We start from the raw sequence: 63,971 nt of genomic DNA, 5'->3' as shown, positions 1-63,971 counted from the left end.
TAGATGGCCGGTCGCAAGAGTGCATCGGCAACCACATTGTCCTTCCCTGCCTTGTGCCGATTGTCAATGGTAAATTCCGACACAAAGAAGAGGTGACGCTGCTGGTGGGCCGTAACCAGGGATCCTTTGCCATCACGAGCGCCTGGGTGAGGGGTTTGTGGTCGGTGAAGATGGTAAAAGTCCTCCCCTCCAAAAAATAGTGGAAATGCCACAATGCCAGGTACATGCCCAGTAACTCGCGGTCGAAGGCACTATACTTGCGTTCCGGTGGGCGGAGCAGGCAGCTGAAGAATGCCAGCGGCTTCCAATGCCCATTCACCTGCTGCTCCAGGACGGCACCAATGGCTGTGGTAGAGGCATCGATAGAGAGTGCCATATGCAGGTCGGTGTGCGGGTGGGCGAGCATGGTGGCCTTCGCCAGGGTGTCCTTGGTGGCCTCGAATGTGGTGCAGGCTTCTTGGGTTCCAAGTGAGCGTCTTGTGCTTGGGTGCGATGAGGGTGAATAGCGGCTGCATGATGCGCGCAGCTCCTGGGATGAAGCAGTTGAAAAAGTTGACCACACCCACGAACTCCTGCAGCCCCTTGAGGCTGTTCGGGCATGGGAACTCCCTTATAGCAACAACCTTTACAGCGGCGGGCGTGGCTCCTTCGGCCATGATGTTATGACCCAGAAACTGCATGGATTCTTGGCCGAACTAGCACTTGGCCGGGTTGATGGTAAGGCCAAAGTCGGCCAGCCAGGAGAAAAGGGCACATAAGTGGGCCTTGTGTTGCGCCCGGTCCTTGCTGGCGACAAGGATGTCATCCAAATAAATAAAAACTAAATCCAAGTTCCTGCCCACCAAGTCCATGAGGCGCTGGAAGGTCTGAGCAACGTTTTTGAACCCGAAAGGCATGCGCAGGAATTCGAACAGGCCAAAGGGGGTGATGATGGCCGTCTTGGGTTTGTCCTCAGTGTGCACTGGGATCTAGTGATATCCGCGCACCAGGTCAACCTTGGAGAAGACTCTTGCGCTGTGCAGGTTGGCCGTAAAGTCCTGGATGTGAGGATGGGGTAACGGTCAGGAATGGTTGCCTCGTTGAACTGTTGATAGTCTCCGCAGGGACGCCAGCCGCCAGAGGCTTTCGGGACCAGGTGGAGTGGTGAGGCCCATGGGCTGTCGGACCGCCGAATGATCCCCAGCTCCAACAGGTGCGAAAATTCTTCCTTCGCTACCTGGAGCTTGTCAGGTGGGAGCCGGTGTGCCTTGGCGTGAACCGGTGGGTCCTGGGTGGGGATGTGATGGAACACCCCGTGGCGCGACGAGGCAGAGGAGAACTGTGGCCTGAGGAGTGTCGGGAACTCATCCAGGATCTGCTGGAACTCGACTCTGGGCGTGCTGATCATGGCCATCTGTGGTTGCTCCGAGCGGGAGGCATCGAGGCGAACGGCCTGGAAGGTACGGGCGTCCACCAGGAGCCTACCTCAAATGTCCACCAGAAGCCGTGTGCAAGGAGGAAGTCCGCACCCAGGATGGCAGTCGGGAGGGATAAGACGGTGAACCTCCACGCAAAATTCCATTGGCCGATTTGGAAATGGACTGACTTGTCTCCATACGTCTGGATTGCTGTTGCGTTGGCCGCACGGAGGGGAGGTCCACGAGGTCTGTTCCTGGATTTGATGGCCGTGGCTGGAATGACGCTGATCTGGGCTCCAGTGTAAATGAGAAACCGCCAGCTGCTGACTGAGTCTCACAGGTAGAGAAGGCTGTGTCCTTGGCCAGCTGCCGCAGCCATTAACAACGGCCAGCCTGGTCGTTTCCTGGAATGAGCAGGGCTGACGACACTTCTGAGCCTTGGCTCCCCAGCGCTGGTTGTAGAAGCAGAGGCCTGAAGCAGATGCTATGGCCTTGGTTATGCTCTTGGGGGCCCCTGAAGGGGCTGGGTGCTATACTGCAGTGCTAGGGGCAGGCTTGGTGTGGTCATGCCCGCGCCCATTCCTCGTGACCTGCTGGACCACTGAACCTTCCGAGAATCGTGCGAGCGTAGCTGTTGGGCCTTCTGGGCGACCTTCCTCAGGTCAGTGAAGCTCTCCTGAACCAGCAGCAGGTGGATGTCCCTGGGCATATGTTCGAAGAAGATGCGCTCGAAGAGTGGGCAGTTGGTGAGCTCACTCAGGAGTGCGAGCATCTCTTCCATCAGTTCCATCGGGGACCTGTCCCCCAGGGCGTCAAGGTGCAGCACCTGAGCGGCACGCTGGTGTCTGGATAGTCCGAGGGACCCAGTAAGCACTCGCTTGATGGTCTCATACTTGTCCTCGGCGAGTGGGTGCTGAACAAGGTGCAGCACACGCCTGGTGGTGGCCTGGTCCAGGGCAGCGACCACATGGTAGAATTTGGTCGTGTCGGACGAAATCTGGTGGAGGTGAAACTGGGCCTCCGTGTGGATGAACCAGGTCTCCGGCTCCTGAACCCAGAATTCAGGCAGTTTCATGACTATAGCGCTGATCCCAGGCTCGCTCATGATGGGTTGAAAGACGTTTGAACCAGTCGGGGTCACCAATTGTAGCAGCGGCTACCCTGCTCCTGCAATAACACACACAACCAGACGGGTTGAGCTCAGTGAGCAGACTAGTTTATTGCAGGCTGTTGAGCTGCACTTGTACTCCCACCCGGACCTGGCTGAGAACTGCACTGGAAGGAAGGGACACCCCCAACGGCGCCATTTTGGCCGGCTGCCCTGACGCGTGGCTTACAAGCGGGGCCAGTTCGCCTGCCTTGTGGTGAGCCGCCACAGTACCTCAGTTGTGGAAATCCTAGAACAACAAATCTCTCTCTGCAAACCCTACAAGAACCTTCCTGAGTGGTAAACATTTACCTTTCGAGCACCAAAGCCTTTATACATGTTATAACATCTGTGCACAGTATAAGAATTGCCTGCATCAGAGAACTTGGAAGAAGGAGAAGTGGATTGAACTGTGAACCAAAGAACTTTTCTTAAATTTACACACTCATTATATACACGTGCACTTAGAATTAGAAGGGGGTTAATTTGGGTTAGTTAAGTATAGAGATAAGTTAAAGTTTGATTCTGTTTTCATGTTTAAAGTTGATTAAAAATAATTTTTGTTTTAAAAAACCACTTGTCTTGGGTGAATGTCTATTGCTGCTGGGTTTTGGGGTCCTTTGGGCTCATAACAGAGGTTAATGTTCGTGAAGCATACGCTACTGGGTGCTCACCTTTTTCTGTGATTTGAGATAGTACCGCTCCTAGTCCCACTGGTGAAGCATCCACAGCTAGAGTAACATCTTTACTAGGGTCGTAGTGGATCACCACCTTATTTGTTGACATTAGTATTTCCCTTTAGTTGATCGACTGTATTTTTAGTTTCTGTGTTCCAATACCATGTTTGATCTTTCTTGAGTAATTGGTTCAGCGGGCTGCATAGGGTATACATATTAGGGATTGTAGAGCGCGTCGAAAAGAACCAAAGGCTTGTTGATCCAAACCAAGGCTTTTATTAACTAAAAGACTGGAACATATCACAGATCCGGACATATGGAGACAAGACCATCCACCTCCAGATCGGCCAGCGGAAGTTCTCGTGGAAGTTCACCATTTCGTCCCTTCCGACCGCCATCCTGGATGTCGACTTCCTCCTCGCCCACAGACTCCTGGTCGACATTAGAGGGAGGTGACTGGTAGATGCCCATACCTTCCAATCCATTCGCCTCAAAGCCTCCCGCACGGAGCAATCCTTTAAGACCTGCCAGTAGGTAGTGCTACACTCTCAGCCAATCACAGTCATCCTACATGACCATCTGTGCAGATACACATTGGTGATAGAATCTGTACTATTACAGGGATATGTTTTGTTAGTGATGAACAAGTCCGAGGAAGGACTTGGGTCTGGGGCCTTGTGAACGGCTTCTGTTCCTGCTGGATTCATTCGCACCCCCTTGTTGTCGATTGTAAGCCCAAGGTGTGTTACTGAGGGGTGCATGAAGACACATTTGTCTTTTTGTAATCATACATTAGCCTATTGTAGTCTGGTTAAGACCTTTTCAAAGTTTTGTAAGTGTTCACTGTCGTTTCGGCCCGTGAAGTTGATATTATCTAGGTAACACCCAACTGAGAGTCCACGTAGTAATTTGTCCAGTGTTGCTTGAAAAATCGCAGGTGCTGCGTAAGGCACGTGTGTGCGTGTGTAGGTGAATAGTCCCAGATGGGGATGGTTGTCTCATATTCCCTTGATTTTTTTGTCCAATTCTATCTGTTCATATGCTTGTGACAAATCTAGTTTTGTGATTTTTTTTTTGCCCTCCGTTTAGTGCTTGGAATAATTCTTCTACCTTGGGCATTTTGAGTGATGGATGATGGTGATTTTATAATCACTAAATGTGAATCTCACATTTGCATTTTGTACGGGTACGATGGGTGTTGGCCAATTGCTGTATTGTATTGGTTCTAATATGCCTTCATGTTTTAGTCTGTTTTATTCGTCCTCAATTTTTCCTTTCATAGCAAATGGGGCTGTTCTGGATTTGAAGAAGTGTGGTTCTGCCTTATCTTTTAATTGCAGTCTGGCTTGAACTCCTTTGATTTTCCCCAATTCTTGTTGGAAAACCACTGCATGCTTGTTAAGGATTTGGTCGAGTTCTGGCTGGGAGGTTGCCATGTGGTTTACATTTAGTATTGAAGAGATTTCCAGCCAGTCTCGGGGAATGTGTTGTTGCCAGTTTCTTCCGAAGAGTGCTGGTCCCTGGGTAGAGAGAATATTTTTGGTTGCTGTTTGTATCGTACTTGGACCGTACTTTTTCCAAACACTTTGATTCTGTCTCCTGTAACAGATCTTAAGAGTTATTTCAGTTGTTTTTACCAGGAGGCTGGTAGCAAGCGTTCCTTTACATGTAACGGCATTAGGGACACCTTTGCCCCTGTGTCTAACTCCATCTTCAGGGGGTGTCCGTTTATTTTTGCTGTGTTTCCTCCGTTTATTCCTCGGATGTGTAATATCTCAGGAGCTGACATTTCAAGAGCTTGAAGGTCAGCCGTTGGGCTGTTATCGTCACCGTTGCCTGGTTGCCTCTCTTTCTCAGCAATTGTTTTGACTTTAGCTGCCTGTTTATTTGCAGGCCACCTGCACCTCAGAAGCAGACATTTAGCTTTGCATTTAGAATTAAAAAAAAACAGTTTTCTGGTCAGTGGTTGTATTTCCCACGACGGAAGCATTGTTGGTGGGAAGACCTCCCGACCAGTAGGTCTGGTTGACCCACATCCAAGTTTTTAATCTGCCATTTCAGAGTTGCAGGCAGTTCTGTGTGCAATTTGTAGTGTAACGTCTTCATCCATTGCTCATAATTTGTGCCTTGCTTGGTGATTTGTCAGCCCCATCACTAATCTGTCTCTCAGTGCCTGATTAGAAGCTGCTTGAAATGACAGGGCTCCACCAGTTTGCGCAACGATGCCAGGTATTTACTTACTGTTTCTACTGGTCCTTGTCTCCTTTCAAAGAATTGTTGCCTTTCTGCCATATCTGGTGGTTTGGTTTCTTAGAGCTGTGCATAATTCATGAAATGTCTTCGTCCTCCGGGGCCAGCAAGGTCTTAAGGAGGTCGAATGTTTTGCTGCCCATTTATATTGAGGAAGAGGGAACATTTGCAGTTTACTGGACCTTCCACAATATTGTGGGCTACCCAGTAGTGGTTAAACTGTTCTACGCAGTTATCCAACTTTCTTCTACTTCGTTGAATTCCCTGAACTTTCTCTCCGCCATCTTGGCGTACTCTCACCTTGATCTTTTGGCGGAAATTTGTTGGGGTTGTTAGGTAGTTGTTTTCTACCTTCTGTTGTTTTTTTTCTCACGGTTGGTGCAGGGCGTAAATGATCGGTTTGATCCCATCCTCGTCGCCACTGTTGTGTAGGCACTCACACAATTAAGACTTGGAGACGTGATGCTTTCTCATCCTTTACTTCTATTAGATTAACATGGCTCCTGACACACCGGGTTAATATCTATGGAAGGGTGACATCATGATGTAGGCGTCATGATGTCCAGCAGAGGGCGGGCTTATACCCAACAAGCACAATGCCCTCATACCTCAAGTTCAAGTTCAGATTTAGTGTCAGACCGCAAGCGTGGGCCACATACAACCCTAAGGTTCCTTCTTCCTGCAGGCCAGGCAGTAGGTCCCCTTATCAGAAACTGTAAACTGTACTTAAGAACCTTACAAAAGAGAGAAGTGTAAAATACAAACAGGAAAATGTAGAAAAAAAATTAGTAATAAATAATGTTCAAGATAAGTCTTTAAATGAGTCTGTTGTTGAACAGTTCATTAGGGTTAGAATTAGGTTAGGGATATTAGTTTATTTCTTTTAGAATTTAGACCTACAGCACGGTAACAGGCCCTTCGGCTCATGAGCCCGTGGCGCCCAATTTACACCTAATTAACCTACAACCCCCGGGTACATTTTGAACGATGGGAGGAAACTGGAGCCCCAGGAGGAAACCCACGCAGACACAGGGAGAACGTACCAACTCCTTACGGACAGCGCGGGATTCGAACCCAAGTCCGGTCCTGAATGCTGGCACCATAGCAGTGCTGCGCTAACCGCTACACCGACCCTGCCTCCCATTGTCAAGTACAATGTATAGATGTGCAACAATTTGTACTTGATTCAGCCACAGGTGTGTAAGATATAGCAACATCAGCATAAGATGGAAAGACAGAAAAGAATAAATTTTAAATGATCGATGAATATTACATACTTACAGTTTCATTTAGGGCCAAAAAGGGATGTTTCAATAGACCATGCAGATCCTCTTGTTCTGCAAGAGTTATGGTTAGGGTTGGGCTAGCCAGAGAAGGATTCAGGATATCTGTTGGATAGAAACTGTTCTTGAACCTAAAGGGACTGGTCTTCAGGCTTCTGTACCTTTGTCCTGAAGGGGGCAGTGAGAAGAGGAACAGGGCTTCTTTATGACGTTGGCTGCCTTCTTGAAGCAGTGCCTCGCATAGATATCTGTCACAGCCGGGAAGTGGGTGCCCGTGATGGTCTTGGCTCGGTTTGCCACTTCCCCGCGACCTTCTATGCTGCTGGGCTCTCCAGTGTCCAAACGGGCCGTGATGCAACCAGTCAGTATCTTTTCCTCGGTGCACCAGAGAGATTCAGAAGCAAGCCGAATCTCCCCAGGTTTCTTAGGAAGTACTCCAATTGGTTTTGTCCTTAAAGTAAAAGAAAAATACTTACTGTTTCTACTGGTCCTTGTCTCCTTTCAAAGAATTGTTGCCTTTCTGCCATATCTGGTGGTTTGGTTTCTTAGAATTTCTTAGAAATTCTTAGAATTTCTTGCATAATTCATGAAATGTCTTCGTCCCTGGATCCTCCGGGGCCAGCAAGGTCTTAAGGAGGTCGAATGTTTTGCTGCCCATTTATATTGAGGAAGAGGGAACATTTGCAGTTTACTGGACCTTCCACAATATTGTGGCTACCCAGTAGTGGTTAAACTGTTCTACGCAGTTATCCCAACTTTCTTCTACTTCGTTGAATTCCCTGAACTTTCTCTCCGCCATCTTGGCGTACTCTCACCTTGATCTTTTGGCGGAAATTTGTTGGGGTTGTTAGGTAGTTGTTTTCTACCTTCTGTTGTTTTTTTTCTCACGGTTGGTGCAGGGCGTAAATGAACGGTTTGATCCCATCCTCGTCGCCACTGTTGTGTAGGCACTCACACAATTAAGACTTGGAGACGTGATGCTTTCTCATCCTTTAAATTTTAAATCTAGGTCCAGCAGCTTCAAAAATTACAATACTCTGCATTTAAAAGTCTGAAAATGAAACGGAAAATGCCATCAGTAACTGAGCAGGCAGTGAAATAGAACACAGGTAACAAAGGGCCTCTCTCTTTTTAGAAGAGCTGTTTCACCCCCAGAACTATCCAGCCTTTTCAGTTTCTTTCTTGGTCACATTAATACTGCTCGTTAACTGGTCCAGTAACTTGATCGCTAGCCTGTTATACCACTGTGGAGTGCACATATCACATTCTCAGCGCTGGTTACAACCTCTTCTCACTGCTACCTGAAGCCTGAAGATCAATCCTTCAAATGCCAAAGGTTCCTTTTATTGTCATGTAATAACATATAAAATGTAATATACATGACATTTGAGACATTCATATTCATGAAACAATATTTATTTGTATAGATGAAATACTTGTCCTGCAAATGTATTGTTTGTCTGTATGTGAGTTATGTCTGGCTGTGTGTCTGTGAGTTTTGCACCGAGCACCGGATGTTTCGGGATGTACTTGTACAATCATGATAATAAACGTGACTGTGTCCATGGATTCACCTCCTGTAGCCTCTGCAGCCGCAGAGGCTCCTGTTGGATCCATCAGCGCCCGAGTTCCAGATTCAAACCTCCGACACGATCATGAAGCCTTCAGCGCCCAAGGCCCCTTCTTGCCCTCCACACCCTCTCGAATCCCAGATCAGCGACCTGGTTCCCATGAATGATTCTCTAGCAGCTCGTGTATGTGGGGTCTGTCAGCACCTCTGGGTTCAAGAATAGTTTGTTTCCACAGCTATCAGACACATGAACGTCCCTTGTTCCACTGATCATGGATTGCTCCGACACCAAAAAAGGTCCGTGTACACTCTACTACAGTCCCTTTTATTCGTGAATGAGGATAACTGTGAATATTTATTGTCTCTTTTTAATTCAACTCAAGGATACTTTAGTGGTTTTTTAACAAATTGTTTTTTCAGCTGCAGCAAGAAGAATGTTGGCGCATTTGGACGGAAAACTACGTATATAACAATCAACGTTACCGTTACTTACAACCTACAGTTTAAATCTTTTGCAGCTCATCATAATGGGTACAACGGCAGATCTGCAGAATGTTTAAAAACCCACCAAAATACTGGAGGAACTCAGCCGGTCTCTCACTGTCCATAGTAGACCGAGATATATCACCGATGTTTCGGGCCGGAGTCCTTCTTCAATGAATGAGCCAGAAGCGGGAAGTCTCAGACGGTGCTGGCTGGGGGAAGGAATCCAGACCCACAGAAGGTGCTAATTGGGTAGAATCAGGGACGAGGTGAGAATTGATCATGTCTGGGGGAAGGCGACAGTGGAAGAAGTGGGGGGGTTGGGCAGGGGGGTTTAATGAAAGCCGGGGAAGTTGATGTTAATGCCATCCAGTTGGAGGGGGCCCAGTCGGAAGTTATTGTTCCTCCACTTTGCAGGTGGTCTCAGCCTGGCAGAGCATGAGATCACAGACGGACGTGTCGGCAAGGGAATGGGATGGGGAATTGAAACAGGTGGCCACTGGGAGATCCACATTAGGAGGCGAGGTAAGAAGGCAGACTGTTAATCCAGGAATTCGAATCACAGCTGGGAATTTACATTCGTTCATTAAAGTTGTCTATTCTCAGTGACAATGGACATGAAAGGCAGACACCCTCCAACAAGAAGGCACTAACATCGACTTCTCCGGTTTCTGTTATCCCCCATCCCATCCTTTCCTTCAGGCCCTTTGATAGAGAAAAAAAGGCGAGTGTGAAGACAGTTTCTCCGCCTTTCCATCACTGCACTTCCCTCCATAAAAGGTCCGATGGACTGCTGGAATACGCTCAAGCCCCTGGGGGGCTGCCTACACTTAGAGGTGGAGTGAAGTCGCTCCACCTTTTCCGTAAAATGAATGCCACTGAAAGCCGCTCCAGTGGAGGGGGGGGGCTCCTCAACAACAAACTCAATCAGGGATGCACTTTATTGATTTTTATTTCCTCTGTATTGTCCTGTTAGTTTGTTTACATTTCTTTATTTGTTTGGTGGAGCTCCTGCCTAAAGCTTCAGTGATCCATGATCAATCCTGACCTCCGTCACTATCTGTGTAGAGTTTGCACGTTCTCCCTGTGACCACATGAATTTCTCTCAGGGGCTCCGGTTTCCTCCCATTACCAAAGATGTTCAGGATGGTGGTCATTGCCCCCAGAATGTGAATGGGCAGTGGAATTGTGGGGGGTGGGGGGGAGGGAAAGAGGGGTGGTTGGAGAATGAATCAATGGGAATGTGGGGGAATTAAAATGGAATTCACATCAATGGGTTCCTGATGTCGATGGTGGAGGGTGGTTTGAAGGTCCTGTTTCCATGCTGAATGACCAATCTCAGCCTTGAAGACGTCCTCAACCAAGAATCTGTAGGCTTCTAGGGCAGAGAGTTCTCAAAGACTGACAGAATCAGAATTTAATGTCATGAACACGTGCCATGCAATTCATTGTTTTGTGGCAGCCTAACTAATTTTAATTTAAAAAGAAAATTCACACATACGACACGGTACACACCATTTCAGCTGATGAGTTTGTGCTGTCCAATTTACACCCAATGAACCTCCAGCTTTTCAAATGGTGGGAGGAAACTGAAGCCCCCAGGGAAAACCCACACAGACACAGAGAGAACGTACAAACTCCTTACAGACAGCGTCGGATTTGAACCTTGTTCCAATCGCTGGTGCTGTAAAGAAAGAAGAATTATTATAATAGATATAACTTTTAATTTACAACCTTTTTATAATAATCTAACATTTATGGCATGTTGTTGGGAATAAGAGAGACTCCCTCAGATAAAATTAAAAAAGGCTGGGAAAAGGACCTACAGCTTTTAATCTCTGAAGAAACTTGGGAATCTAATTTTCAAATTGGTTAATACCTCATCTTTATGTGCCCGCCACTCCCTCCTACAATTTAAAGTAGAGCATAGGGCTCACATGTCCAAAGTCAAACTATCTCGTTTTTACGCGGATGTATCTCCTTGTTGTGAGAGATGCAACAATGGAGATGTAGTGTCCACACTACACAAAGTGTGGAGTAAGAATAACGCACACACAGTCGAGTCAAGGTCGAAGACTGATTTATTGCACTGCCAGCTCTGTTTATATTCACTCCCTGCTTCTGACGACAGGAGTGATATCATCACACCGCTGGCCTCCGACCGGCTGGCGTTCCCACTGTTGCCTGCTGTTTCCCGCTGTGCAGGAGGACACACTGGGCGACGCCCATTGGTCCCTGCGGAGGCCTCACGATCGCCCCATTCGCTGGTCATTTTGTGAGTCAGATTGTGACTCGGTTTGTGAGCTTCTACAATGCTTCATTAATTCATATGTTTTGGACATGAGAAATAATGGAATGAAGTATTTCAAACTTTTTCTGTACTTTTTAAAGTTAATTTTAAGCCAAATTCTTTAACTCCTTGCTTGGTATTGTTGGAGAGAGCGGCATAACTTGAACAGCATCTGATTTGCATGTATTAGCTTTTCCTTTTTTAATGGCCAGGCAGGTGGTGTAGCTCAGACAGAGAGACGTTACCCCACCCACTCATACTCAGAGGCTACAAAATGTCATGTCATGTTTAAATTTAGAGATTAGGTGCTCAATTCCACTTTGAATTTAAATTTTCAAACAATGTGGGGACGCTTTATGAATTATTTTCAGAATATCTGATTTGATATGAATGCAGAAGTGTTGACTAATAAGGTCATTTATCATTTTGATAAGGAATTTTTTTCTTCCTCTCCTTGTCAAAAAGCTTTTTTTTGGGAGTGAGTTTAGATTTTCTTTTTATAATAAAATATTACTGTAATATAATTTGTTTGATTGAGGATGTGGGGTACTGTGGATGAACTGGTTGATCTAAGTGTAATGTGTTTTTTTTTCACTTTTAATGCGTATTCTTATGTGCTCTGGATTTTTCGATGTGAAACTTCCATTTCAATTTCAATTAAAATATTGAAAAAGAAAGAATATTGTCTTCAGTTCTGGTCACCTCATTACAGGAAGCCATGGAGAGGCTGCCGAGGAGATTTACCTCTGGATTGGGGAACACATCTTGTGAAGCAAAGCTGACAGAACTATAACCATTTACGAAGCGGAACCAGGCCCTGTCGGCCTTTCGAGTCCGCACCGGTTCACTAGACAACTCGACTAGCTCATGCCTCCCGCTCTCCGCCAATAACCCTCCAACCCCCTCATCTCTATGTACACATCCAATCTTCTCTTAAATGACAGAAGGGACCCTGCCGCAACTATCTCATTTGGAAGATCCTTCCATTCGGCCACCACTCGCTAAGTGAAAAAGCCACCTCTAATATTTTTCCTAAAGTGTTGCCCCCTTACCCTTAACTCATGGCCTCTTGTTCCAACCTCCCCTGCCCCCAGGAAAAGAGTCTGTTTATGTTTAGTCTATATATTCCTTTCATAATTTTAAATACCTCTATCAAGTCCCCTCTCAGTCGTCTACATTCCAATGAATAAAGTCCCAGTCTCCTTAATCTCTCCCTGTAATCCAGATGCTGTAAGCCAGGCAACATCCTTGTAAACCCTTCTCTGCACCCTCTCCACCTTATCTATATCCTTTCTATAATTTGGAGCACCAGAACTGAACACAATACTTCAAACCTGGCCCTCACCAATGCCTTAAACAGCTGCACCATCACCTCCCAGCTCTATACTATACACTACGATTTATGAAGGCCAGCATGCCATATGCCTTCTTAACCACCCTGTCTACATGGAATCCACTTCAATGAACTCTGTACCGTAACCCCCAGGTCCCTGCGTGCATCAATGCCAAGAGCTTTTCTCTTTGGAATTACAGAGGATGAGAGGTGATGTGATGGAGGTATATAAGATTTGAGGGACTTGGATAAATTTAAATTTTTAAATGTAGACGTACAGCATGGTAACAGGCCTTTTTGGCCCATGAGCTCGTGCCCCCAATTACACCCAATTAGCTTAAATCCCCAGTATGTTTTTGAACGGTGGTAGGAAACTGGACCCCCCCCCCACAGGGAAAAACCACGCAGACATGGGAAGAACATACAAACATACAGACAGTGCAGGATTCAAACCCTGGCCCCAATCGCTGGTGGTGTAAAGGCGTTGTGCTAACCACGATGCCCACCGTGCCACCTAGACAGCATGGGGATTCAAACCCTTATCCCGATCACTGGCGCTGTAACAGCATTGGGCTACACTAACCATGCGTCCCACACAGTACAGGATTCGATAGGGTGGGACAACTAGCACTTTTTTTTTCCTGGGGCAACAATAGGAAATACTAGAGAGTATCTGTTTCAGGCACTTGGAGGAAAGTTCAGGGAAAATATCAGATTTTTGAAAAGTTTGTTTTAAATGCAGAGATTGGTGGGGTGCCTGGAATGCATTAGCAGGGTGGTGTTGGTGGCTGGAACACAGGGACTTGAGACAGACACGTGATTTCAACAAAAATGGAGGGTTGTGGGTTGTGAGGGAGGAAAAAGGAGTAGGTTCACATTGGTCAGAACATCTTTGTGGGCCAAAGGGCCTGTACTGTGCTGTAATGTTCTGTGTTAGCTCTGTGCCCAAAGAAGCAGTAAAGATGCAAGGATTTTTGAAATTAGTGGAATCTGAGGGTTTGGGAAAGTGGGAAGGTAAATGGAGCTGAATCCAACCATGGGCAGTGAGAATGGAGAATGTCAAGTGTGCATTTCTGGTCTCCAGATATCAGTAAGGTTGAGAGGGTGCAAAGGTTTACGAAATGTTACCTGGGTTTGCAGCATCTTGAATATGGAGAAAGATTGAGTTGACTGGGACTTTATTCACTGGAGTGTAGAAGGTTGAGAGGGGATTTGATGGAGGTATTTAAAATTATGAAGGGGATAGAGTAGATGTGAATAGGCTCTTTCCCCTGAGGGTAGGGGAGATTGGAACAAGGGGTCATAAGTTAAGGGTTAGGGGGCAAAACTTTAGGAGTAATATGAGAGGAAGCTTCTTCACTCAGAGAGTGGGGGCTGAGTGGAATGACCTTCCGGAAGAAGTGGTTGTGACAGGGTCAATTCTGTCATTTAAGAGGAGGTTAGATGAGTACATGGATGTGAGGGGGTTGGAGGGTTACGGGCAAGGGAGTAGATAGGTGGAACTAGTGGAATTTCACATAAATTAGTGCGGACTAGAAGGGCCGATATGGCCTGTTTCCATATTGTAAATTGTTCTTTGGTTATTAACCCTCTAAGACTCACACATATCATAAAATAATATTTATCCATTTATCTATTTATTTGTATCGATGAAATACGTGTCCTGCATGTGGTATTGTTTGTCTGTATGTGCATTAGGTCCAGTTGTGCATGTTTTGCACCGAGGACCAGAGAACAGTGTTGTACAATCACATGAGAAAACTAGACAAGACAAAAGGCATAGATAAGATTGATGGAGGTCAATTGTTCCCATTGGTGGGGTTTGGGATGACGCCAGGAACCCTGGCCAATTTCTACAGAGGCGTGGTGGAAAGTGTGCTGACGGGCTGCATCGTGGCCTGGTGTGGAGACACCAATACCCCTGAGCGTAAAGCCCTCCAGTAGGTCATCAGGACATGACAGGCAAAACCCTCCCCGGCACCGAGAACGTCGACAGGGAATGCTGCCGTCGGAGAGCCGCAGCGATCGTCAAGGACCCTCACCACCCCGCACACGCTCTGTTCTCGCAGCTGCCGTCAGGGAAGAGGTGTCGGTGCCACAGGACTCGCCCCACCCGGTTCAGGACCACCTGCTCCCCCTCCACCCTCAGACTCCTCAACCACAAACTCAATCAGGGACTCGTTTAAGCACATTTTTCTCTCTCTGTGTATTGCAGAGTCACTCTGTTGACATTTCTTTCTTTGTTTATCAGTGGGCGTTGGGTTCAGTTTCCTGGCGCTGTGCCCAGGGGTAGGTGGGCTCGACCCACCCTGCCCAGCCCTGCAAATCGCCCGGGAGCGCGGTGATTGACAGGCTGTCGACGTGACGTCGGCAGGTGTCGCGGAGCTGGGGGGTGCGAGCGGTCTCGGGCAGACCCGTCAATCACCGACTCCCGGCCCAGCGAGCGGACGCCGGCAGGTGAGACCCCCCCCCCCTCGTTCCCCGCCCCCTTGCAATCAGGCTGACCCCTCCAATGTGATGGGGGGGGGGGGATGGTCAGTGACCTCAGCAGCAGACAGATTCAATTGGCGGAGGGAGCTCAGCTGGGTGGGGGGCTGCGTGAATCTCGGGGGACATGGATCACGCAGGGAGCGGTCCCGCGGGCTGCCAGATGCAACTCCTTGCTGACAGCGGGCGAGGTGCGTTCCCCTTCCCCGCAGGGAGACGCGACCGTTCCACGGGGGGCACTGAATGTACCAGCCCGCAACTGCAGGAAAAGTTTCCCCCATCCACTGAGCCGGGCATTGGGTGGTCCCGCTCCTCCAGCCCCCCACCCCCACCCCCCCTTTACCCCCCCACCCCCCCTTCTCCCCCCACCCCCCCTTCTCCCCCCAACCTCCCCTTCTCCCCCCACCCCGGGCGCTGCCCGACCTGCTGGTCCCTGGCGCTTTGCCCGGCGGGGTCGCGGCCGCTGCCTTGAACCGTCCGGGCACAGGAGCGACGTCCCAGGGCTGCGCGAAGTGGGGCTGAGACCGCGCTGGGGGGGGGGGGGAAGGGGGGTGTAGGGGGGGAAGGGGGGTGTAGGGGGGGAAGGGGGGTGGGGGGGAAGGGGGGTGGGGGGGAAGGGGGGTGGGGGGGAAGGGGGGTGGGGGGGAAGGGGGGGTGAAGGGGGGGGGTGGGGGGGAAGGGGGGGGGTGAAGGGGGGGGTGGGGGGGAAGGGGGGTGGGGGGGAAGGGGGGGGTGAAGGGGGGGGTGGGGGGGTGGGGGGAGAAGGGGGGGGGGGGGTGGGGGGGGAGAAGGGGGGGGTGGGGGGGAGGAAGGGGGGGGGGGGGGGTGGGGGGGTGGGGGGGAGAAGGGGGGGGTGGGGGGAGAAGGGGGGGGGGTGGGGGGGAGACACTGGGCGCTTGGACCAGACGGGCTTCCCGGGCTCCTGTCTCTGCATTAGGGTCCACTCGAGTTCAACGTTGGATAGTCCCCCCCGCCCCCCCTCCCACCAGCCCCCCGGGACTGGCCTGAGTTTAAAACACCGCTCCAGGGACTGGCCTGAGTTTAACCCCCCCCCCTGCCCCCTGGGCCTAGGTTTAAGCCCCCCTCCCCCGAGACTGGTCTAAGTTTAAGCCCCCCCACCCCTGGGACTGGCCTGAGTTTAAAGCCCCTCGCCCCCGGGACCGTGGGCTGTGTTTCGCCCCTCCCTCCTTCGCCCAAGACCATGGGCTGTGTTTCTCCCCCACCCTCCTTCCCCCCAGGACCATGGGCTGTGTTTCTCCCCTCCCTCCTTCCCCTGGGACCGTGGGCTGTGTTTCGACCCTCCCTCCTTCCCCCGGGACCGTGGGCTGTGTTTCGCCCCTCCCTCCTTCGCCCAGGACCGTGGGCTGTGTTTCTCCCCTCCCTCCTTCCCCCGGGACCGTGGGCTGTGTTTCGCCCCTCCCCTCCTTCCCCTGGGACCGTGGGCTGTGTTTCGCCCCTCCCTCCTTCCCCCAGGACCGTGGGCTGTGTTTCTCCCCTCCCCTCCTTCCCCTGGGACCGTGGGCTGTGTTTCGCCCCCTCCCTCCTTCCCCCGGGACCGTGGGCTGTGTTTCGCCCCTCCCCTCCTTCCCCCGGGACCGTGGGCTGTGTTTCTCCCCTCCCTCCTTCCCCCCGGGACCGTGCACTGTGTTTCGACCCTCCCTCCTTCCCCCGGGACCGTGGGCTGTGTTTCGCCCCTCCCTCCTTCGCCCAGGACCGTGGACTGTGTTTCTCCCCTCCCTCCTTCCCCCGGGACCGTGGGCTGTGTTTCGCCCCTCCATCCTTCCCCCGGGACCGTGGGCTGTGTTTCGCCCCTCCCTCCTTCCCCCAGGACCGTGCGGCTGTGTTTCTCCCCTCCCTCCTTCCCCCGGGACCGTGGGCTGTGTTTTGCCCCTCCCTCCTTCGCCCAAGACCATGGGCTGTGTTTCACCCCTCCCTCCTTCCCCCGGGACCGTGGGCTGTGGTTCGCCCCTCCCTCCTGCGCCCAGGACCATGGGCTGTGTTTCACCCCTCCCTCCTTCCCCTGGAACCGTGGGCTGTGTTTTGCCCCTCCCTCCTTGCCCAGGACCATGGGCTGTGTTTCACCCCTCCCTCCTTCCCCCGGGACCGTGGGCTGTGTTTCGCCCCTCCCTCCTTCGCCCAAGACCATGGGCTGTGTTTCACCCCTCCCCTCCTTCCCCCAGGACCGTGGGCTGTGTTTCGCCCCTCCCTCCTTCGCCCAGGACCATGGGCTGTGTTTCGCCCCTCCCTCCTTCCCCCAGGACCATGGGCTGTGTTTCTCCCCTCCCTCCTTCCCCCAGGACCGTGGGCTGTGTTTCGCCCCTCCTTCTTTCCCCCGGGACCGTGGGCTGTGTTTCGCCCCTCCCTCCTTCCCCCAGGACCGTGGGCTGTGTTTCTCCCCTCCCTCCCTTCCCCCGGGACCGTGGGCTGTGTTTTGCCCCTCATCCTTCGCCCAAGACCATGGGCTGTGTTTCACCCCTCCCTCCTTCCCCCGGGACCGTGGGCTGTGTTTCGCCCCTCCTTCTTTCCCCCGGGACCGTGGGCTGTGTTTCGCCCCTCCCTCCTTCCCCCAGGACCGTGGGCTGTGTTTCTCCCCTCCCTCCTTCCCCGGGACCGTGGGCTGTGTTTTGCCCCTCCCTCCTTCGCCCAAGACCATGGGCTGTGTTTCGCCCCTCCATCCTTCCCCCGGGACCGTGGGCTGTGTTTCGCCCCTCCCTCCTTCCCCCGGACCGTGGGCTGTGTTTCTCCCCTCCCTCCTTCCCCCGGGACCGTGGGCTGTGTTTCGCCCCTCCCTCCTTCCCCTGGGACCGTGGGCTGTGTTTCTCCCCTCCCTCCTTTCCCCGGGACCATGGGGCTGTGTTTTCGCCCCTCCCTCCTTCGCCCAAGACCATGGGCTGTGTTTCACCCCTCACTCCTTCGCCCAAGACCATGGGCTTTGTTTCACCCCTCCCTCCTTCCCCCAGGACCATGGGCTGTGTTTCTCCCCTCCCTCCTTCCCTGGGACCGTGGGCTGTGCTTCTCCCCTCCCTCCTTCCCCCGGGACCGTGGGCTGTGTTTCGCACCTCCCTCCTTCTCCCGGGACCGTGGGCTGTGTTTCTCCCCTCCCTCCTTCCACCGGGACCGTGGGCTGTGTTTCGCCCCTCCCTCCTTCGCCAAGACCATGGGCTGTGTTTCTCCCCTCCCTCCTTCCCCCGGGACCGTGGGCTGTGTTTCGCCCCTCCCTCCTTCGCCCAAGACCATGGGCTGTGTTTCGCCCCTTCCCTCCTTCCCCCGGGACCGTGGGCTGTGTTTCGCCCCTCCCTCCTTCGCCCAGGACCATGGGCTGTGTTTCACCCTCCCTCCTTCCCCAGGACCATGGGCTGTGTTTCTCCCCTCCCTCCTTCCCCTGGGACCGTGGGCTGTGTTTCGTCCCTCCCTCCTTCGCCCAGGACCATGGGCTGTGTTTCACCCCTCCCTCCTTCCCCCGGGACCGTGGGCTGTGTTCGCCCCTCCCTCCTTCGCCCAATACCATGGGCTGTGTTTCACCCCTCCCTCCTTCCCCCAGGACCGTGGGCTGTGTTTTCGCCCCTCCCTCCTTCGCCCCAGGAACATGGGCTGTGTTTCACACCCCTCCCTCCTTCCCCCCAGGACCATGGGCTGTGTTTCTCCCCTCCCTCCTTCCCCCAGGACCGTGGGCTGTGTTTCGCCCCTCCTTCCTTCCCCCGGGACCGTGGGCTGTGTTTCGCCCCTCCCTCCTTCCCCCGGGACCGTGGGCTGTGTTTCTCCCCTCCCACCTTCCCCCAGGACCGTGGGCTGTGTTTCGCCCCTCCTTCCTTCCCCCGGGACCGTGGGCTGTGTTTCACCCCTCCCTCCTTCCCCCGGGACCGTGGGCTGTGTTTCTCCCCTCCCTCCTTCCCCCGGGACCGTGGGCTGTGTTTCGCCCCTCCCTCCTTCCCCCGGGACCGTGGGCTGTGTTTCTCCCCTCCCTCCTTCCCCCGGGACCGTGGGCTGTGTTTCGCCCCTCCCTCCTTCGCCCAAGACCATGGGCTGTGTTTCACCCCTCCCTCCTTCCCCCAGGACCGTGAGCTGTGTTTCACCCCTCCCTCCTTCCCCGGGACCGTGGGCTGTGTTTCTCCCCTCACTCCTTCCCCCGGGACTGTGGGCTGTGTTTCGCCCCTCCCTCCTTCCCCCGGGACCGTGGGCTGTGTTTTCTCCCCTCCCTCCTTCCCCGGGACCGTGGGCTGTGTTTCGCCCCTTCCTCCTTCGCCCAAGACCATGGGCTGTGTTTCACACCCCTCCCTCCTTCCCCCAGGACCGTGGGCTGTGTTTCGCCACTTCTCCAACCCCACCTTGGGGTATGGTCTGAGTTTAGCACCCCCATCCTCCCCAGGGGCTGTGGGAATGTATGGAGCCAATCGAGAATGGCTGGTTTGGACAGTAGCGAGCAGACTTCCCCCAGGTGGGGGTAGTGGTGACAGGACTGGGCGGTGTGGTCCATGGAAAGATGGCTGCTGAGACCTGTCCAATGCATGCGTGCACGAATGTTTTGCCTGGTGCAGCTGTGCATCAGGTTTGTTACTGTCTGTTATCATATAATGAACTTAAATGTAATATTACACAAAATCGCCTTTTGCCTGTCACAAGGCAGACAAAGATTGGCCATTCCCCAGCTCTGCCAGGCTGAGAAACAGCTGGTTCCCACAGGCAGTGAGAATGCTGAACGACCAAAGGATCTGCTCACACTCGTCCTCTTTGACTCTCATATTCAAGAAACAATGTTTATATCAAAACTTGTCCGGCATCTGTATTATTTGTCTGTATGTGAGTTGTGCTTTTCTGTACATTTTGCTCTGAGGACTGGAGAATGCTATTTCATCGGGTTGTTCTTGTGCAATCAGATGACAATAAACTTGACATTAGCATTATCTCATGCCCCTTGCAGTCAGGGAGGGTCCCCTCTGAGTCACTAACCCCTTTTCCACTGGCACCCTGTCCCAGGAATTAACTGGGAATTAACCGGGATGGGATCGAGTGGAAAAGGAGCCCTCTCTGAACATTGGTGTCATTTTCATACCAGGGACTAACCTTCTCTATTCTTACTCGTGATCCCACCAGTGTGCTGATAAAGGGAGTGGAAAAAGGACAGTAGAAAGTCACCAGTTTCCAGTTGAAAGTACAACTCTGACCCCCGGGGATGAGTGTGTTCAGTGGAAAAGCAATTAGTGTCCAAGTTGAGGGTGGCCTCGTGGAAACGGCACAAAGAGCCTCCTATCCCAGGACATTGCACGGCCAATTAACTGGGATGCCAGTGGAAAATGGGCTTGTGGATTGGCTTCCAGTGTTCCCGCAACCTCTCGGACTTCAGATCAAATAGGTACTTTGCTTAAAATAAATAATTGCATTAATATATTTCAATGAATTAAGCAGACAATTCTTTGGCTTGGCTTCGCGGACGAAGATTTATGGAGGGGGTAAAAAGTCCACGTCAGCTGCAGGCTCGTTTGTGGCTGACAAGTCCGATGCGGGACAGGCAGACACGATTGCAGCGGTTGCAAGGGAAAATTGGTTGGTTGGGGTTGGGTGTTGGGTTTTTCCTCCTTTGCCTTTTGTCAGTGAGGTGGGCTCTGCGGTCTTCTTCAAAGGAGGCTGCTGCCCGCCAAACTGTGAGGCGCCAAGATGCACGGTTTGAGGCGTTATCAGCCCACTGGCGGTGGTCAATGTGGCAGGCACCAAGAGATTTTCTTTAGGCAGTCCTTGTACCTTTTCTTTGGTGCACCTCTGTCACGGTGGCCAGTGGAGAGCTCGCCATATAATACGATCTTGGGAAGGCGATGGTCCTCCATTCTGGAGACGTGACCCATCCAGCGCAGCTGGATCTTCAGCAGCGTGGACTCGATGCTGTCGACCTCTGCCATCTCGAGTACCTCGACGGTAGGGGTGTGAGCGCTCCAATGGATGTTGAGGATGAGCGGAGACAACGCTGGTGGAAGCGTTCTAAGGAGCCGTAGGTGGTGCCGGTAGAGGACCCATGATTCGGAGCCGAACAGGAGTGTGGGTATGACAACGGCTCTGTATACGCTTATCTTTGTGAGGCTTTTCAGTTGGTTGTTTTTCCAGACTCTTTTGTGTAGTCTTCCAAAGGCGCTATTTGCCTTGGCGAGTCTGTTGTCTATCTCATTGTCGATCCTTGCATCTGATGAAATGGTGCAGCCAAGATAGGTAAACTGGTTGACCGTTTTGAGTTTTGTGTGCCCGATGGAGATGTGGGGGGGCTGGTAGTCATGGTGGGGAGCTGGCTGATGGAGGACCTCAGTTTTCTTCAGGCTGACTTCCAGGCCAAACATTTTGGCAGTTTTCCGCAAAGCAGGACGTCAAGCGCTGAAGAGCTCAAACTGCTCAAACTACAGGGGAATCACGTTGCTCTCCATTGCAGGCAAAATCTTCGCTAGGATTCTACTAAATAGAATAATACCTAGTGTCGCCGAGAATATTCTCCCAGAATCACAGTGCGGCTTTCGCGCAAAACAGAGGAACCACTGACATGGTCTTTGCCCTCAGACAGCTCCAAGAAAAGTGCAGAGAACAAACAAAGGACTCTACATCACCTTTGTTGACCTCACCAAAGCCTTCGACACCGTGAGCAGGAAAGGGCTTTGGCAAATACTAGAGCGCATCGGATGTCCCCCAAAGTTCCTCAACATGATTATCCAACTGCACGAAAACCAACAAGGTCGGGTCAGAAACTGCAATGAGCTCTCTGAACCCTTCTCCATTAACAATGGCGTGAAGCAAGGCTGTGTTCTCGCACCAACCCTCTTTTCAATCTTCTTCAGCATGATGCTGAACCAAGCCATGAAAGACCCCAACAATGAAGACGCTGTTTACATCCGGTACCGCACGGATGGCAGTCTCTTCAATCTGAGGCGCCCTGCAAGCTCACACCAAGACACAAGAGAAACTTGTCCGTGAACTACTCTTTGCAGATGATGCCGCTTTAGTTGCCCATTCAGAGCCAGCTCTTCAGCGCTTGACGTCCTAAGCAGACAATTAATGCAAAAGAAAATACATAAAGTTCAGATTCAGTGTGAGGGGAGTATTGATGGATGTTGCTGTGTATGGATGGCCAAATTATGATGCAATGTTTGATTTCCACAAAACCACACCCCCCCCCCTTCCACCTTGTGCATCATGGAGTCTTGCTGTTTCCTTGTAACTTTTACCATGAGGACTTTGAGTGCAACAGTTGAGGAATGTGGGGTGATCAGCTGAACAAAGAAAGCAGTAACAGGTTAGATAGTATTCAGGGAAAGAAATTTTGAATAATTTATGCACAGTGTTGGATTTAATATTAAATACATGCAAAATTGACATTGAAAGGCAGATGGGTGACTAATTTGGAATCATCTCCACAGACCAGCAGCAGTTGGAGGTCTGAGCGGACCAGGAATTGCTGGAGGAGCTCAGCAGGTCTGACAGCATCCTGGGTGGAAATGGTCAGCCAACATTGAACTTGAACCCTTCTTTCCACTACTGCTGGCAAGGCAGGCAGGGAGGTGAGGTGGACCTTGGGTGTTGGTATTGAATTAAACTGTTGGGATTGATGATGGAGAGTTGAGTGCACGTGTTTAATGTACAAAGTCACTGAAATTGCCTGCTGCTTCTTCAAGGATCTATTTGCAGACCACCAACTCTGGAAATGGCTTTCCCTCAAACACAGGCTGCTCTAAAAGACATCGGCATTCTGCAATTTAAAAAAAAGGTTTAGACATGCAACACAGTAACAGCCCATGAACCTGTGCTGCCCCAATTAACCTACAATCTAGGTATGTTTTGAAGGGTGGGAGGAAACTGGAGCCCCCAGGAGAAACCCAAGCATGCATGGGGAGAACGTACAAACTCCTTACAGACAGCAAAATTTCTTCTCTTGGATTAAGCAGCCACCTGAATTCCGCCCCCCCCCCCCCACGCATTGCAGTGCCCCCACGCGTTACACCGCCCTGTGCCCCCCCTTCCCCCGCACATTACCTTTTTAATGTATCCCTTCTCGAACTCTGTGGTAACTTGCACCCTGCATCCTGGTTGCTCTTTGGAGACCTGCATGTAACTCCCATCAGGGTCTTTTTACCCTTGAATTTTCTCATCTCTACCACAACAAGGAGTTCTTGAATCTCCAATCTCCCCACACCCCCCTCCTCCCCCAACCAAGCTCTAGGAGGGAGGGAGGGGGGTGGTGGCAAAGGGGAACCTGGCCATCTATCCTCTCCAAGCCCCTGATTGCTTCTGGGCTTGGTGGATCTGGAAGATGATAAGAAGTGGTGCTGATTGGATCAGGTATCGTCTGAGTGAAGGAGAAGTTGGATGGGCTGAAGGGCCTTCTGCACCCCCTGTGTTGTCTCTGTCCTGCTGTGCATGGAACAAGTGCAACCCAGCTTGTATTATTGGGTGTGTGCAGCTTTGGTCAGGATGTCAATGAGATGAAAAGAGTGCAGAGGAGATTTACTAGGACGTTGCTGGAACCTGAAGATCTGGGTTACAGGGAAAGGTGACGGAGGACAACACCTCGTATTCTGTCTGGAAATCTCCACTCTGATGGCATTAACATCAACTCTGATTTCAGTTAGCCCCCCGAACCAGTGTCTCATCTTCTCCCCCCCATGTCAACTTCTCTGGTTTCCATTACCCCGGGCGATTTGTCTCTCCCCTACCTCAGCACCAAATAACCTGAAAACGCCTGGGATTGTCTGATCTCAGAAGCTAAGCAGGCTCAGGCTGGTCAGTACTTGGAGGGGAGATGGCCTGGAAAACCAAGGCTGTAGGTTTCTGTGAGGGATGTTGGACAAAGTGGTGACTCTCTGCCTGCTTTACGATAGAAAAAAAGTTAAAGAATTTTGTGCATGTAACATTCTAAATGTAGTGTTACGTGACAAGGGAACTTTTATTTCTCCTTTGCTCTCGCTCTTTTCCTATTCCTGTCTCCTTTCTTTCTCATCTCCTTTCACAGAGCCTCCTCTATTATCCTCTCTTGTGCCCCTATCAACGTCCAATGAACACCTTTTGCCTGTTGGTCTGTGCTCCTTCCTCCTGCCCTTCTCTTTTCTGCCATTTATTCAGTTGTCTGCCTGCTTTTTGCTCATACCTTGAAGGGCTCGGGGCCCAAAATATTGGTTGTTTAGCTTTACCTCCTTTGGACGCTGCGAGACCCTCCAGCATTTTCTGAATTTCTTTATTCCAATCGTCTACAGACTGTCGTGTTTCACTCCATTCATCGTGTCTTTTGCTTTCCCCTTTCAGAAAAACTCCAGATCGTGTAATTTGCGTTAGAACTACACCATTCACAGGATGTGGCTGCATTAAATTGTGTGGACAGGTGGTACATTAAATTGTTGATTGTTGCTCTCAATGCTCTCTGAGGGATGGAAAGAAATCCTTGTTTCTTGTGCTATCAGGAAAAATCAACCCATGTATTAGTAAAACAGTGCAAATTAAAAACAAAAGTGCAGAATGTAGTGTTCGAGGTGTTGTGAAACGTGCAAGGCCATGAGGACGTAGGTTGAAGAGATCATCTGCCTTCAGAACAGCAGCGAAGAATCCGTTCTTGAATATGGAAGTTGGTATCTTGCAATCTTCTGCCCGAGATCAGGTTGGATCCTCTAATATGTCAGCTTTCCTGAGACAACTGGAGGCATAGACGGAGTCTATGAAGGCCGGGGGTGGGTGGGGGAAGTGCTGGTGCGTGTGATGGTCTGGGCCACGTTCACAGGCCTCTGCAGTTCCTTGCCCCATGATGTAATGCATCTGGTCAGGATGCTTTATAAAGTGCATGTGATCAAAAAGTGTTAACTGACCTTGGGGACATACTGAATTTCCTTAGCCTTGTGAGAAAGTAGACGCTTGGTGTGATTAAGCATATCAGCGCCTTTAAATTGAGACAACAGGTAAGAGGCTATTTTGACCCACGAGCCCGTGGCACCCAATGAACCCCAGTACACTTTGAACAGTCAGAGGAAACCAGAGCCCCCTGTGGAAATCCCACACAGACACGGGGGTAACGTACAGAGAGCGTGGGATTTGAACTCCAATCCCGGTCTTTGCGCTGTAACAGCATTGTGCTATCCGCTATACCAACTGCACTTCCACACATAACCACCAATGGTTTTGCTTGGAGTATTGTGTTCATTTTCCGGTTGCTTCATTACAGGAAGAATGTGGAAGTTCCCTGAAGTGCAAAAACAATCCGATTCTGAATGGATATTGAACCGCAGACACCAGTTCACTCTCTCTTGTTTTGCACAAATTTATTTTTAAAATGTAATTTTATAGTCATGGGTGAGGTAGCTCATGTTGTCTCATTGTTTAAAAAGGCTCCAAAAATAAACGAGGTAATTATAGGCCAGTGAGCCTGACGTCAGCAGTAGGTCAATTATTAGAAGGAGTTCTGAGAGGATATATAGGTATTTGGACAGTCAAAGGGCTGATTAAGGACAGCCAGCATGACTTTGCACATGGTAGGTCATGTTTAATGAATCGTAGAGTTTTTCAAGACGGTTACCAAGAAGGTAGATGAAGGAAAGCTGTGGAAGTTGTCTACATGGACTTCAGTAAAGTCTTTGACAGAGTCCTATGTGGGAGGTTAGTTCAAAATGTTCAGGCACTAAGTCCATGGAGAGATTGTAAACTGGATTTGAAATTGGCTGTGTGGAAGAAACAGAGAGTGGTGGTGGATGATGCTTCTCAGAGTGGAGGCCTGTGACTAGTGGTGTGCCTCAGGGATCTGTGTTTGGGACCCATTGTTGTTTGTTACCTATATCAATGATCTGGGATGATAATGTGGTAAATTGGATCAACATGTTTGCTGATGGCACTAAGATTGGAGGTGTTGTGGACAGAGAGGAAGATTTTCAAAGCTTGCAGAGGGATCTGGACCAACTGGAAAATGGACCAAAAAAATGGTAGATGGAGTTTAATGCAGACAAATGTGAGGTGTTGCATTTTGGAAGGGTAAACCAAGGTAGGACATGCATGATAAATGGTCAGGCACTGAGGAGTGCGGAGGAACAGAGAGATCTGTGAATACAGATACATAATTCCCTGAAGATGGCGTCACAGGTGGACGGAGTTGTAAAGAAAGCTTTTGGCAGAGAAGATTTACTAGGATGTTGCCAGGTCTTCAGGAGTTGAGTTACAGGAAAGATTAAATAGATACGAACTTTTTTCCCTGGAGCGAAGAAGAATGAGGGGAGATTTGATCGAGGTTCACAAGATTGAGGTGTCGGCAGAGTAAATACAATTTAGATTGGGGGGAGATAAATAATTTTAAGCTAAAGGGAGAAAGATTTAGGGGAAACATTAGGAGGAAGTTCTCCAAACGTTATCTCATTTTTACTGTGTAGAATGAGGTGAACACAGGCTCAATTGTGTGCTTTTAAGAATAGATTGGTAGATACGTGGATGGGAAAGGCCTGGAGAATTATGGAGCAGGTCAGTGGAACTAGGGAGATGGTCAGCAGAAACTAAAGGACCTGAATGGCCTGTTTTCTGTGCTGTAGCATTCTATGGTTCTATAGCAATACATGTTGTAAAATAATTAATTTTATGATAGGTTCATGATAATAAATTCTGATTGCTGTTACAGGCCCAGAGGACCCCAAAACCCAGCAGCAAAATAAATTCACCAAGACAAATTGTTACTTGAACAGAAGTTGCTTTTAATTTTTTTAAACATGAAAAGAGGATCAAACTTTATTACTATTAACTTAACCCCTTTCTAATTCTAAGCGCATGTATCTGTAATGTGTATAAGTTCAGGAAAGTCTTTACTTTAATAGTCCAATCATTCACTTCTCCAAGTTTACCGGTTGCAGGCAATTCTCACACTGTGTACGGAATTTAACATTTATGAATCTTCACCAGGCCTTGAAAGGTAAATGGTTACGGCTCAGGAAAGTCCTTGTTGGTTTTCAGAGAGAGATTCTTTGTTCCAGGACATCCACAACTGATGGACTTCCATCAGCCATGTCAGTGTCTTGCTGAAGAAACTTGCCCCATCAGGGTTCTCCAGATGATAACTTCTTTCTCTCAGGTCATCACAGAGTTCATTTTTCTTTTCCTTATTTCAAGTGAAACATTCTACAGCGAGCCATCTCCTCTTGCATGAACCACAAGGGCTTTGACCAGGCTGAACAAAGCACTCACAACCTGTCTTCAAAATGGGGTTTTCCACAAGCTTGCCAGCTTGTCCTGTTCCAGTCCAGCTACTGCTGCTGAACAGGTCGAACTGAATTCGCCCACTCAGAGAAAACCACATGATCCTCTTATAACAGCTAACTGCACTCAGACAGACTGTGGCTCTGGATCTAATCTTCTGAGTTTGTTTGTCTGTTGCTTTCCAAAACAATAATCCATTACTCCGCAGCATGTCCAATTAACACCTTCTTGGAAGTATAGGCATTCTTCAAAGTCCTCAGCAAAGCAGTTCCCATTGTCTTTACAAAGACACTGGAAGCCTGGACTGTCTGGCTTGCGAAGAGCTCTGGCATTTTAAATGAGATCCGTTTTGAAGTGTTTGTATGTGACCGACACTTAAAAAAAACCTGCCAGAATTTATCTCCTTTAAAACATATCTACATACAATATAAAACTCAACATAATCTGTCACACTGCAGCCTCAAAGAGGGTGCAGAGATTTAGCAGGATGTTTCCTGGATTGATGAACATGTCTAGTGAAGCAAGGATTGTGTGAGCTGGGCCTCTTTGGAATGTGGAGGAAGCGCATTGACAGCATTGCCATATGTGTCGCAATATCAAATGCCAGAGAATATCGGATTAAGGTGAGTGGTGGGTAGTTTGGGGGAGATGTCAGAGGTAATGGGGTGGTGGTAGAGGTTGGTACAATAGGGATACAGGGGGGTCCTTGGGTTACGAATGAGATCTATTCCTGTATCTGTCTTTAAATAGAATTTGTAGATATGTCGGAACAGTACATATGGTTCTTATTGAGGGTAAAATGCAGGATTCTGTGGACACTGTGCTAAGTGAAAAACCACACAAATGCTGGAGAAACTCAGCAGATCCAACAGTGCCTTCATGTAGCAAAGTGAAGATACATCACCAATGTTTTGGGCGAGAGCCCTTCATCAAGGTAAATGCATCTTTACCCTTAATACATAAAGGCACTGTTGGAACCTGCTGAGTTTCTCAGCATTTGAGTTTTTTCAGTTCTTATTTAGCATCCGTTTGACCAAATGTTTGTCTTAGTACTGTTTTTAAAAAAAATTTAAAGTAATAGTTGATAGAAAGAAAAAGATCATGATTAAAAGTTAACACTTGCACTCGTTCCTTTGATACCTTGAAAACGGGAAGAGGCCCTCGTGAGGTAATGTTATGCACGCGTGCGAATTGGAAGCACAATTTGTTGGTAAGTACAAGTTGTCACAAGTCAGACGTTTGTAACCTGGGGGACTCCCTGTGTTCAAAAGACTGTTAGACAGGCACATGGATGCAAGAAAAATAGAGGGTTCTGGGCGTGAGGTACAAAGATGAGATTGTTGTGGAGTAGGTTGACATAGGTCAGTTCAGCATTGTGGGCTGAAGGGCCTGGACTGTACTGGGATGTTTTGTTCGAAAGGCGGATACTTAATTGGGACAGATGGGTCTACTATGGCCCTCTGAGTGCTGGGCTATGATGTGTTTAACTGCCTGTCGGGGAAGACTGGCAATTCGTTCTGCACTCTCACCACTTTCTGGGTGAAGAAATTCCCCCTAATCCTCTCCCCTTGGCACAGAGGGGTTAGATCAGCCTCTCAAGTGCTGGGCTTATCACTCCGTGTGTGTGATGGAAAGTTTGATGTCGTAGTGAGCAGAATGTAAATGTTCTAAGCAAATGAAGTGATAAGCCATGTACCGTGAATCACAAGCCTCTTTCACACTTGCGTCCCACTAAATTGGCCGCTCAGTGTCCTGGGATAGGAACACTTGACCACTCCTAACTGGGACACTGAACGCTTTCACACTTGCAAGGAGCCACCCCCGGGGTTAGGACTGTTCTACCTTCTGGTGACGTCATGACACATCGGCAGTGGGGACCTGCCCTAAATCCTGATCTTTATGATCTTGTATTTGAACAAAATTAATCATACCTAATGATAACATAATTAAGCTTTACGTTATGAACCTTTCAGCCCCTGTTGTTGAAAGTGCGAGCAATAAATAGCACTAGCGGATAATTTTAAACTGAGTGGGAAAGTTGGTGGCGCTATAGGACACAATTTGTACACCGTGGGGATGTTGGTAGAACTATAGTATACAATTTATAAATACCATTGGGGGGAGAAATGATGGTGGACCTGCCCCTCCAGAATTCTATGCGGCAGAGAAAGGGTTGCGTGTATGGAGCATTTGTGGAGGGATTTCTCTCCCACACAGATTCTGGAGTCAGGTCTGTTGTAGCTTTTTCCGCACGGTCTTTATAAATTGTGTGCTATAGCACTTCTCTCTCTTTCTCTCTCTCTCTCCTTCCCCACCCCAGCAGCAAATTTTAAATCTTCATGATCCTGCACTCATGCAAAAACTTGGGACATTTCAATCCACAATGCAATGACCCTTTTCACACTTACCTGATCACAAAGGTGGTGCCTCTTTTCTCTTTGGCTTGGCTTCGCGGACGAAGATTTATGGAGGGGGTAAAAAGTCCACGTCAGCTGCAGGCTCGTTTGTGGCTGACAAGTCCGATGTGGGACAGGCAGACACGATTGCAGCGGTTGCAGGGGAAAATTGGTTGGTTGGGGTTGGGTGTTGGGTTTTTCCTCCTTTGCCCCCTGTCAGTGAGGTGGGCTCTGCGGTCTTCTTCAAAGGAGGTTGCTGCCCGCCAAACTGTGAGGCGCCAAGATGCACGGTTTGAGGCGTTATCAGCCCACTGGCGGTGGTTAATGTGGCAGGCACCAAGAGATTTCTTTAGGCAGTCCTTTACCTTTTCTTTGGTGCACCTCTGTCACGGTGGCCAGTGGAGAGCTCGCCATATAACATGATCTTGGGAAGGCGATGGTCCTCCATTCTGGAGACGTTGACCCATCAGCGCAGCTGGATCTTCAGCAGCGTGGACTCGATGCTGTCGACCTCTGCCATCTCGAGTACTTCGACGTTAGGGATGTAAGCGCTCCAATGGATGTTGAGGATAGAGCGGAGACAACGCTGGTGGAAGCGTTCCAGGAGCCGTAGGCGGTGCCGGTAGAGGACCCATGACTCGGAGCCGAACAGGAGTGTGGGTATGACAACGACAATGAGATAGATAACAGACTCGCCAAGGCAAATAGCGCCTTTGGAAGACTACACGAAGAGTCTGGAAGAACAACCAACTGAAAAACCTCACAAAGATAAGCGTATACAGAGCCGTTGTCATACCCACACTCCTGTTCGGCTCCGAATCATGGGTCTCTACCGGTGGTGCCTGCAGACGCAGGGGATTGTACTAGGGGGTTGAGGCCATCGTTGAGCTGATTTTGCTTTCACACTTGGCACTTTAAAGACCGATTGGCGGTTAATTCCTGGGGTCAATTGCAAGTGTGAAAGGGGAAGCGAGGCACAATGAAGTGAAATACAATCGCCAGGCTGCACGGTTTGCAGCTTTGAGCCAGTGTTGGCTCTTCTGATTTGTCGGGGCTGCTGATCTCCCTCCTATTTATCCAGCTCCCTCTGTCTGTCAGAGTCGAATCACTTGCGGTCCGAGGATTCCTCCTTCCGCTACTTCGACTGTTTTGTCGGTAGTTTTGCTGTCTGGATCTCCATCGGCAGAGGTTCCCAGCCTCACGGCGGGGCTGCCTGCGTCCAGATGCTTGGAGAACTTTAGCTGCCCCGATGTTGCACTTTTCAATGTCTTGTCTACCTCAGAGGTGCAGCAGGTCGATCACGGCCTCTCTGCACACTGTCAAGTTACGGTTGTCATCCGATTGCACAAGTACAACCCGATCAAATAGCGTTCTCCGGTCCTCGGTGCAAAGCATGCAGATCTAACGCTTTACTAACGCTCTACGGATAAGCATTTTATCAAAACAAATCAATATTGTTTTGCACGTATGAGAGTCTCGGAGGGTCAGTGGGAGCGGTCCTTTGGTCGTTCAGCGCTCTCACTGCCCGTGGGAAGAAGCTGATCCTCAGCCTGGCGGGCTGGCTCTGATCCTCTGACCTCAGTTGATCCCACCTCAAATGCTGGCTGTGATTAGTTTGCACATTCTCCCTGTGACCAGGCAGGCATCTCACAACAACCCCCTAACTCAAAGACATGGGTTAATTGGCCCTCTATCTTGTCCTGGTGTGCACGTAGTGACAGGAGATTCTGAGGGCATGGATGCAAGGAAATCAATTGGGATGGACTTGAAGGGATTGCTCAGAGAGCTGACATAGGCTTGATGGGTTGAAAACCACAATGAGGATGTATGGTGAATAAGAGGGTGGGAAGGCAGGTAAGACGAGCAGGAGACATGGATGGTGTGCACCCATGGTTGTTCTTGTCTTGCTAGATATGGAGGGTGCTGAACTGTCCATCAACGGGGATGCTCGAGCTCCACAAAGGGAGGGTAGTGGTTTGGAGCATGATCCAGCTTTGGCAGACCATCTCCGCAGGAAGATCAAGTTCTTTTTCATGAATCCCTGTGAGAAGTTCCAAGCCCGTGGCCGTAAAACCGTGGAAACTGGGGGTGCAAATCCTGAAGATAGCAATGGTCACTCTCCAGGTACGAGCGCTGTCTGGATCGTGGGCCAAGGGGTTTGGGTTATGGTGTTGCTTCCAGTCGCAATGTCTCCCAGCTTGAAGTACACTCTGGTCACAGTATCTGGTTCAAGTACCTTTCCAAGTTCAAAAGGTGTGGATGGAGTGGGGTGGGCTGGGTAGGGGGGTAGGGGGGGAGGAGGGAGCTGTTTGGTTGGGAGGGGGGTTGGGGTGTGCTGGTCCCGGTCCCAAAGCAGGAAAGTGGGACTAGGCCTAAATGTCAACTCAGTCACCATGGATGAGTTGGGCCGAAGGGCCTGTTTTGTGCTGTTTGGGCTCTGATGCAGCCTTCCAACAATTTTTGCCTTGAATTTGATTCTGAAGTTGTGATAGGGTTGTGGTTGCATAAAGGTGCCAACTCGCTTCCAGAGGAAGTCTAAGCCAGACCATTCTCTGCCTGGCCTTGATTCTGAACCTGCATGTTACAACTCTGTATCTCTCCAAAGGTGCGATATTTGGACAAGGGTCTGTGTCTCCACCAGCTTCTTTCTGTCCCTGCCGATGGGACCTGCTGACGGCCTCCCAGCGCCAAGTCGTGTTGGAAATGAGGGTCATCAGTCTTCTGAGGCTGGCAAACCCCCCCCCATTGTCGTATTCACAGCAACTCGCTTGTAATCTACAGCCAGCTTGCTGAGTGAAGTTGGGTCTTTGTCTTGGGAGGTTTAGAGCTTGTGGAGGGAGAATGGTTGGTGGTGATGCTAAGGGCATCAAGGTTAGCACAAAGCTGTAACAGCACCAGCAATTGGGACTTGGGTTTCCCACGCTGTCTGTGAGGAGTTTGCATGTTCTCACCGTGTCTGCGTGGGTTTTCCCCGAAGGCTCTGGGTTCCTCCCCCTCTTCAAAATGTACCGGGGTCTAGGTTAATTGGCCAGCATGGACTTGTGGGCTGTACTGTATGTCTAAATTTTTAAAAAAGTTATATTTAACGGAATTTAAAATTTAAGATGCTGGAATCTGGAGCAAAGAAACTATCAACTGGAGGAAGTCAGCAGGTTGAACAGCATCTGTGGGGAAAGAATGGTCGACGTTCCTTCTGATCTCTCATCAAACCATTCTCGCTGTCTACATCAGATTCCTGCCCTGACACCCTTTGTCTCTACTCACCACCCCCCCCCCCCCACCATGTGACTCTCCTTCCGCCACCTCACTCCTTGGTTTTTGTCAGCTCTCTCCCATTGTCTAGCATCTCCCACTTCTCAGGCTCTGGCCACGGCTTCTCCTCTTCCTCATTCACCAATCCAATCTGGGTCCTGTTCCCCACCCTGTCCTCTTTACACTGGTCCCTGTACTACATTTAGCCCATCCTGATAAAGGGTTTGGCTTGAACCATCTACCATTCCTTTTCTCCTGTGGATGCTTCACGACCTGCTGAGTTTTGCTCGTGTCTGTCCTTGTGGGCAGTTGACCCCTTGCACAATCTCCGTTCTCTTCCTTCAGTTGGTTCTGTTTGGGCTCAGCAATCAAATGGTTGTCCTCTTCAAAGACGAGAACACCATGGCTTTTAGACATCTCTTCATTAAGAATTATGAAGACAGCGCCAGTGGAGACTTCGCCATCTACACTCAAAGTGAAGTCTACGACCATCTTCATTTCATATTCAAGCAGGTCAGTGGCTTGTTGCAGGAAATGTGTTCCATTCCATCGTGCATTTGTGTTTTTTACTACAATCCCAGCATGTGCAGACTTTCATGTTTCACGCTGGTAAGTTTTGGCTCCAGGACAAATGTCATTTTAAACTGGGAAAATGTGCTAACAAAGTTTCACAAGGATGTGCTTGTGGGGGAGCTGGGCTTGAACCACAAGGAGAGGCTGGGCATTTTCTCCCTGGAGCATCGGAGTCTGTGGGAACCCTGAATTTGAAAGGTAAATGGAGACTTTTCCCAACATTGGGTGGGGGGGGGGTGGGGCCTAAAAGAGGCCATGGATTTGAGATGAGGGGAAAAGATCTGAAAGAGGCAAGAGGGAGATTTTTTTCCCCTCACACACACACAGGTAAATATGTGGAGCAACTTGTGATATAGGCAGGTATAATTGCATTTAGAAAACATAACCCTTCGTCTAACCCCTCCCAACCCCACAACCCTCTATTTTTCTTCCATCCATATGCCTGTCTAAGAGTCTTTTAAATCCCCTAATGTTCCTGCCTCTGCCATCATCCCCACCAAGGTATTCCAGATCCCCACAACTCCCTGTGTAAAAAAAAACCCTGACGTCTTCCCTCAACTTCCCTCCCTTCACTTTGTACACACGTCCTCTGGTGTTTGCTGATCCTGCCCTGGGAAATGGGGTGGACAGCCAGTGCCTATCTATGCCTCTCATAATCTTGTAGACCTCTATTAAGTCTCCTCTCATCCTTCTACGCTCCAAAGAGAAATGTCCCAGCTCTATCAACCTTGCCTCCTAAGACTTGTTTCCAATCCAGACCACATCCTCTGCCCCCTCTCCACAGCTTCCACATTCTTTCTGTAATGAGGTGACTAGAAATGAACACAATACTCCAAGTGTGGTCTCACCAGATATTTGTAGAGTTGGAACATGACTCCTGACCTCAATCCCCCTATTAATGAATCCCACCATCCCATAGACCTTCTTAACTATCCTATCAACCTGTGTGGTGACCTTGAGGGATGTATGGATTTGGACACCAAGGTCCCTCTGTTCATCCACACTTTAAAGTAACCAACCATTAGCCCTATACTCAGCCTTCTGGTTTGTCCTTTCAAAATGCATCACCTCATGCTTATCCGGTTTGAAATTCATCGGCCACTTTTATAACCATATAACCATTTACCACACAGAAACAGGCCAGTTTGGCCCTACTAGTCTGTGCCAAACATCTTCTCCCACCTTGTCCCACTGACCCACATTCAGCCTGTAACCCTCCACACCTCTCGCCTCCATATACCTATCCAACCTTTCCTTGAATATTAACATCGATCTTGCTTCGATACCTCTGCCAGAAGTTCATTCCATATCCCCACCACCCTTTGCGTGAAGAAATTCCCCTTCATGTTTCCCTTAAACCTTTCCCCTTTTACTCTCAATCCTTGCCCTCTTGTTTGAATCTCCCCCACTCGTCCACATTGACTCTATCCGTCCCCCTTATAACTTTGAATACCTCTATCAAATCATTCCTCAACCTTCTACGCTCCAGGGAATAAAGTCCCAGCCTGCTCAACCTTTCCCTGTAATTCAAACTCTGAAACCCCGGCAACATTCTCGTATGTCTCCTCTGCACTCTCTCTATACTGTTTATATCCTTCCTGTAATTCGGCAACCAAAACTGCACACAATATCCAAATTTGGCCTCACCAATGCCTTATACAATTTCAACATGACATCCCAACTCCTGTGTTCTATACTCTGATTTATGAAGCCAACGTACTAAATGCCTTCTTCACCACCCCGTCCACATGTGATTCAACTTTCAAGGAATTATGTACCATGACTTCTAAATCCCTTTGTTCCACTGCACTCCTCAATTGTCGACCATTTAACGTTTATGTCCTATTTTGATTAGTCCTACCAAAATGTAGCACCTCACATTTATCAGTATTAAACTCCATCTGCCATCTTTCAGCCCACTCTTCTAACTGTCCTATATCACCCTGTAACTTTGATAAACTTCCTCACTGTCCACAACACCTCCATATGTATCATATGTAAATTTACTAATCCAATTTGCCACCCTATCAAATAGATTGTTAATATATAAAACAAACAGCAGTGGACCCAGTACTGATCCCTGAGGCAATCCACTCGTCACCGGCCTCCAATTCGACAAACAATTTTCCACCACTATACTCTCTGGCATTTTCCATCCAACCATGGCTGAATCCATTTCACTACTTCATCACTAATACCTCATCCTTCCACCTTCCTTACTAACCTTTCATAGGGAACGTTGTCAAATGCCTTACTAAAGTCCAAATAGACAACATCCATCACCTTCTCCTCATCAACCTTTTTAATAACCTCTTTGAAAAACTCTAAGATTTCTAAGACATGATATACCATGTACAAAACCATGCTGACTACTCCGAATCAATCCCTGCCTTTCCATCTCTAAGAACACTTTCCATTAATTTACCCACCACCAACGTCAGACTTACAGGCCTATAATTACCAAGTCTACTTTTGGATCCTTTATTGAATAGCAGAACAACATGAGCCACCCTCCAGTCCTCCGGCACTTCCCCCGCGGTCAATGACATTTTAAATATCTGTCAATGCCCCCCCACTCTTTGTTCCCTAACCTCCCTCAGGGTCCCCGGGAATATTTTGTCAGGACCTGGAGATTTATCCACCCTGATCTTTTTCAATATAGCCAACACTACCTCCTCATTAATCCTAATATCATCCATGATCTCCCTACCATATTTCTTCACTTCATCTAGCTCAATATTCTTTTCCTTTCGTGAATACTGAAGAAAAAAATTGTTTAAAATTTCACCCATCTCCTCTGGCTTCTCGTGGAGCCTCCCCTCCCTCTCTCATCTTCAAGGGGTCCAATTTTATCCCTCACTATTCTTTTCCTTTGAATGTACCTGGAGAAACCCTTTGGATTTATTTTTATTTTTCCTGCCAAAGCAGCTTCATTTCTCCTTTTAGCCGATCTCATTTCCTTCTTAAGATTTTTTTTACACTACTTATATTCCTCAAGCAGTTCATCCATTACCTTCTGTTTATACCTGTTGTACTCATCCCTCTTCCTCCGAACCAAGTTCCCAATATCTTTTGAAAACCAAATCTCCCTACAGCTTCTAACCTTTCCTTTAATCCTCACGGGACAGACCGACTCTGTCCTCTCAGAACTTCTCCTTTGAATATCCTCCATTTATCAGCTAGATCGTCCCTGAAAATAACATCCCAATCCCCACCCTCCAAATCTTTTCTCATCCCCTCGAAATTTGCTTTCTTTCAATCACAAATCTCAACCTTTGGCCCACCTCTTCCATTACTAACCTAAAACTAATAGTATTGCGATCACTAGACCCAAAGTGCTCCCCAGCACAAACTTCTGTCACCTGACCTATCTCGTTCCCTAATAGGAGATCCGGTACTGCCCCTCGAGTCTGTTCTTCAATTATTTGAAGTGAGGGTCGTGGGGAGCTGGCACAGAGGAGCTGAGGTCAGCGGAGAGCAGCCCTGATCATACTGTAGAGCAGGCTTGAAGGGCCTCGTAGCCGCCTTGTGTTTTCACTTGAGGGACATTTCTGAAGAACAAGGCTGCCATATTGCCCTGTAATTAGCTCCTTCTTTACACTTCATTTCATTAATTGTTTTTTCTCTGAATGCAGTCAGATAACCTTTCTGTTTGGACCAGGATTGGAAATTGCCCTACAAACCCACACGGTTTAGGTCATAAGACCTAGGATTGGAAATAGGCCATTCAGCCCATCAAGTCTGTCCTGCCATTTAATCATGAGCTGATCCATTTCCCCACTCGCCCCATAACCTTTGATGCCCTGGCTAATCAATCTCTGCCTTAACTACACCCAATGTCCTGGCTCCACAACTGCCGGTGGCAACAAGTTCCACAGATTCACCACCCTCTGGCTGAAGAAATTCCTCCACATCTCCTGTCTACATGGACGCCCTTCAATCCTGAAGTTGTGCCCTCTAGTCCTATATTTGGCCAATTATAAACTTTTAATATAATTTCTAAACTAAATTATTTTAAAACTTCCCTGTCTTATCCCCATTTCATCTTTATTTCAATTAAATGCAACACAATAAAAGGCTCTTCCAGCCCATCCTGCCCAATTGACCTTCTACCCTGTATATTTGGAGCAGAAACTGGGGCACCCAGGGAAAATCCATGCAGGTCATGGGGAGAATGGACAAACCCCTGACAGATGGTGGTGGGTTGGTGACGAACCGCTACACTTGGAGCTTACTAGTGTGTCTTCACCAAAGTGAAGTTTAATTCATTAGAAAATTGGGCCTCCTGCAATGTCTTGCTCATGAAACTCTGTCTCTCCCAGCGAGACTCTGAATAGTAACTCGAGTCCGCCTTGCGTCTGTAAACTTACCGGGGCTAAGCTGCTTGGAAATGAATCCTTGACCATTGTGCCTGATATGTTATATCTGATGGATGGGGTGAGGAGTTCACTTCTACACTGGAGAGATGTGGGGTGATGTTAAGGATCCGACACCAGTGGTGAGGGAAGGTGGCTTCTGATTTGTGGGAGATGAGCCCGGTTTAATTTTAAAGGGCTATGTGAGTTAAAGAATATAGGAAGATTGGAAATGAAGAGACAATTCTCTGAAAGTGGTGTCATGTGTAGATCGGGTGGTGAAGAGAGCTTTTGGCACATTGGCCTTCATAAAGTATTGAGTACAGGAGTTGGGATGTTAAAGTTGTATAAGACATTGGTGAGGCCACATTTGGAGTATTGTGTGTATTTTTGGTCACCGAACGACAGGAAAGATATCAATAAAATGGAAAGAGTGCAGAGAAATTTTACGGGGATGTTACCCGGCCTTCAGGAACTGAGTTACAGGAAAAGGTTAAACAGGTTAGGACTTTATTGCCTGGAGCGTAGAAGAATGAGGGGAGATTTGGTCGAGGAATTTAATATTTTGAGGCGGACAGACAGAGTAAATGTTGGTCGGCTTTTTCCGTTGAGATACAAACCAGAGGACATGGGTTAAGGGTGAAAGGGGAAAGGTTTAGGGGGGGGAACATGAGGGGGATCTTCTTCACAGAATGTAATGAGCTGCCAGCTGAAATGGTGAACGTGGGCTCAATTTTAACATTTAAGAAGAATTTGGACAGGTACGTGGATGGTGGTGGTGGTGGGGGTTTTGGAGGGTTATGGACTGGCTGCAGGTCAGTGCGACGAGGCAGACTGGGCACAGACTAGAGGGGCCAAAGGGGCCTGTTACCATGCTGTATGTCTATTTTTTTTAAAAACCCAAACTATTCTGCAGAGACTCGCTGCCGTCTGAGAAGAGATTGCTAAGTATTGCGGCCGATGATGTTTGTACTGATATGCCATCATGTTGAAATAACGAGACCACACCGGAAGTTGTCGGCCAGTGAAGGGTGTTTATTACAATGTTATCAGGCTTGATATAGACATACAAATTGTGACCAGCCACCATGACATCTGAAGTGCTAACGACCTCATGACGTAGCTACATCGAGTAAGCCAGGGCTTCTCAGTAGACCTGTGGGTGTCCTCAGTCACTGTGCCTCGTGGCTGTAGGGTCTAGTTGCCCAGTAGAGAGGAGGCTGTTGTGTCTAGATGTCACAAGACTGGAGCTATTAGTGCTGGTTCTGCCCACTCCCTCCAAGCGTACCGCTTGGTTTAAATAACTGACCCCTTGCATTGACCCTCTCGCTGTTTCCAGCAGTGGGAGTATCTCAACATGACTTTGTGCATCTTCAGGATCTTTTCTGCTTCAATGAGCTGATCATGGTGGACTTTAGAGTCCAAGCAGGGCAGGACATGCTCAGCAGAAGGCAGAGCTCTAGGGTTGTGGAACTGAGAGACAGGTAAATGAAATGCTCCAACCAGTGGTACAAACTACCACAACGTGCCAAGGCTCAAGATGAATGTGAAGGGATCGATAAATGAATATTCTATTTCAGTTGGTGCAAGGGACAAAGTGACATCTTAGTTGTGTTAAGACCCCAGAGGACCCCATAAATCCAGAAGCAGTAGATATTCATCAAGACAAATGGTTACTTCAACAAAATTTGCTTTTTAATGATCTTTAAACATGAAAACAGGATCAAATGTTTATTGACTTACTTAACCTAACTTAACCCCTTTCTAAGTGCATGTGTATGTAATGTGTGTGTAAGTTCAGAAAAGTTATTTGGTTCACAGTGCAATCTCACTTCTCATTCCTCCAAGTTCACTGGTTGCAGGCAATTCTTATACTGTGTACAGAATTTAACATTTATAAAGTTCACCAGGCTTTGGTGCTTGAAAGGTAAATGGTTACCGCTCAGAAAGATTCTAATCGGTTTTCAGAGAGAGATTTGTTGTTCCTTTTACTTCCATCAGCCACTTCAGTGATTTGCCTAAGAAACTTGCCCCTTCAGGGTTCTCCAGATGATAACCTCTTTCTTTCAGGTCACCACAGAGTTCCTTTTTGTTTCCCTTATTCCAAGTGAAACATTAGACAGCCAGTTCTCTCCTCTTGCATGAACCACAAGGGCTTTGACCAGGCAGTCTTCCAAATGGGTTTGCCAGTTTGTCCTGTTCCAGTCCCAGGTACTTCTGCTGTTGGCTGTAACTCTTACAAGTGATCTCTCTCTCTCTCTCTCTCTCTCTCTCTCTCTCTCTCTCTCTTCTCTCTCTCTCTCTCTCTCTCTCTCTCTCCTTGTAAAAACACTCTTACAACAGCAAGCTCTCCTCTAGACAGCAGCGGCTTTGACATGCACTTTCATCTGTTGCCTTTTGCAAACAATCCATTAGTCAAGTCTCTTGAGCACTCTTCAAAGCTCTTGCAAAAGGTCTGAGGCTCCGATATGACTAGCATTAGCAGAGGTCCAGTATTTCAAATAAGATCTGTTTTAAAGTGTTTGTATGTAACATACTCTATCAAACCTTTCCCAGTTTATCTCCCAAAAACAACTTTGTCACAGTTGTGCAGATGGATCTTTTGGTGATTGCAGAGTCGTTTGATGAGGGTCTGGGTACAATGGGAAGGTTCAAGAGCCTGATAGCAGTTGGGGGATGGGGGAAAGCTATATTTGAACCTAGAGATGCTGGACTTCAGGTTTCTGCCCCTTCTGCATGAAGGGAGCAGTGAGAGGAGGTTGTGGCCAGGGTGATGGGGTCCTTTATGAATTTCCGATTCATTGTCAGAGTCCTGGGGTGTCGGTAAATTCTGTGTAAAATGGCATAGACTCGTAAGGCCGAATTGGCCTGTTTATGGTGCTAAATAACTAAATTTAATACAGACATGACATCACATACAACCCTGAAATTCCTTTCCCCGCGGGTGAGGCAGAATTACCATTAATTGGTGGTGCAAAAAAAAATTGTACACAGTGTCAGCATGTAAACGAATAAAGAGAAGGAAACAAACTGTGCAATGCAGGGAGGGGGGAGAAATGAGCCAGGGCCTTGTGTAGATGGATGGGAGTTTCGAGCCCGTGATGGACTTGTCTCGGGTCTGCCGCTTTCTGCATCCCTGGGTACTACAGTTTCCAAACCAGGCAGTGATGCAACCAGTGGCTTTGACCAGGCAGTCTTCCAAATGGGTTTGCCAGTTTGTCCTGTTCCAGTCCCAGGTACTTCTGCTGTTGGCTGTAACTCTTACAAGTGATCTCTCTCTCTCTCTCTTTCTCTCTCTCTCTCTCTCTCTCTCTCTCTCTCCTTGTAAAAACACTCTTACAACAGCAAGCTCTCCTCTAGACAGCAGCGGCTTCTAGGTGCCATGGGGCACCTGTTGAAGTTTGATGGAGTATTTGACAAAATGCCAAACCTCCTAGGACTCTGGAAGTCGTGGCACTGGTTGTCTCAATGGCCTTTCTCCGGGGAGGTCCTCCAGAACAAGTCTCTAGGAGTAAAACGCGAAGGCCAAAAGACCACATTTCGAAGAGTGCACGTGTTGGAGGACTTTTCTCAGCACACAGAGGTCTCCTTGCAAGGAGAGGTTGGACACATTGATGATTTTCTCCCTGGTGCATCAGGGACCTTAGAAGTTTATGAAACCATGAGAGGCAGAGATGAAGTGAAGATTCCATTTCTCCACCAGGGTAGATGATTCCAGAACTAGAGAGCAGAGGTTTAAGGTGAGGGGGAAGAGATTGAAGAAGTACCTAAAGGGTAACTTCACTCTGAGGATGGTCCATACCTGGAGTGAGCTGTAGAAGTGGCGACAATTGTAATGTTCAAAAGGTAATTTCAGCAAGCTACATGGCTGAGGTTTGGATGGATACAAACCAAATGCAGGCAGGACGATCCCAGAATGCCAATGTGGTCAGCATGCGTGGGTTAAGCTAGAAGGGCCTGTTCTGTGCTTGGGCTCTCGCTCTCTCTCACCACCGTTCCAAAGGCTCTCAACTCTCGTGAAATGTTTCCTCCTTCCTGAATTGAGCGCGCCCTTCCCAGCGTGAAGAAAACTTGACGAGATGGAGATTGTCCTTCCTCAGCACTTCTCCACCCTGTCTCCTCTCACTAGGCCAAGGAAGGTCATACTGAACCTTCATGCATTCCCTTTCCCAAGAATAATTTTCCGCTTCTTTTGCCTTTCAGTATGTGCAACTGCACAAGATTTCCGTCGGCAATCACGCTTACGAGAGGAAAGGGGGCCATCTCGTGCCCCTGACCATGTGTCAGTATTTCTACAAAAGGGGAAGTATCAGTCCAGGGAATGAGTCTTTCAACATCGACCCAGTGGTGGAGACAGGTGGGTCAATAGTCTGTGGGAGTTCTCGCTTGGAGTCCCGATGATTGAAAGAGTGCAGAGAAGATTTACAAGGATGTTGTCAGGACTTCAAGAACTGAGTTGCATTAAAACATTCTGAGGCCCAATTTGGAGTCTTGTGTGCAATTTTGGTCACTACGGTACAGGAAAGATACCAATAATATTGAAAGACTGCAGAGATTTATTGGGAGTTTTACCCAGAAAGGTTAAACAGGTTAGGACTTTATTCCCTGGAGTGTAGAAGAATGAGGGGAGATTTGATAGAGGTATTGAAAATTGAGGATGGACAGAGGGTAGGTGAGATACCAACCAGAGGTCATGAGTTAAGGGTGAAAAGGGAAAGTTTAGGGGGAACTTCTTCACACAGAGTGGTGGGAGTGTGGAACAAGCTGAAGTGGTGAATGTGCGCTCAATTTTTAACATTGAAGAAGAATTTGGGCAAGTACATGGATGGGAGGGGGATGGAGGGATATGAACTTGGATGTAGGTCAGTGGGACTAGGCAGAATAATAATTTGGCACAGACAAGAAGGACCTGTTTTCAGTGCTGTAATGTTCTATGTCTACCTCCAGCTTTATGCATTTGGAATGAACTTCTTCATACATGAAAGGTTAAACAGGCTAGGACTTTATTCCCTGGAGCGTAGAAGAATGAGGGGAGATTTGATAGAGGTATTTAAAATTATGAGGGGGGGACAGACAGAGTAGATGTAGGTCGGCTTTTTCCACCGAGGTTGGGTGAGATACAAACCAGAGGATGTAAGTTAAGAATGAATGGGGAAAAGTTTTGGGGAACTTGAGGGGAAACTTCCTCACACGGCGAGTAGTAGGGGGGTGGGAATGAAATTCAAGCTGGAAATATTCCATCCAACCTCTCCTATTGATTGGAATGGGGTGCAGAGCAGTTGGGTGGGAGTCATGGGCTTGGGTGGGGGGTGGGGTGTCTGGGTGGGTGTGGTGTACTGGGGTGTGGTGGAGGGAAGGGTGGTGTTGGGAGTTGGGGGCTGGATGAAGTTGATTCCAACTCCAGGTTCAACACTAGAGATGTGTTCTGCCTCACAGAGTGCCTGGACATTGAGCCATGGACTCCTGGGTCTGGTGGTCCAGTAGCCGACAGGAAGCTGAATTTGACACTACACTTCCACAGGTAACGCCAATGTTTTTGACCTGGTCTTGTTTGAAGAGAAACTCCTTGTATTTCATTTAGCATTTCCTTTCTCCCAGGCTTTTAATGATACAAATACAGATTAAGCTGAAGGCCATCAACCTTCAAACCATCCAACGTCACGAGCTCCCTGATTGTTACGATTTTTGTGTGACGGTAAGTTTTTCATCCTTCTCTTGTGTTCACGGGGTAGCCATTGCCACTGGTGAGGCCTCTCTAAGTTTGTACAAACCTGAACCTCCTTGGGATGTCCACTTTGAGCTCTGTGTACAGTAAAACCCCTGGTATTTGGCACCTACGGGGGGAGGAATGATGGTGATTGGTAGATGCCAGATAAGCATATTTTCTGGTTGCTTGGGACTCGCTCTTCCAATGCCTAATACACCAGAATTGAGAATAGATGGCTTAAAAGATTAAATAAAGTGCAAAATGTAAAGTAATTTGGAAAAAAAAGTATTAAATTCCTTAATTATGTGAAGTTCACTTTTAATCAGCTAATTCCCGTAACTTACAAAATTTAAATTTGAACCTGGTCGCTGGTGCTGTAACAGCATTGCACTAACCACGTCGCCCTCATAATTAACCTGCTCCCCCAAGTTTACAGATAAAGCCTTCTAATATACTAATGAAGACTTACTAAGCAGGGGTAAAGAGATGTTTTAAGAGCGTCACCCCAACAGCGAGTGACATCAACCAGTTCTTCATTCCAGGCGAAGCCATTTTATCCAAACGCAACTTTATTCAAGCAGCTGCTTCGAGCAGAGCATGACCAAGCGCCTCCGCTGGCTGAGTTTTGGCTCTTAAATTCACCAAAGGTTTTATGTGTTACTTCCGAGAACATTCACAACTTTAACCTTGCATTTAAAATGTCATCTATTTTAATGTCTTTATTTTGTTAGGTATTTATTTATTTAGCTTGGTTGCTTGAATTCTGGAGAACAAGGGTTTTATTAGTTTGGGGTTTAAAAAAGCTTCCTGTATTGGTTGGGTTGTCACCAAATCCTTGGGAGATGCATGGCGTTGTACAACGCAAGAACAGGCCCTTCAAGATTCGTTTATTGTTGTGTAATGATACACAAAATGGCATTTAGTCAGTGATCAGCAGAAATTGCCCGGTGCCCCTTGCAGTCGGAGGAAGAAAAACAAGAGAGAGTCCCCTAAAGTCACCGAGTGTCCGTGGATTCCCCTCCAGCGCTCCTGCAGCCACACAAACTTCAGTCCAAACCATCGACAACTAGAGCTTCAGATCAGGAAGCTTTTGGTGCCCCTGGCACCCTCTCTCATCCCGGTTCCAATGAGCCAGTCTCCAGCAGACCGCAGTGTGGAGTGAGCCCTTTGACTGCAGTCTCTTGCAGCCTGTGTGTGATCTTGTGCACTGCCAGACTAAGACCAGCTGCAAGTTGGAGGAACAGCGCCTCGTCTTCTGACTGGGCACCCTCCTGCCAGATGGCATTACTGTCGACTTCTGTTTTCTCGTTCTCATCCAATATTGTTGGTCTGCATTCCTCTCCTTCCCATTCTTCAGAGTATTCTCCAGCATTTCGGAGGAATGCTTTTCCTACAGACTTTCGTGTTCCACTCCTTTCCTTTCTCTTCCCACCCCCGCTCAACCTCACACACCCTATTTTGGGCATCTGCCTAGTTCTCTCTATTTGGGATGAAGAGTTTTGGCTTGAAAAGCAGACTGTCTGTTGCCTTCCATGGATTCTGCCTGACCCACTTCCCCCAGCACAATTGTTACTTTTGTCTTTGTAGATCACCTTTGACAATAAAGCTCACAGTGGACGGGTTCAGGTTAAATTGGACAACGATATTTCCATTCGAAAATGCAAAGGGAGACATGTAGCAGGGGGCGGTGAGTATTCCTGGCGCTTTTCTCTGGAGAAACGTTGAATGATTGAATATTTCTGACGGGCTGTGGTCACAATGGTCTTGCTGCTGTACTAATTACTTTTGTGATCTGAGCCAAGGTGTCGATGGGAGGATTGGCCTTTGGTTGCTTGCACTGAGAGGTTGGTGTACGAGTTGCCTTGATCCAGGTGTTCTCACGAGGCAGGTGGTGTGGTCTCCCAAGTTTTCTCACTCGACCCTTTTGTACTGAAATTTAGTGAATTGTACCCATGAAACCCTCCCTCCCCTTGTAACCCTCTATTTTCCTTTTGACCATCTTTCTGTCTAAGAACCTCGTAAATGCCCCTAATGTTCCAGCCTCCACTACCACCCCAGCAAGGCAGGCAATTCAGGCCCTCAAAACTTTATTACAAAGAAACTTTCCACAGATACCTCCCTTAAACCTTCTTCACTTTGGACAGATTTATTTTTAAAAATTGCAAAAATAAATACTGTATAATTTTTTTAAAATGCTGCCTTTCTCTTCCAATGAAGTGGGTGAGCTCTCGATTTTCCACAACAGTATTCCATTTGCCAGTTCTTGCCCACACCCCCAACCCAGCTCGTAAAGCCCCTTCACCAGAGCTTTGTTTAATCAACATGTAGTTCTCAGCATCTTTGAAGGAAGAGAGAGCAGGTAACGGAGGGAATTCCAAAATTCTGGGGTCCAGGCAGATGGAGGCGCAGCTCCTTGTGGTGGGGTGATGGGACCTGGGGATGATGGGGAGGGGGGGGGCAGTGCTGCAGTCAGGTGAGGAGGGGATGGCACGCCTTCCTTCCTGGAACTGTTTGGAAGGCAAGGAATTGCTGTTAGCTTTGACAGGTTAGTCTGTGGATCAAGATGTTGGAGGAAGTATAGATGGGTGTGGTGGTGAATGCGGACTCACTTTTGACACTTTAATTAGAATTTGGACAGATACATGGATGGGAGAGGGATGGAGGGCAGGTCAGTGGGACAAGGCAGAAAATGGTTCAGCACAGACTAGAAGGGCTGAAGGGGCCTGTTTCTGCACTGTAATATTCTATGGTTCTAATCAATTTAAAAAAAAATTCAATATGTGAACTGGAAAGGTTTCTGCCTAACGCACTGTGGGAGTAACTCAGGCTGACAACTTGGTGAACGTGGACAAGATGGGCCAAAGGGCCTGCGCTGTATCATTCTGACTCTGTCGGTGCTCCCTCAAACCCTGACAAAAGTGGAGGAAAAAAACAATTAACAGCTCCATCCTTTACACCTGAGCTGCTCTCCACTGTGTCCTATGCGTTGGGAACCAGTAGCCCCAGGTGTTGTGCTCTTTAACACTATCGCCTGTCTTTGGAATCCGCTTCTGTCTCTTCCCGTTGACTTTGGCACATTTAAGCCCCTGAAACCTCTAAACCAGCCATTATCTACCTTAGGTTGTAGCCCCCACACTCAGGAGTCTGCTGAAAGTTTACGGGCCCCCTTCCACGTGAAGCATTCGAGGTCTGGGTTCTTCTGTACTCCTCTCCTACAGACTACGCAATTTTAAAAAAAATTATTGTGTGAGACGAAAAGAAAATGAAGCTTTTACTCAAATGTGCTCCCAGAGTGGTTGTCGAGTCCACGTTGAGGACAGATTTTGCAGTCTGGATTGTCAATCCATAGGAATTCTTGCAATTTCCTAAGAAGTTTGAGGAGGTTTTGCACATTGTCGAATAATATCCAGCTTCTCCAGGTGGACGCACACCGACGGGTTGCACCACAGCCTGGTTTGGAAACTCGAATGGCCGGGAACGCAGGAGGTGCCAGGCCCATCGCAGGCTCCCACTTCCCGTCCACTGCAGACATCTGCGTGAGGCGCTGCCTCAAGAAGGCAGCCGACCTCCTAAAGGACCCCACCCTCCTAGTCACAACCTCTTCTCACTGCTGCCTTCGGGCAGAACAGACCGAAGCCTGAAAACCACACGGGGTTCAAGGATGTCTTTACAATGGTTATCAAAAGCTCTTGAACCTGAACACTATTTCTGTCCATGCCATTGAAATGTACCTTATTTTTGCATCATCTGCACCGTGGATATTTATCTAACCTTTGCGTCTTGTCCTGTGTTCGTTGCTACCATTGTAGTTGGTGTTATATCCCTGTGTGGCTGCAGCAAGAACTTTGACCCATTAGTACAGTGGGGTTTATGTTGGACAAACTCTCCTCCACCCTCTGGGTGAGAAATGCATGAAAACACTTGTGTGCCCACTAGATGGGGGTAAACCCATCCAGAAATGCTGGAGGAACTCAGCCCGTCTCCAGGCCGGCTGAAGTGAAACGCAAAAGTCTGAGGACACGGTGATTTGAAGTTTAAAAAACACAGAAACTTTGACCACCGTTTGACCTGCTGAGTTTCTCCAGCATTTGTGTTTTGACTCCAGACCGGCTGAGTTCCTCTGGCATTTCTGTATGTGTGTGTGTTTTTTTAACCACCACCTCAGCATCTGCAGACTTTGTGTTTCGTTCCACTAGATGGGGACCTGGTTCACTGACAACCAAAACTAGAGGCTGTTTAATGGACTGTAATTCCTTACTGATTTGCTTTGGTGAAAGTGAAATTGTTTCTTTTTTTCCTCTCTCAGTGCAAAGGAACATCCACTTCATGATGATTTTTGATGGATTTATTGTTGGAATCTGTATAATCTCCTTGATCCTCTGCACCCGATCCGTTGTGAATGGAATAAAACTTCAGAACGTATGTATTTGATTGGAGTGTGTGGTCATTAGTTTGGATGAAGCAGAAGTAATGACTTTGGATTTTGAAGATGTTTCTTGAAAGGATGTTGAAAGATCTCTGGCTGTGGTCGGCAGGGGTGTTGTGTTACCGTGGTTAACTGACAAGGCTGCGACCTCTTGGGATCATTGAGCTATAATTAAGGGTGGTGCCTCAGTCTATAGACTCTTCTAGATGAAGGGGCAGAGGGCACTGTAGCCAGCTTTGGTGCTGATCTGTAGATGAGCAAGTTGAGGATGGAAAGTCCCCATGAGGAGGGTTCAAAGTCAAAGGGGAAAAGGTTAGGGGGAGCTTCTTCACACAGAGAGTGGTGGGGGTGTAGAACGAGCTTCCAGCTGAGGTGGGGAATGCGGGCTCAATTTTAACATTGAAGAATTTGGACAGGTCCATGGATGGGGGAGGGATGGAGGGGTATGGACTGGGGGCAGGTCAATGGGGGGGGGGGGAGAACGTAACGCTGGAGAAACTCAACAGATCTAACAGTGTCCTCTATATAGCCAAGGTAAAAAAATAAATAACCGACGTTTCGGGCTTGAGCCCTTCAGGGAAATGGCGCAAGTGTCTGAACAAAATAGCCCTGTCCCTACTCTTCGGATACAGGACAGGTGGCCAAAAGCTTGGCAGATGGAAGGATACGAGGTCTTCCACTTCAAAAAAACATCATTTAAGTGGAAGGAGACGAGAAAATGTAGTACAGAGGGGTTTAGGAATCTTAACCTTTCAGACTCTGTGCCCTGGTTTTCAGGGACTACCAACAAGTGCATATACTCTGACCCCATTTTCTTGGACTGACTTTATACCCAACCATCAGCTGGTTCGTGCTGTAGTTTACCCATGGACCCAGTCCAGAGTATATATTCATTCAAGTGCTGTTGGGCGTGGGTGATCATACCTGCCATCCATCACGATCTCTAACCCTCCGAATTGTAGTTGTTGCCTCCCCTGTTCTCCTTCGGTGAAGGCTCCATCTTTGAGCTGAGCCCATTGTTAATGTTGAGTTCATGATTATACAAGGGGAAAATACTGGTGGTTTCCCATGGCTGTCTTCAGTTGCAGTGTCCGCACTGGAGGGGTCACCCTGGCCATTGATCAATTGATTCATCTGCCCAGCATTTTTAGTTTTACAACCATAAATTCTAATTTGTAGAATCTGCTTGTAAAATCCATCCACCATCTGCAATCCATGGCTTCCCCTGACCCTGATCCATCCACCATCTGCAATCCATGGCTTCACCTGACCCTGATTGGGAGGCTACACCTTGCCCAAGGGAGGACCTATCAGCTATCGGATGGAAGAAAAGCCTTAGACCTCCTTTTGCTGAGCAATTGCTGAGCCCCGACACTGATGAGTAAACATTCCAAAAGGGGAATGGTTTGGAGGAAGAAAGGATTTCATCGATCCAAGGTTGCAATACAGGTTGACAAGGTGGTTGCAGCTGGGCTGGGCTTCATTAGTCAGGGGATTGGGCTCAAGAGCCATGAGGTGTAAACAAGGCTTTGACTTCAATGTGCTGTGGCTCCAAGGGGAGCTGTCAAACCCTCATTGAGAATGGCCAAACTTGGGGGGGGTGGGGAAAGAAGAAGAAATTGTAGCCAAAAATAATTGGTTGAGAGTGGCTGGTTCAGAGGCTTGTGGTTTCTCCAACCTGAAAGAAGGTGGAGAGGTGAGTGTGACTGCGGAGGAATCCTTTCACTTTTTGGCAGCTTTCCCAAGGGCAGTGGGTGGTGAAGATGGCATCAATGGGGTGGGGGGGGGGGTTGGGTTGGGGCGGGGGGGAGGGGGTTGGGTGGTGCAGGGGGGTTGCATGTTGGCGTGAACTGCATTCAAACTCCCTGGAGTTTCCCCAGGGATCCAGCCTGTGCATCCCTCCTCTTTAAATTCCCACCCCCAGGGATCCGGCCTGCATACCCCTCCTCTTTAAATCCCCCAGCCATCCTCTCAAGGATGCAGAATTCCAGAGATATGCCTCCCTCTTGGAAAAATTCTTTCACGTCTGAGTGTTCATTGACTACCCCTGATTTGAGACCCTCCCTTGATGGAAACGTCTGTATACCCTGCTGTGGTTCTTGGGTAAAGATAGGAGCCTCCACCATGATGGCGAATGGTGTAGCAGATTCAGTGGACAGAATGGCCTCCTTGTGCAAAAGGGGATCAAAATATCGCAGGTGTGGGCAATCTGAAACAACACTGGAAACGCTGGGCTGCGCTTGTGAAGAGAACGGTTATCACTTCAGGTCCACAAGTCTAGGTCTGAATGGAGGGTATAAGATAGTCACTACCTGACCTGCTGGGTATTTGCCGTCACGTGGCCTTGGTGTCTTGTGTTCCGTGCTGCTGTGGACAGAGGTCAGGCTGGTGATGGGGAGAGCCCTAACCTGCTCTAACTGCACTGCTCCCACCTTTCAGGAATTTGCCCAGTTTTTCACACAGGAATACCACAAGCAGGTGACGTGGTCTGATCGCTCAGAGTTCCTCAATGGCTGGTACATCCTGATCATCGTCAGTGACCTGCTGACCATCACTGGATCAGTTCTGAAAATGGAGATTGAAGCCAAGGTATGAGGGAGCGGGTTGGAGGGGCACCTGGGGAGTGGGGTGAAAGTGATTGGGTGGGGGGGAGCAGTCTGGTCCCCAGGAAGCAGATGGAGGGGTCTTTCCCTGGGGGAGCAGGATAGAGGATGGGGAGCGGGCTAGAAGGGGGGAGGGTGGCCTTCTCTCCAGGGGGCATCAGATAGGACTGAGATGGAATGGATTCTGGCCTTCACTGGAGGGTACTGCGCTAGGCTGTGCCCCTTGGCTCTATCTGGGCACATGGACCAGGCCCTTTGGTCCACCATGTTTGTGCTAACCATGAGGTGCAAATTAAACCAATCCCACCCTTGTCCCCCATTCCCTGCCTGTTTGCCCAAATGCCTCTTGAATAGCTGAACAGTGAAAGAACTGCACAGAGATGATTCCAGTGGTGGGAGAGTCTAGGATCAGAGAGCAACAGAGTCCAAATTAAAGGGCATCCCTTGAGAACAGAGATGCAGAGGAATTTCTTCAGCCAGAGGGTGGTGAATCTGTGGAACTCGTTGCCATAGACAGTTGTTGAAGCCAAATCACTGGGTGGGTTTAAGGCAGATTGATAGGTTCTTGATTAGCCAGGGGATCAAAGTTTATGACAAGAAGGCCGGGCAGTGGAGGTGATTGGGGGAAAATGGATCAGCTCGTGATTAAATGGTGGTGCAAGACTCGATGGGCTGAATAGCCTTCTTCTGCTCCCATGTCTTTGTGGTCTTGTAATAGATCTCCAGTCAGGGACACACTTCACCACCACTTGATAGACTAAACACCAGGAGGGAGAGGGTGGGAAATTGATGTGATTATCGGTCAGCTGGGATCATATGGGTTAAATAGGCTTTTGCTTGTTTCTGCCATTGTTTGCAGTGGTGGGCAGGAAATTGCTGGGTGGTCTCTGGAGTTGGCTCACAGTGATGCCTTGATGGGAGTGTTTGGGTGGGGGTTGGGGAGGTGCGGGGTCACAGCAGGCATCCGAGCCAGTCACATTTGATTTGCAGAACACACCGGAGATGGAGGCATCCAATCCCCCTTCTGGCTCAGTTGCACCAGCACTGAGCACCCACATGCACTTCGCATCAGGCCCTTCTGCTTTACACCAACCCTCTCCCCCCCCTCCACCCTCCATTTTGCTGGAATTACATCATCTTCACGAGAGATATTTTGACCTTCCTTGATGTTCTTGGTCCACATCCAAGAATCGGAGGTTGGTTCGCTGGAAGGTCTCTGTTGCACTCTGATCACAATAGGCATGGCAATGTTGGGAACACCCGAGCTCCAAACATTAACCCCAGTGCAGGAACTATGTGCAAGGTGGAACTCTGGTCACCCCTCAAGATCACGAGATGGGCCTATCAGGTCTGCTCCAACTTTCCAATCATGAGCTGATCCACTCGCCACACTCCTGGCTGTCTCCCCAGAACCCTTGATGCCCTGACTAATAGAATACTTATAAATCTCTGCATTAAATACACTCAATGACCCGACCTCCACAGCCACCTGTGCCAACAAGTCCAAACACTCGCGACCCTTGGGCGAAAGAAATGTTTCCGCATCTCCGTTTCAAATCGATGCCCTTCTATCCTGAAGTTATGGCCTCTTGTCCTAAACTCCACGATCGTGAGAAACATCCTTGCTCTGTCCAGGGCTTTTGGTGTTCAGAATGTCTGAGGTTCCCCCCCCCACTCCTCTGCACTCCAATGAATACAGTCCAAGAGCCAACAAATGTTCCTCATGTAGTAACCCTTCCATTCCCAGCTCCCTTCCAGAGGACCAAGCGCCAGTGTCACTTTTTTTTGTCTTGCAGAGTTTTGCATCATATGACGTTTGTAGCATCTTGTTGGGAACCTCCACCTTGCTGGTTTGGGTTGGAGTCGTTCGATACCTGGGCTTCTTTGAAAAGTACAATGTAAGGATTGGTGAAGGTTTCTGGGATCCAAACTCTGTCATCTTGAAGACATCCATCATTTGGGGGGGTGGGGGTGAGTTCGCGCATGTGGCTTTGACCATCTTTGTTTTGGCCACAGGTCCTGATTTTAACCCTGCGGGCAGCATTTCCCAACGTGATTCGCTTCTGCTGTTGTGCGTCCATGATCTACCTGGGCTACTGCTTCTGCGGCTGGATCGTGCTGGGTCCTTACCACGAGAAGGTGAGTGGGCAAGGGAGACCCCAGCCTTGGTGATGGGGGAACTGCAGAGACGGGTAGCTCCAACTGCGTCATGTGCAACGTGACCACCATGGGTCCGGATGGGGAACGGAGTGGAGAGAGTTGTGGAGGCTCCACAACTGGAACATAGGAAGTAGGAACAGGAGGAGGCCAAAAATGGCCCATCGAGCCTGCTCCGCCATTCAATAAGATCATGGCTGATCTAATTTATGACCTAACTCCACCTACCTGCCTTCTCCCCATATCCCCTAATTCCTTTATCATGTAAAAATTTGTCTAACCAAATTTTAAATATGTTTAATGACACATCCTCAACCACTTCCCTGGTTAGAGAATTCCAAACATTCACCACTCTCTGGGAAAAACTATTTTTCCTCATCTCTGTCCTAAATCTACTCCCCTGAATCTTGAGACTGTGTCCTCTCATTTTAGTTTCCCCGGCCAGCTCAAAAAACCTTCCTACATCTATCCTATCCATACCCTTCATAATCCTATATGTTTCCATAAGATCTCCTCTCATTCTTCTGAACTCGAGCGAATACAATCCTAGACGATTTAATCTTTCATCATAAGTCAACCCCTTCATCCCAGGGATCAACCTAGTAAACCTCCTCTGGACTGTCTCCAAAGCCAGTATATCCTTCCTCAAATATGGAGACCAGAACTGGACCCAGTACTCCAGATGCGGTCTCACCAGTACCTTATACAGTTGCAACATGACCTCCCTACTCCTGAATTCAATTCCTCCAGCGATGAAGGCCAACATTCCATTTGCCTTCTTAATAACCTGCTGCACCTGCAACCTAACTTTTTGCGATTCATGCACAAGCCCTCCCAAGTCCCTCTGCACTACAGCTTGCTGTAGTTTTTCACCCTTTAAATAATATTCAGCTCTTTTATTTTTCTTGCCAAAGTGGATAACCTCACACTTACTAACATTGTACTCCATCTGCCAGACCTTTGCCCACTCATCCAGCTTAACTGTATCCCGCTGCAGACTCTCCACATCCTCATTACAATTTGCTTTTCCACTCAATTTGGTGTCATCCGCAAACTTGGCTCCACCACATTTTGTCCCCTCCTCCAAGTCATCAATGTAAATGATGAACAGTTGTGGGCCTAACACCGACCCCTGCCGCACCCCACTTACCACTCTCTGCCAACCTGAAAAACTCCCATTTATCCCGACTCTCTGCCTCCTGTCAGACAACCAATTTTCAATCCAGGCCAATAGACTTCCCCGGACTCCACTTTCCTGTAACTTACTGAGAAGTCTCTTGTGCGGCACCTTATCAAACGCTTTCTGGAAATTCAAATACACAACATCAACCTGTTCCCCTCTATCCACCGGACCCATTATATCCTCAAAGAATTTTAACAAGTTTGTCAAACAAGATCTTTCCTTTCTAAAACCATGCTGCAAACCTTCCAAAAGTTTCACTATTTCATCTTTAATGACAGCTTCAAGCATTTTTCCAACTACAGACGTCAGGCTAATTGGCTGGTAATTTCCAGTCTTCTGCCTACATCCCTTCTTAAAAAGTGGCGTGACATTTGCTGTCTTCCAGTCTGCCGGGACCTGCCCAGAATCCAAGGAATTTTGGTCTATGACCACCAATGCATCAACTCTAACTTCTGCCATTTCCTTCAGAACCCTTGGATGCATATCATCAGGACCAGGTGATTTGTCTGGCTTTAGTCCCATTAGTTTCTCCATCACGACTTCCTTTGTAACAACTATTTCATCAAGGCCCTCTCCAACATTCACATCCTTAACTCCGCACTTGGGCATGCTGGACGTGTCTTCCACCGTGAAGACTGACACAAAATATTTGTTTACTGCCTCGGCCATTTCCTCATTTTTTGCTACCAGTTTTCCTTTCTCATCCTCCAAGGGTCCTATGTTAACTCTGGCCACCCTCTTCCGTTTTATATCTTTATAAAATATTTTGCTTTCAGTTTTTATATTTTGTGCCAATTTACTTTCATAATCCTTTTTCCCATTTCTTATTACCCGCTTTGTAACGCCTTGTTGTCTCTTAAAGTTTTCCCAATCTTCCAGTTTCCCACTGCTCTTTGCAGCTTTGTACACCTGCGCCTTCAATTTTATGCTCTCCTTTATTTCCTTTGTTAACCACGGTTGATTTTCCCTCCCTTGCTGCCCTTTTCCCTGACCGGAATATATTTTTGTTGAGCATTACAAAATATTTATTTGAAAATCTTCCACTGTTCCTCAACTCTTTCATCAATAAGCCTGTGCTCCCAGTCCACTCTGCCCAATTCCTCCCTCATCCTATGGTAGTCACCCCTGTTGAAGCATAATATATTAGTTTTGGATCTAACTATTTCCCCTTCCATCTGAATGAGAAATTCAATCATACTATGATCGCTATTTCGCAGATGGTCTCTGAATATTACATCATTTATTCTACCTATCTCATTGCACAACACGAGATCCAGGAGAGCATTTTCTCTTGTGGGTTCCTTAACCTGCTGCTCAAGAAAGCTATCGCGGATGCATTCTATGAAGTCCTCTTCCAGACTCCCACGACCAACTTGATTTTCCCAATCTATGTGGAAGTTAAAGTCCCCCATGACTACTGCCGTATCACTTATCTCTCTATTTATTTCCTGTGCCACTAAACTATTGTTATTTGGTGGGCGATAGATACACCCACCAATAATTTTTTCCCTTTGTTATTCTTTATCTCCACCCAAATGGACTCAACATTATGCTCTTTAGATCTTATATCATCCCTCAGTATTGCCTGGAGCTCATCTTTGCAACTGGACTAGGAGAGGTTTAGAATCTGAATTAGAATTTGTTTTGTGACAATATTACAATGTAAATATTGCAATTAAAAATAATTTAGTGCAAAAAGAAGAGACAGTGAGGTCAGGTTTGTGGTTCATTGTCCATTCAGAAGCTGTTTTTGTGCCACTAAGTGTTCCCCTTCAGGCTCCTTCCCGATGGTAGCAGTGTGAAGAGGGCATGGCCTGGCTGGTGGATCCTTGAGGACAGCCTCTTGTCGATGTCCTCGATGGAGTGAAGACTGATGGTGTGCAACCCTCCAGAGGTCTTTTCCTGTCCTGCGTATTGGCATCTCCGTACCAGGCAGTAATGCAATCAGCCAGAATGCTCGACATGGTACACCTGTCCAAGTTTGCACGAGTGGTGATATTCCAGATCCCCTCCAACTCCTCATGAAGTATAGTCACTGGCGAGCCTTCTTCATGATTGCATCGACATGAACAAATCCTCAGAGACATTGACATCCAGGAATGTGTTTTCTGAATTACAGTTACAGGTCTGCCTGGTTTGAGGAGGAATTCTCTGGATGAGTGAAGAATGAGGGAGAAATTTAATTGGTGTGTGTGTGTATATATACACACACATTTAGTTGGCCAGACAAACCAACTTGCAACTTGCAACTTGCAGCACCCAACCTGCTGGAGGAACTGAACAGGCCAGGCATTAGATGGACAACATTTCAGGCCAAAACCCTTTATCAGGAATCAGGCCCGGAACAGTGACCATCTTTTGCCTGACCTGCCAGCGGTTTTGTTGCTCCAGTTTTCCAGCTTCTGCTGTCTTCCATGTTTGCCTTCAGGAAGGTTACAGAGGCTGATCACTGCATGGTGTGCTCCCATTGTGGTCTCCTCGACATCAGAGGAACTGGGAGATGGCTTCGTTGAGCATCTTTGCTCTGTCTGCTTTCCTAGTTCAATTTGGACCTGAGGCCAAAACAGAGATGGTCACCTATTTCTTTTTTTCCCCCCTGATCTTGGTCTCTGAGACCATGAGCAAATTGGAGGTAGAGCATCACTTATTCCCTCTGGGCTCCCTCCATTTGGCTGGCATTAACATGGACTTCTCTGGTGTTTGTTAGCCCTTCAATCTCTGTTTTCCACTCCCTCAGTTACTTTTCTCCAGCTCTGCATTCACAGGGCTACAACCCCCTGCCCCCCCCCCATCTGATTAATTCTCAGCCTTCCTCTCTATCCAATGATTTCTTGGCTGTTCCTGCCCCTCCTTTCCCCCCCCCGAAGCCTTTTTATTCAGCCGCCTGCCTGGTTTTCACTCCTACCTTGACAAAGGGCCTGACACATCGGGGATGCAGCTTTTTCCTCCTATCGACGCTGTTTAAGCTGCTGAGTTTCCCCACAACTTTTGTGTATTAATAACTAAAGTAGCAACAATGAATGGGGGCAGTTTTTTTTTTAAATCTGGCGGTGGAGTGTGGAATTAGTTGCCCGAACTGGCACAGTGTGCAGCACCTGGAGTATCCTGGTTAGAATCTGGTGAGGTAGCACTCCTGTGATGGGCCGCATGGCTTTGTGGAATGATGGTGAACTCCTCTGACCAACGCTTTGAAAGCGCATCTGGGCAACCACCCAATGGGACAATTCGAGGACGCTTGTGTTCTCTTGCTCTCTCCACAGTTTCGATCGTTGAACGTGGTGTCCGAGTGCCTCTTCTCTCTCATCAACGGCGATGACATGTTCTCCACGTTTGCAGTGATGCAGGACAAGAGCTACCTGGTCTGGCTGTTCAGCAGACTTTACTTGTACTCTTTCATCAGCCTCTTCATCTACATGGTGCTCAGCCTCTTCATTGCCCTCATCACCGACACCTACGAGACCATTAAAGTAAGGAACCGTTCTGTCATGTCTGGAGTCGTCACTGTTTCCGGCTTCTGCTCTTCACTGGGACTATGTTCACCATTTAATGCATTGTGGTTCTTCTTTAGGAAGTACCTGTTCAGAGGCAGCGAGGAAGAATCTTTGATGTATTGTTTGCTGTATTTGTGACCCCAAGATTCTTTCCTTGTTGTGTAGTTGTACAAAACGTGTAATATTACACGAAACCAGCCCACTGCCTGCCGTAAGGCCAAGTTGACATTGGTATCACCCAGCACTCTTGCCGTAAGAGTCCCATCAGAGTCACTGAGTGTCTGTGGATCTGTCTGCAGCCGCACAGACTCCTGTTTGATCCATCGGCCGCCCAAGCTCCAGATCCAAACCTCCGACACGATCAGGAAGCCTTCAGCGTCCGGGGCCCATCGGGAGCCTTTCTTGCCCTCAGCACCCTCTCGAATCCAGGCTCCGATACCTGGTTCCCGTGAGCCAGTCTCCAGCAGCCTGTTTGGGTCCGTCACCTTCAATGGTCTGTTGCCGTCCTGTAGGGTCGCCTCCACTACTTCTCCTGCTGCCAGACTAGGGATAACTCAATGTTAATCCACCCTGCCCCCCTCATCATTTTGGGGCACGGGAGGACACTCCATCTGGAGTCAGTGGTCCTTGGCCAGATCCGCTCTCATCTTGTTGAATGGCAGAGCAGGGTCAATGGGCCAAATAGCCTCCTCTTGCTCCCATCAGAATTGATCTTCATGAACGTGTCGCAGAATTCAATGTTTTGCAACAGCGTTACAGGTGCAAAATAACTACCAACGACATTGTGTGTGACACGTTTAGCAGAGCAGTTGGTGCAACACTATTACAATGGCTGTGACACGGGTTCGAACCCGGCACTGTCTGTGAGGAGTTTATACATTCTCTCTCTGTCTATGTGGGTTTCCTCCAGGTGCTTCAGCTTACTTCCATCCTACAAAGCCTATTGGGGGTTGTAGGTTAATTGGGTGCAATTAGACAGCGCGGACTAGTGTGCCGAAAGGGCTTGTAACTGTAAATAAAACTAGTGCAAAAGAAGGGAAAGTGAGGCAGTGTCTGGGATTTGCTGATCATTCAGGAATCTGATGGCGGAGGGGAAGAAGCCGTCCTTGTGCCGCTGGGTGCTCATCTTCAGGCTCCTGTACCTCCTTCCTGATGGTAGCAGAGTGAAGAGGGCATAGCCTGGCTGGGGGTGGGGGGGGTCCTTGAGGATAGAGGCTGGTTGTTGTGTTTTTAAATACCCTCCTGATCACAGGGAGAATGTGTGAACTTCACACAAACAAAACGTGAAGTCGGGCTGATCCTGGGTGACTGGTGCGGTGAGGCAGCTGCTTTCTTAAAAAAAAATGCAACCATTCTCCACCCAAAGAATCTGATTTTTAACCCAGGTGTGCGGAAAACTGACTTCTGGATTAAGGACGCTGCTGCTTTGAGTAAGAACACGGAGACGACAGAGGAACCTGGCAGGTCTTGCAGTATCCATAAGAGGTAAACTTGTATTACTGACATTTCAGGACTGAGCCCTTGTTCGGAGTGAAAAGCAGGCAGGTGTCTGAATTAAAAGGCATCTGCTCATACCTTGAAGGGCTCAGGCTCCAAATGTCGGTAACATATCGTAACCTCCTCTGGACTGAGTTCCACCAGCATTTCTGTGGTTTTCACAGCATTTCCAGACTTTCGTGCTCATACCCTGATGAAGGGCTCCAGCTCAAAACATTGATTATGTATCCTTACTGCGTAAAGTCCACTGTTTGACCTGCTGAGTTTCTCCAGCCTTGTTTTATTTAGTTTCACTGCCGATTTCCCTTTACATCCCACCCTTTGCACTTACAACCTTTCATTTGTTCTGCTTTGCCCTCAGCTTCACCAGCAGAGCAGTTTCCCACAGACAGATTTGCATGCTTTTATAGCCGAGTGCAAGGATTTGCCCGACTCGGGCAGGTACAGAGTGGAGGAGATGCCGTTCTCCCTCTACTGCTGCTGCGACAGGTGAGTGGGTGACAGGTAACCTACCGTGTCCAATCCCACACCATCCACACTGGACAAAACCAGAAAACACCAGTTAGGACTCGACTCCCTGGAGTGTCAGAAAGTGAAGGAAGATTTGATAGAGGCATTCACATATCCTAAGGGGTGTAGATGCTGGAAAAGTCCAGCCTGCGTTTCCCCTGGGGGAAAAGTTTTGGGGGAATTTCTCAACACAGAGAGATGGAACGAGCTTCCAGATGAAGTGGTGAATGCGGGCTCAGTTTTAACGTTGAAGAAGAATCTGGACAGGTCCGTGGATGGGAGAGGTATGGAGGGATATGGACTGGGTTCAGGTCAGTGGGACGAACAGAAAAATAGTTTGGCACAGACTAGATGGCTTGAAGGGCCTGTTTTCTCTGTTCTATGATACTAATTTGGAGCAGGACTTGGCCATCTGGCCCGTTGAGGCTGCTTTGTCATTCAATAAGATCACGGCTGATCTGCCTACGGGCTCTGTCCCAATAATCTTATCCGTTTACCAGAACCCTTGATTCAAAATTCTAACCTTGAAAGTGGGAAACATTCGGGTAATGTTTCAGATAGCATCAGGGCTGGAGGGGGTTACAGAGATGGGGAATGGTGCAAGGGACCAGAGGGGTTTACAGAGACTGGGAGGGGTGTAGGAACTGGAAGAGTTTAGAGACTGGTAGAGGTGTAGGACCGGGGGGGGGGGGGTGGTTTATGGAGACGGGTGCAGGAGTCTGGATAGAGTTGGAGATTGTGGGGGGAAGGGGATGGTGGAGTGCAGGGGACTGGAAGGATTTGCAGAATTGAGGAAAAGTACAGGGGAACGGAGGGTGCAGTGGGCCAGATGGAGTGGGCTGCAGAGATGGGGAGGGGGTGTCGTGTTCATCGCCTGGTTGTTTACTGGCATGTGATGTGTTGGAACAGTCAGGGGATACTCATATACTTTTCCTTCTGCTCTGCAGGTTGAAGTCAGACACGTAGAAACCAGTAGCCCTTTGAGTCAACTCTGGAGAGATGCTCCAAACTCGCTGGAGTAGATTAAGGGGAATTTTTATAAACAAAATATCTTTTGGTGTTTATCAGTTGGATGCCTGACCAATTTCGAAGTTCCATTACCATGCCTGACCTGTGACTGATTTTTCTCTGAAGTGAGATGCTGCCTTTGACCGTTGACGGTCATATCTACAGCTGAGTGACTGGGGCTGCAGCAGTACTTGGTCTGGTTTCGTCCTTCATGTTGCACCTTGACCTCTGGGAGGGACATCTGTTTGGTGCTTCTTCATTAACGTCGTGGTCCTGGGGAAGATGGCGAGAGTTTGAGTGGAGATTCGAGCTTGCCTCTCGGACTGGTTGGTGTTGGAGAGCAGTCGTTACTTGACCCATCCTCGGAGACTCTTGGTCATGTGAGAAAATCTATACTGAAAATCTTGACTCCAAATCAGGAATGGTGTAAGGTCTCGCCTTGAGAGCTTTGCCTCGTTTGGAAGAGAAATGAATTTGTAGCCACTTGTGTGCCTCTCTTATTCCTGATTAAAATTTAGTGAAAAACACTAAAGTCTGCAGACACTGTGAAGGTAGCTTGGCCGGACTCTCAATGTCCACGAAAAGCAAAGATATATTGCCGACGTTTCAGGCCAAAGTCCTTCTTCAAGGAAGAAGCAGAAGATTAAGTTTCGTTAAGAAAGAATAAGAGCCTGTGCGGCAATTCAGTGGTTCTCAACCTTTCTCTTTCCACTCACATCCCACTGTAAGTCATCCCTGTGCCATCGGTGCTCCGATGAGTAAGCGACTGTTTAAGGTGGGATGTGGGTGGGAAGGGAAGGTTGAGAATCGCTGCCCTAGACCCAATTGTTCCTGAAATATTCTGCTTGAGAAAAATTGCCATAGCTCATTTCCTTTGGAGATCTGAAACCCTGCACATAACGAGTCCATGAGGGACGATTAAAATAATGGTTCTCAAACTTCTCCTTTCCACCCACATCCCACCTTAAGCAACCCCTTACTAATCACAGAGCACCGATGGCCTAGAGATTACTTAAAGTGGGATGTGAGTGGGAAGGGAAGGTTGAGAACCACTCCTCTGGACCCAATCGTGACTGAAATATTTTGCTTGAGAAAAATTGTCTTTGCACAGATTCAGAACTCCAAAGGAAATGGGCCAAGTTTCTCATCTTGGGTCTTAAACTGATCCAAAACTCCTTGGGCAGAGAAAACGCCCTCCCTACATCCAACCCATCAATACTGGGGTCCCTTTGCAGTCTGCAAAGGTCAGTCTCCCTCGGCCTACTAGTATTCCCCATCGCTGCGCTTGCACCTTGTCGCTGAGCCAGATTAGTGCTCCAGGACACCATCGAAGGCCAGCTGTGCCGTTCTCCATGATCAGCAGAGCATCTCTCACACCCGTTTTGCATCCTTGTTATCACATCAGAAGCATTGGTCAGCAGAATGATTGATTTCCTTCTCCCAACTTTCCAACTGATCAGCATTCTGCTGTCGTCTTGGACAACCTTGCTCACTATCCACAGTGTGGTTAGGGTGACACTTTTACAGCGACCTGGGTTCGAATCCAGCACTGTCTGTGAGGAGTTTGTAGGTTCTCTCCATGACCTGCCTGGGTTTCCTCCCACCCTTCATGCAGGTCTAAATTTAAACTTTTCACTATTTTTATTTTAAACTGTTCAAACCATAGAACATGACAGTTCAGAAAACAGGCCCTTCAGCCCTTCTAGTCTGTGCTGAATTATTATTCTGCCCAGTCCCACTGACCTGAACCCAGTCCATGTCCCTCCATACCCCTTCCATCCATGTACCAGTATAAATGTTTCTTGAATGTGAAAATCGGGCCCACATTCACTATTTGGGCTTGTGATCGTCTTCTGAGGCCAAGGCCTCAGGTTAAGGGACCTGAGAAAATGAATTTCAATACAGTGGAACAACTTGGCAAGAATATCAACTATGCATTTTAATAGAGAGTGAGTTGTCTAGTAAAGGATCAGACCCTTTGGCCCACCTCGTCCATACTGTCCGATGCACATCTACACCCATCCTATCCTCAGTGAATGGTTTTTGCTCAAATTGTTGACCACTTTTCTCCTGCAGATGCTGCTCGACCCGTTGAGTTCTCCCAAAAGATTGCTTGTTAGTCTCATTCCATTTGTCCACAGTTTGCCTGTATCCCTCTACACCTTCCCTCTGGAAGTATCTGTCCAAATGTGTTGTAAAAGTCGAAATTGTGCTTGCCTCAATCCTGGCTCGTCCAATCTCTCTTGATAATTTCATCCTTCCAGTGCAGCGACATCCTTGTGAATCCTTTCTCCCAATATCCAGGCTGAGAGATTCACACCACATCAGTTCCAGACAACATTGATATCCAACGGGAGAAATGCCAGCTCGCACCCTGACATTCACTGGCAACACCTCTGAATTTCCCAGTGTTCACATCCTGGGGGTTACCTTTGACCAGAAACCCCACTGGTACAGCTACAACGGTCGGCCAGGCCAGGGATCCTGCTGACTTTCCAAAGTCGGTCCACCGTCTCCAAGGCTCGACTCCAGAGTGTGAGGAAACACTCTCCCCATTTATCCCGGAGAAAGGGGTGGGAGCTTCCTTCCTGAACCTTGATGTGAGGGGAAGGAGTGGCAGGGTGAGAGCAGCTTCAACATTCAGGAAGCTCAACACCATACAGGCCAGCAGGCATTTGATAGATCCCCACCACATCCAAACTCAATCCACACCCACACACAGACTTAGTAGTTTGTACCATCAATACCAGCCATTCTCTGCCATTTTTTGGCTATGCCCCTCCCCTTAGTACTCTGTTCAAAGTTTATGGGCCCCCTTCCCTGTGAAGCAGACAAGTTTAGTTGGTTTCTTCTGTTCTACCAAAGACATCAAAATATTTTGATTTGAGTCCATACCATTCCCCCCCCCCCACCCTTGAATATGTTGTGGCCCCCAGGATGGCCGTACAGCCCCAGTTGAGAATGGCTAATCTACAGAATGCACAGCAGCAACTCCCTGGGGCAGCACGTTTCAAACCTCCACCAGGTGGAAGGACAGCAGGGACACGGGGGTCCCACCCCCTGGAAGTTCCAAAGAGTGTGTACCCTGTCCTGACTGGGAAATGTCTCCCCGTTCCTTCACCGTCACTGGCTTCCCATTCTGGCCGTCCCTCCCCAACACCTCATACTGCAGCAGTTCAAGAAGGCAGCTCCCACCTCCCTTCTCAATTCAGCCAGGGTAGTTAAATGCTGCCTCAGTTTGTGAAGCCCACACCCCTTGACTGAATTTTTTTTTAAAAACCCCTCCAGTTTAATCACATCCTATTGTGTGGCTGGCCATCTCTTGTAGTGTAATGTTCCAACTCCTGCACTCTGTGCCCTGTCTGGTGAAGATGAGTGGCCAAATGTTGTCTTTACCACACTCACTACCTGTGGAGTTGCTGTACGAGGAGACGTCAAACTCCTTGAGCTGACGAGCAGCTTTCTACAACTTCTCCACTGTATCAAAGTGCCACAAACTTTGAACAGACCATTCAGCCCAACTTGTCCATGCTGACCAAGGAGGCATTCTGGGCTGGTCCCATTTGCTTGCATGTGATCCATATGTTTCTGAATCCTTCCTGCCCACGTATCGCATAATAGTCGAGTTTTGAGGACCAACTTTTTCAGATCAAATTTAGACCACTGACTTTACACATGTACTACCTTGACCGTGGTAAGTACCTGCATCGTTCAAG

At 48.4% G+C, this 63,971-nt stretch overlaps 2 protein-coding genes across 2 annotated transcripts; one reads left to right on the top strand and one right to left on the bottom strand.

The window, feature by feature from the left end:
• Positions 1-16,055: 16,055 nt before the first annotated feature.
• On the bottom strand, positions 16,056-17,570 carry LOC138765352 (hornerin-like). Its single transcript, XM_069942393.1, has one exon. It carries the CDS (start codon positions 17,568-17,570, stop codon positions 16,056-16,058), a length of 1,515 nt encoding a protein of 504 aa, XP_069798494.1.
• Positions 17,571-33,097: 15,527 nt separating this feature from the next.
• On the top strand, positions 33,098-60,767 carry LOC138762839 (mucolipin-3-like). Its single transcript, XM_069936374.1, has 12 exons — positions 33,098-33,258; positions 41,877-42,030; positions 43,110-43,194; positions 43,272-43,368; positions 44,968-45,067; positions 47,687-47,799; positions 50,246-50,395; positions 52,206-52,307; positions 52,426-52,548; positions 57,010-57,216; positions 59,099-59,226; positions 60,195-60,767. Exons 1-12 carry the CDS (start codon positions 33,118-33,120, stop codon positions 60,211-60,213), a joined length of 1,419 nt encoding a protein of 472 aa, XP_069792475.1. The 5' UTR covers positions 33,098-33,117; the 3' UTR covers positions 60,214-60,767.
• The last annotated feature ends 3,204 nt before the right edge of the window (positions 60,768-63,971 follow it).

The sequence above is a fragment of the Narcine bancroftii genome, chromosome 5 (assembly GCF_036971445.1).
Source record: "Narcine bancroftii isolate sNarBan1 chromosome 5, sNarBan1.hap1, whole genome shotgun sequence".
Classification (NCBI taxonomy): Eukaryota; Metazoa; Chordata; class Chondrichthyes; order Torpediniformes; family Narcinidae; genus Narcine; species Narcine bancroftii.
Note: the sequence above shows the minus strand (reverse complement) of the source record. Positions and strands in the feature narration are given on the sequence as shown.

Bases quoted from the DNA above. Each gene is read 5' to 3' on its own strand.
- LOC138765352 (XM_069942393.1), bottom strand. From the start codon at position 17,570: ATGGTCTTGGGCGAAGGAGGGAGGGGCAAAACACAGCCCACGGTCCCG.
- LOC138762839 (XM_069936374.1), top strand. From the start codon at position 33,118: ATGGTTGTCCTCTTCAAAGACGAGAACACCATGGCTTTTAGACATCTC. The intron at 33,259-41,876 runs GTCAGTGGCTTG...TTTGCCTTTCAG, and splicing joins TTCATTTCATATTCAAGCAG to TATGTGCAACTGCACAAGAT. The intron at 43,369-44,967 runs GTAAGTTTTTCA...TTGTCTTTGTAG, and splicing joins GTTACGATTTTTGTGTGACG to ATCACCTTTGACAATAAAGC.